This window comes from Gordionus sp. m RMFG-2023, chromosome 5 (genome assembly GCF_954871325.1).
Source record: "Gordionus sp. m RMFG-2023 chromosome 5, tfGorSpeb1-WG-v2, whole genome shotgun sequence".
Classification (NCBI taxonomy): Eukaryota; Metazoa; Nematomorpha; class Gordioida; order Chordodea; family Parachordodidae; genus Gordionus; species Gordionus sp. m RMFG-2023.
The window spans coordinates 3,366,219-3,438,307 of NC_088779.1; the positions used below are offsets into that span (position 1 = coordinate 3,366,219).

The 72,089-nt window shown below is 27.2% G+C and overlaps 2 protein-coding genes and 1 long non-coding RNA gene across 3 annotated transcripts; 1 reads left to right on the plus strand and 2 right to left on the minus strand.

Moving 5' to 3' along the window:
• Positions 1-208: 208 nt before the first annotated feature.
• On the minus strand, positions 209-718 carry LOC135929815 (protein FAM133B-like). Its single transcript, XM_065466538.1, has one exon. The coding sequence runs from the start codon at positions 716-718 to the stop codon at positions 209-211; it is 510 nt and encodes a 169-aa protein (XP_065322610.1).
• Positions 719-21,165: 20,447 nt separating this feature from the next.
• On the plus strand, positions 21,166-22,717 carry LOC135930408 (uncharacterized). The gene is made up of 3 exons (XR_010572760.1): positions 21,166-21,295; positions 22,133-22,332; positions 22,598-22,717. It is a non-coding gene; the product is annotated as an uncharacterized LOC135930408 (long non-coding RNA).
• A 17,658-nt stretch (positions 22,718-40,375) lies between these two features.
• LOC135929817 (uncharacterized) lies at positions 40,376-49,948 on the minus strand. Its single transcript, XM_065466542.1, has 10 exons — positions 49,648-49,948; positions 47,814-48,049; positions 47,378-47,597; positions 46,175-46,278; positions 44,911-45,109; positions 42,237-42,399; positions 41,913-42,091; positions 41,159-41,259; positions 40,624-40,810; positions 40,376-40,410 (listed from the first exon to the last, which is right to left on the minus strand). The coding sequence occupies exons 1-10, from the start codon at positions 49,946-49,948 to the stop codon at positions 40,376-40,378; spliced, it is 1,725 nt and encodes a 574-aa protein (XP_065322614.1).
• Positions 49,949-72,089: the final 22,141 nt, after the last annotated feature.

Sequence of the window (72,089 nt, forward strand, 5' to 3'; positions counted from 1 at the left end):
TAATTTTCTTTTTACAAATCATTACAATAATGTTTCTATTTCTTCTTCTTAAATTTGTGGGAAAAAATACTCTACTTAAATACAAAAAATAAAATGTCAGTTATAATACGAAATAAATATTTGTGTATTTTTTTTTAAATCTAAGTCTGAGCATTTGATTATTTTGGTAAAATAAAAATTGGAATATTTTTTCTAATAAAAAAAAATCTCAGGTTGAATCCTCGGCGGAATCGAAATACTGGTTGAGGAGCGGCAAATTTTTATTTTCCACCCGCGCGTGATTTCCAGAATTTTGGTTAACGGATGACGGGTATTTTTTTAAATCGGTATCGCCATCTTTAGCTATTTTTTGGTTTTGGTCGGTGGATGGGGCCTCGCCTATCATATCGTCTATGATGTATTTTTCTAGGCTCGATCTGTGTTCCGATTTTTCCGCCGATTTCACACTTCGCCCTCTTCCGTAAGAGGGGGTTGAACGACCACTGACCGTCGAATTACTTGAACGCGATCTTTTCCTACTACCGCGAAAACTCTTACGACTTCCGGAGCTACTGCGAGAACTATCGGACGAGGAGGAATTCGAAGAGCTACTAGTGTACCTTTTCTTGCTTCTTTTGTGTTTGCGGCGTTTATGACGACTCTTCCTATCGAATTCTCGTTCGATCATAAATTGCGTGAGCCTATTTTTGGCTTCCTTGGAAATGGGTTTCAGGTGCATGAAGTTACAAAAATTGCCCCTTTCACAATTTCTGGCGATATTTTTCAAAAAAAAAAGTTTATTCATTTTAAGTAAAATAATTTTGGCTTTATATTGCAAATAGTTTTTTAGAAAAAAATAAAGGAAGGAAATTTTAAAAACATACCAGAAGCGATAGAATTATAAATGAACCATAGTTAACAACTTTCTTAAACTGGTTAAATTAGATGTAAATTTAAATTTTAGGAACAGTTTGCAAAACTGTTTGCTGTGGCTCGATTTTTATTTTATACTAACATTGAAATGCAGGATGTAAAGGATATGATCCTTTGTTTAATAAAGAATATTCTGATTGCAACTGAATATTAACTGCATGAAGTAGTTTTCCTACATGTAAAACGAATCCCAAATATGCTTCTGCCATTTCATACTATAAAAAATTTTTCAAAATTTTAGGACAGCTTTTAAAATCTCTATCTAAGAAGTATTTTTTTAAGGGTTTGTAAAATTTTAAAATTCTATCGATGGCAGGTATTAATGACACCTACCTGATAGGTATATATCGCAACAACTCGCACCATTCCAAGTCAGACCACTTCACCAACTCTTTTAATTCATTAACTCTTTTAGTTGGTGAACTAAATTCGTTAAAACATTTTATCACAATTATCTCGACATCCACAGATAGTACATTCATTGCCTTCTTGGAAGAATTATTTAGTATATGGCATATACAGCCATTTAGTATTAATTCAATATTATGCTGCCTCAATTCAGTAACTTTGGTTTTTGCCAAAATTTACAGAGGCATTATCAGCGCAGAAAGCTATCATGTAAATCATTGATAACCCTGAATCAGCTATATTTACCCTTATGTGGCTAGCTACATCGTTGAATTTTTCACTACCCGAGGAAAATATTTTAACAGTTTTATTGAAATGTTCTTATTCTTGTTGAAATAGTGAAAGATCGAGGGAAATATTTTCATATTTCCCTTATTAAATGCATCTGTGAATTGCATATGGATGTCCATTTTTCAAAACGTCTATAATTAACCTCTAGAATTCAGGTACTAAAACACTTGTGATAACCTTGCTCATTTTTGTTCTGCCACAAGTAAGGTTTGCACTTATATTGGAGTCGTTAAATATCATGAGAAAAGATTCGACCCACTTTGTGATGATATAGCTCTGTGAATGTTGAACTACATGTTAGATGTATACGATTTCCAAAAATGTAGTTGCATCTGTATTATTTATTATTTTTGAGAATATTTTTGTATTGCAATCGATGTTGATATAATCCCCTCTACTGACTTATATGAATGAAATGATGTTGATTTATTATTGGATAAAAATAAAACAGGATAGAAAGAAATTTACAAACTAGATATGTTTTCGAATAAATATGTATAATTTATTTTAAAAATATAAAAATAATGAATTAATGTCTCTCAAAATTATTATTTAAAGATTAAAAACGTTAAAATACTAAAAAAAAAAAATTGCGGTAGATTTTTGCGGGAGATTTCTAATTGCGGTATTTTGCGAAAGAGAGATAACTGCGTGTAAACTAAAAAATTGCGGGAGTCTCCCGCTGATAGAGGGAAACATGGCAACCCTGTTCCTATATCTCCATTTATATTTGAATTAAGTTTAGCTAAAGTTAAATATTATTTGTATATAAATCATAGTCGTCTCTAGCCTCTACAATCTCAGGAGGGGGCTCAACTAAAAAAATTTCATGTGGTGCAAAGCCCCCATACCCCCTAATTGGCGGACCTTCTACCCGCTTTTGCCAGGCTTTCGGCAGGGTTTTATATTAATATATTATATTTTTAAAATTTGTTAACTCTGAACATCTGAATTTTCTATTTTGTCATTAATTATATTAAGCATAGAAAATAAACTGGCATATAAATAATTTTAACAATAGAAGACATTTCTAAAAGTAATATTTTTTGATACTAAATCTATTTATTACAATGTATAATATTTTCGATTGCTGATATAAAAAATTTTTGCGTCTTAACAAGTTATAAAAAGGTTAATTAATTCATACATATGCCTCAATTGATAATGGTTTTTAAAAAAACCACATAATATAATATAATTTTTATCAACTTAAATTGACAGAAGGTTATGTAACTTATATAATATAACTCTCTGTTACCATTTTAGACAATGTTTTATAGAATGGACTAATATGAAAAAATTTATAGGCCTAACCAAATCAACAATTCTTGAAGAAGTATAAACAACCAATCCAAATCATAACACTATATGATGGTTAGAGCTTCCCTTTAGATGACATGATGGAAACTTAAGTAATCGAGAAAATGATTGTGAGATATTAGATTTTTAAAAGATTTTTAATGATATATAAACGACTACACAGTTGACCATTTTGCTTATTTAAAATATGCAATCATATGCTCTCAGCAGTTGTAGTAATAATCTTAAATTACATAGCCACACAAATAATAGATGCTGATTAATTTGCAGTCATAGCCATGACAACGATGTTAACTCATACAGAATTTATTATGTTAGATAAATTTATAAAACAAAAACATTAAAAATCTTTAGAAGAAATTTTGCAAATATATTGAAGCTTTGAGTTATTTACAAGGCAAGGATGCCATATTAGAAATGAAACATTTTATAACTATAAAATAAGAAACAGAGTGATCTGATGAAAGCAACTAGGATTTTATATATTATTGTCTCACCACCTTCAGTTGGTATATTATATCTTATATTAATAGAAGTTTGAAATAATATTAAAAATATACTCGTATTAATAATTTAACTCAAAACTGTTTTTCAAAGAAAGAAAAAATAGCTTTCCCTGAAAACACGTAAAAAGGAGAAGAAAAGTTATTTAATTTATTACATCCATCGCGGGATGAATAATAAGATACATTATTTTTAATAATATTTTTTAATAAATCGCTGGCGTTTAAAAAATGAATGCAAATTGTTATTTATATTTATTATCAAAAGCATATATTAGTTAAATATATTAAAATATGAACTGTAATATATTATATAACTGTCAAATACGTCTGTAAAAGTGGCATTTTACCTAATATTTTATAAACAATTATATATAATCGAGGATTATAAACTATATGTCTACTTACTTTTTATAAAGAAATCTCTTATACTTATTAGTAGGACCTTGGAAATATTTTTAGAAAGAGACATGGTAATTAAATTTAAAAATAAATAATATAGTTGATTAGGACTAGTGATTTTGAACTCGGTTAATTACAATATTAAATTTGTTAATTTTCAATTAATAAATGTTTATATTTATTTAATTAGGGTTTTATAATATTTAAATAATAAAAGTCAATTAAGCTTCAGCTGTTAATGCTAAGTATATATTTAGTTAGTGATATTGATATTCTAATTTTAATACAGAATTTGATTGAAAAGCAGACATAGTGAAAATATAATTTATATGTATAGTAATCTAATCTAATAATTAAAATAATAATTATTTAATAAAAATTTAAATAGTCTTATTAATTTTTAAATAATAAAATGAAATCTATATATTACTTAATAGAATTAAAATAGAAATCGCTCAGGGAGCAATCAAAAAAATTTATTCTTAGTTCAAGGGGATAAGATTCCTTTAAAAAAAATTTTTTTGCTTCAGGGGACTATTCAAATTTTTCAAGGGGCTCGAGCCCCTGAGGGCCCTCTCCTAGTGCCCCAATGATATAAATAATATACTCGTATTTTAATTTATTTTTGACTCTGAGCGTTTAAAAATTTTTGCATATTCATTTATAATATATCTGTATTTGCTTTATCTCAAATATGTCTTAATAAAAATTTCCGACTTATATGAAAAATTATTAATTGTCAAGTTCAAATTATATAAGTATAACGTAATTCTCTTTAACCCTTAACTGTTTTATGGATAATGGAGGCATAAAAAACAAAACCTCAAGAATTTTGAATACTAACTACAAAAAAAATATATATTGATTTTGACTTGATAATTCAATCATTTTTAAGATATGAACACTTTTTGGAGGTAACACGCAGATTTTTTAAAATCTAGATTTAAAAAAAATTAATTCATATTTGAAAGTAAGTTAATACGAATATTATTTAAATAACTAAAATTAAGGCCTCGTGAAGACTCCTGGTAGCCAGGAAGGAAAATAAGTTAGGCAACACTTTAGAGAATCCACAATTCACCTAAGCTAAAAACAAATCGTAAAATGATGATCTTAGTCAATTTATAAATGGGATTCGTGAACAAGTAACATGGAATATCAATTAAGTAATGATTGTAGTGCTGAAAATATTTGTCAGAAAGCGAATTTGTCGTCGTTCATTAAAAAATGTCCTATTTAGTTTTTATTTTGTACGATACCTATTGAGAAAAATAAATATTCGAATTTCGGCATAAAATTCTATGACTAAGATGCCTGCCAAGTTCGGTCCTCAAGTCCCTTTCTCTAATAATCCCGGAGCCACGAACAACAAAAATTGAATAAGCTTTTATTTAACTTTCATTCACAAAAAAAAGGAACATTGAAAAATTCGTAAACGCATTTATTAAAATCTACAACTAAAAAACATGCATATAATTGTAAAACATGAAAGCCGTTGAATCCAATGTATAAAAATATTTAACACCGGTAAAATATATTAATATAAATGAATAATATTTTTTTTTCAAAAAAATTTTATTAATATTTAATAATCGTTAGGCTAATAACGCCTTTGGCAGGAGTCGAAGATGGAATTGCTATGTTTCATCTAATGAATAAGGATTTTATTTAGGAAACAATTATCTATCTTTTTTTTTGATAAACAATCTTCTTCTAAATTGTTTATTAATTAATTCATCGTGTATAAAAGGAGAATTGAGAAACGACATTTTATTTCTTACCCCCCTCATCACTTCCTACCGATTTTCTAATACGATACTAGTTTTATATTTTATGATTTTTATTTGTGGAAGCAGGATCCAAGGTCAACAGATGTATACATTAATAGAATTAAATATAAAATAACCACTTCAGGTTAAGGTAGTAAACGCTGGTTAGAAAATTAAAGCATGCTGGAAATTATTCGAAGGAAACAGATGTTAATTTAAAAAAATTAATCAATCTGTTTGATTTGAAAACGTTTTTTCACTATATTGCAATTAAATATGAATAATTGGTAATAAATGACTGAATTGAGTAGTGCACAATTTATGCAATTTTTATAATTTTTTAAAATTAATATTTAAAGAATCAAAATTTGGTAGTCTTTAAAGGAGAATTTTTGCTGTCCAGTTTTCATGTCCAGTCCTCTCAGCCTTTAAAACAGACTTGAATTAAATGTTCGATAAAATCAAGTTAAGAAAATATTTTTATAGTTAAAATATGAACTAAGGCACCTCTTTATTTTTTGATAATCTTCACAATGATTATCATAAAATTTTTTATTTATCATTAAATCTTGATATTTCAAGTGATTTATTTGATCGGATATATATAATAAACATACCATAATCACATGATGATCGTTTTCCCCATGTATTTAAAATTTAAGGAGACTATATAGTGTAATGTTAATTTTTTTAAAAAAATTTTTTTTTGCCATCCCCGGGATTCGAACTTGCGACTTCAGGATTGGAAGGCAAAGGTTCTTTCAATGCAGCCCCCCTCAACTTTTTACTTTACGATTTTAAATATTAATTATATAGATGTTGAAGGGTAATTATTTAGTTTGTGTGTGTGTATGGTATTAAATATACTTTAATAATAAATTTTAGATAAATATTAAAATTTAAGAGTAAAAGAGGTGCAATGTATACTGTGAGCATGTATTAGAAATATCAAAATTTAAAAATGTGATGGAAATCATATTGAATAAAATTTAAAATAGAGGTGCTTTAAGATTTTGAATATTAATTATGGGTTATAGATTGGTCTGAAATTTTATTTACAGACATAGCCAGGCCTGATCAAAAAACCATGGGTTGAAGGGTAATTATTTAGTTTGTGTGTATGGTATTAAATATACTTTATTAATAAATTTTATATAAATATTAAAATTTAAGAGTAAAAGAGGTAAAATTGTTGCAATATATACTGTGAGCATGTATTAGAAATATCAAAATTTAAAAATGTGATGGAAATCATATTGGATAAAATTTAAAATAGAGGTGCTTTAAGATTTTTGAATTTTAAATATGGGTTATAGATTGGTCTTAAATTTTTTTTGCAGATAGCCAGTCCTAATCAAAAAACCATGTCCCATGCAACTTTCATAAATTAATTAATAGTTGACATTTTTAATATAATGATTGAAGTTTACCTCCTATTATTTGTTACATTAGACATATCCTTTTATTTTTTCTATTGTAATTTAATAACAATTTCTTAAATTTAATTTTATATTTTGTAAATAAGTAATAAATCATTTGGTTTGTTTAAAATTTAAATAAGGATGAACATATTTTCAGAATGGTACTTTAATATGTATTCATGAATTTCATATAAATATCAGGAGCTCACCAGTAGAATCAGAGGTAAATCAGATATTTACCCTTCATTTGTTAATTTTGAAATTAGACGATTTAATTCTTATAAACCCCTTACATCAGACCATGTTTTCTGGATCAAAATAAATTATTTGGGTTTTCCTGGGCTTGGGAAATATTTTTCACTATTAATATGGACTTGGACATAGCTTGAGAAACATTTTTTATAATTATTATAGTCTAAGATTCCTGTAAATTTTTTAATTTTATATATGGGCTAGAAATTGGCCTGAAAATTTCTATGAAGATATGGCATGGCCTGATCAACCAAGGCCCATGCAACTTTCATATTCTGATTGTATTTTTAAATGCATTGTGACTTTTTATATATTTTATTTCAGTCCTCAACTATCAAAATTATTATGGTCTTTTGCGGGTTTGAGAAAATCAAGTGCGAGGACCTGGCTTGGGAATTTTTTTAATATTAGGCATAGGTGTAATATTTAACACAGAATATTTATATGGCCCTCAGGTAAAATCTAATTTAAATATATTTTTATTCAAAAAAATAGTATTCACTCTTAGTCTTAATGGGTTGGCCTTGGCTGGGGTGAGCTGGGTTAAAATAGACTAAAAAATAGATATAGTTTTTAGAGATTTACCTATCTCCAGGCTTGGAAATTTTTTTTTAATTACTATCGGTTGGCTAGGTTTGAGAAATTTTTTATATAAAATTATTATGGGTTGTGCTGGGCTTGGAAAATATTTTTATAAATTATATTGGGCTGGGCTTGGGGAAAAATTTTCAAAATTATTATGAGCTTGGACGCTTAAGAATTTTTTTATTATTAATTATAGGTCAGACATTGGCCCAAAACAAGTTTTTTCGCAAGCCTGGGCTTGACCTGATCAAAAAACCAATCTGAATTTTGATTGTATTTTTAAATTCATTATGATTATTTAAATTTTTATTTCAGTTCTTAACTACCAAAATTATTATGATCTTTCATTGGGCTTGGAAGAATTTTTCATAATTAATATGGCTTTGAACTTTACCTGGGAATTTTTTTTAATATTAAATATTAGGTATAAGTAATCATTAATATTTAACAAATATTGGTATTATCAAGTAAATGCTTTAAATTTATTTTTACTCAAACCATAGCACTTAGTTTTAATGGATTAAACCTGGCCTGAAGGGATGAGGGGATAAGAAGAATAAAAATTGGATATTATTTTCAAATTACAGGTAACATGCATAAAAGTAAGAAGAAAATTCCCCGTCATTTTTGACGGGCTATCTACTAGTAATGTATAATTAAACAAATTATGGGGTGAACAAAAAAAAATTCAAATTAAGAATGACAAAATATTTTTCTAAAAGACTAACTAGTGATTAAAGAAAGTCTATAAAAAAAGCCAATAAATATAAAAAAATTAAAAAGCGGTTAGGGTCATTTAAAAGAGTAATGGATGCTTAGGATTAAATTGACAGATCTCGAAAAAGATCTCCTGTCATAGATAAAATCTATCAGTTAGATATATAGTAGGCTCAGTTCGATAAATATGTAGTTGAACATTAAAATAAACATCCATTTATATTATTAGAGAGTGGTTAAATTAACAAAATGGGATTCTCATTTCTACCAAATATCAAAATTTATCAATAATCTAACAAAATAATTTTTCCCTGCTTAAATAAAAATTTAGACGGCGCAAACCCCAGCCTGGTACCTAGCATTGCAGACCTCTAATATGGGGTCTACAATTATTTCCCGATACTTTAATTTATTTGAAAGCCTAGTCCCAAAGATTCCTAAGGTGTTCGTAATTATGGACATGAGAATCCCAAAATTTGCTTATTATGATGTTTTATTGAGGGATAGAGCAAAGTAATTGATTTAGCTGCGAATAAAATACAAGTGAACCCTAACCCTAACCCTAACCCTAACGACCAAGGTATCAAAATACATCTAATATTTTAAATCTATCATTAAGGCAACCTAGTTAGAAGGTGAAGGCTATGTCTCATGAGTGTGAAGAGGTCAGTTTGCTTCAAAAATTTTGAAGGAGGGCAGGGGGTAGGCATTTAAGGTGAGGGGGGGGGTCAAATTATTTGAGGGTACATTTTTGAATGAAAATGTAACCAACAACTATTTTTTACAATAATTCCCTGATTAATAGAAATTGCTATAAAATTAAATTGTATTAATATTGATATTAATAAATTGCATTTAGCAATAGTTTAATTTAGCTAGGAGTTTAATGTTTAGGCCATTATAATTAAAAACTCAATAGAGGAATTTCGTCCAAGGCGGCAAAAAAATTTAGTAGTAGGTATAGGTTTTATAGGTGGATTTGCCTCCAGTAAAATTTCTGTCATGTAGACACTGGGTGTATTAGTTATTTGAGAGCTTCTGATATAATGCTGTTGATTGCATTATCGTGCATTTGAATACTTGCAATATAGTAGGTGGTGGCTTTTATTATTGACTATTTTACCACTGTCAACATATTAAGATGGCGTCACCGCATTACCGCCTAGACGTGGTGTGATAAAAATTCGAAGTTTTTTGGCCTAGGGAGAGACCTGAGGTTTGAGCTAGATATTAACTTAAGCTATTTATAATCCCTTTTAGCTTTAAAAGTTATTGAGTTAGGGTTGCTCTAAGGTTGACATTCGTAAGTAGGTTATCAACATCAACGGAACTGGCTATATAGAATTTCTGTCTTTCTGTGTTCCGGTGGTTTGTCTGATATGAAATGGTGAGCAGTTTGTGCGGCTAAAGAATGAGGAATTATTAGTAGGAACATAAGACGAAATGAAGATATATAGATACCATAAAGATAAGTGGGTGATTACTCCGCCTGAATTATGGCTTGCAGCTACGGAAATATATCTTTCAGTTTAAATGCTTCCAGTAAGTCTTTAACTTTAATTTCATACGAGACTCCAAATTATCATTTTTGGCTTACATTTCCCTCATAAGGGCGTTTAAATTAGTGAAATCATTTGTGAGTATAGCCAGAGAGTGAATAAATATCAAAATTGGAGATGTTTAGGGAAGACTCCATGAACGATATTATCATCTAAATAGTAATAAATAGGCGACAAATTATACTTATGTTTTGATAACCAAAGATCAAACTATAAATCCAGTGAAATAATTTTGGAGGGGACTCTCTATGATGAATTCACTGCCGAGATAATAAAACATGATTATTGAATTTTGAAAATGAATTGGCGGTTTACTTTGAACAAAAAGTAGGAACAAAATGACTGCTTTTAATTGTATTAAATTGGTTCTTAATAAATCGAGTTTTAAAATTGTTAGGGATTTGGCTTATAGAGCGGCATGGGCAGAAGATTCAGAACTTACACGGATATCGAATTCCATTTGGTGAGATTTCAAAAAATATAAAGGGAATCTTTAATTCTGCGAGATATGATTTTAGATATAATTCCCGGAATGAAAGATCTAAATTGTATTGGATCCGACACCATTGTATTTCTGAGAGCGACAAGCGGGCTACTATATAAGATTGAAAGCATTTAATATGGAATACACTCCCGATAAAGATATTATTGAAATATTTTCTAAATTTATTTAATGAAATTCCGGCTTAAGGGGATGAGAATCATAGTTCCGCATAATAAAGGAGGCTACTAAAAAAATTAAGTCAAAATATCAAGAACTTTTTTTTCGTACTAACAATTATACAAGTCTTAAATTTAAAAATTGCCCAAGTAAATAATTAAAAAAAAAGAGATTTTAATCCAAATAGCATACAACACATATTTAAAATTGCAATACAACTGGTTCGTGATGGAGCTAGAAAATTATACATTCACTAGGCAAATCACACTTCTCTCCAATCCATAACCCACAAATATATTTTACCACCCCACCCCCACCCTCAAGAATTAAGTAATTTATACATTCATTCTATGACTTAATCAAACTAGGGGAGACCGGGGTAAAACGAATGACGGGGTAACAATGTTAATACGAATAACATTTTAACCCTTGTGCACAAAAATTTCAAACTTGGTGTGAAGATGTATTTTTTTTATCTAATTTCTTACCTATATTCATTGGCATAGCCAGGATTGATCCATGGGGGGGGGGTTTAAATTTTTTTGGGAGCTTCGACCCCAAACCATATTTTTAAAATTTGCTAATATTTTGTGCTTTATTGGTGTCTAACCACTATAGTAGCCAGCATAAATGAAAAAAATATTATTAACAAAATTTTGGCCAAATTTATGATTACTACGCTACTGAAAGCATTATTCTGTAAATATGATCAATGTTTAGTCAATTGTAAATTAATTCAATCCATTCGGTGTAGAAAGAAGAATATAATCGCCCCCCCCCCCCAAAAAAAAAATCTCCCATTTGTTATGACACTCAATATATCTTATTCTATGTTAAAAATAATTATTTTAATTAAATTTTTGCATATAACAAAATTCTGCAGAGAATTTCATCATAGATTTTATTTATATAATAAAATAAATTTCAAAATGTATAAATTTTATACAAATTATATTAAAAATTTATTCTAAATAACCAAAAATAGAAATACAATAAAATATGAGTACAATTCTTGTGCGGTATTTAAACAATTATAATATAATTTCAACCGTTATTTATTTTACCTTTTAAAAAAAATCAATTATATTTGCTACTACATTTTGACAACATATCATATCACTAAATATTCAAATAAAGTAACCCATGACCGAGAATAAAAAATTAATACAAATGAGTGTATTAATAAAACATAAATAATTCTTATAAGAGATCCTCAAAAGTTAGAAAATCGAAATCAGGCTGAGTCGGGTCTAATATTTTTTTAAAAAAAATTCGTGCTGGGTTGGGTCGGGCCTTGGAAATTTTTTAAAATATATCTAAATATATCGATTTTATGTTAAATTTTTTATGTAAAATAAAAAGATTTGATTTTATTTATAAAAACTGGACACCATATAACATATATCTTATATTATGAGTAATTTATAAAAATGAATTTCTATATTTAAATAAATTTGGGCCAGGCCGACAAATCTTTTTAAAAATAATTTCGGCTAGGGCCGGGTTTGAAAAATTAGACCCGATGCAAATCACTAATTCTTAGTGCAAATGCAATATTTTTTTATCAAAAATAGTATAATATATAAATATTATGCTAAGAATCCATTATAATTACCTTTTGAATATAAAAATTTTATGACTAAAATCATATTATAATATTATAGCAATTTTACAAATTGTATTTATAAAGAGAGGTCTACTTTTCTCTGAGATTCGACCAATTCATCTAGAATCAAATTTTTATCTATAATAATCTCCTTATAAATATTTTTTAATCTAGAATAATCTCCTTATAAATATTTTTTTATCTAGAATAATCTCCTTATAAATATTTAATATTGCGAATCTATTTAAACGGCTTTCACAGGTGCTATTTCTTAAATAGGTTTTTTAACCTTTTCAAAGTTAATGAGGTGCAGGTGCTAATCGGTAATAGCTAAAATAAAAGGCAATGTTTTGATATAAAGGAGGGAATCTAAAGTGCAATTATACATGGAAAGGGATTGCAAAGCATATTTTGGTCTCAAAGGTATTATTTTGTCAAAATTTTTATACCAAAATTCAACATCACTACGATCCTGATAATTCATCAAAATAAAACTCTAAGATTTTCTTAATATCCTCTCGCGTTTCAAGTGTATTTAGACTCAACCGGTAAAAGAAAATAAAAGCTGTTTAAAATAAAATTGTGACTAATAAATCTTTCCTTTAATTGAAAAAAAAATTTGTCAATAAGAGGAGTAAAAATGTTTATTTTATATAAATCCTCTTAAGCGATTGAACTATCGAGAAACTACACTAGGTTAAAATTTTTAATCCATAACATATTAGCTATTACCTATACTTTCTCATTATATTTACCAAAATTAGATGATTTTTATTTTATTTAAAAATTATAAAAAATTAATTAAAATTTTTAAAACTATCTAATTAGTTTAACAATATAAATTTTATTATTAAATTTATAAATATTTAATTTAACGGTAACTAACGGTATCTCGGGGAAATTTTTCATCTTTTTTTATAAATTTATTTTTAATTTATTTTTATTTATTGTTGTTATTTTTAATTATAGCTTTTTTAAAAGACCATAATTAGAATATTATAATGGAATATCTTATTTTTACCGATATCATAAATTGTTATACAAGAACCATAGCTTTTTTAGAAGACTACAAACTTCTAGAAACTATATTATCAGTGTTTATTCAAATAAATTGGTTATTTATCTAGAATTTGATTGATAATTTCAAGAAAAATTCTTAATTCTCTAGTATATTATGATTATCTTAAATATTTAGTATTTGATTCAAAATTTTAAATTAAATTGGAAATTTTTAGAATGAATCTTAAATAATTGAAAATTTCAAGAAAAAATCTTAATTCTCTATTATGATTATATAGTTTTAGAAAATTTAAATTTTAAGAAAAAAATCTTAAATATCTAGTATTTGAAAAATTTTAAATGAATCTTAAATAATTGAAAATTTTAAGAATAAATCTTAAATAGAATCTTAAATAATTGAAAATTTCAAGAAAAAATCTTAATTCTCTAGTATATTATGAATATCTAGTTTTATCTATTTTTTTATTTATTAAAAAAAAATAAAATAAAAATAAAAAAAATTACGTCGTCATACGTCATAAATCGCATACGCCCTCTAGACGTTGTAGGTACAACAGAGCTACGCTAGGTATTTCTCATTTCCATCTAATTGGATTAAATAAAATTTGGGAAAAAGATGAGAAGCCCTTTACACGTTTGTGGGCAAGCCGTACGTACTTGTAAGCACAACATTTCGAAAAAAGTTGCTTAAACCTCTATAGGCTTTAATTTAAAAGGAGTGGGACAAAGAAAAAGCCTATACCCGAGAACTACAGTATAATTTAATTACTTTAAAGGTGGGTGATGGCTGATTTTAAGCTTAATTTCTTTAATGTAAGTTATATCTGTAAATAAATATGATTAAAATAAAATAATATTTACCACCGGATGAACAAAATCCATACATTCAATATGAAAATAAAAAAAAATAATAAAAAAAATATTTAAAAAAAAACAATAAAAAAAATAATAATATCGAAAATTTCCCCGAGATACAGTTAGTTACCAATTTAACTATCGAGAAAGAATATATAATATATAATATATTTATATTGTTATTTAATATTTTACATATATGTTATCATTTAAAATTGAAAATTCTTATTTGTTTTTTTAAATGTATTTCATTTTCATATCGTATATAATTTTATTTATAAATTGAAACCATTTTTTAAATAAAATTATTTCATTTTCATATCGTATATAATTTTATTTATAAATTGAAACCATTTTTTAAATAAAATTATTCGCAATAAGAAAAAAATTAAAAAATAAATTTTTTCGTAGGTTATGGGGAGGGGGGGTTGAACCCCCCCTTCTCTACACCACTGCCTATATTCATCTTTTAAAAAACTTACCTGGTTTTATATATTTTGTCAAAAAACTTGTTTTTCAAAAAATATAAAAATCATTCTCTAGTATAATTTGTAGTAAAATATACATATCCTCAGTATTTTAAATTTGACACACATGTTCCTTAATGTATTAGCTAGAAAATAAAATTTATCTGACATCTATAGCTATAATAGAAGTCACGCAATAACGAATTTATAAAATATGTCACCTTGGGGTAAAGCTGTTATGGGTAAAACGGTTAAAATATATAATTATTCATATTAAATTTTTCATTCATTCATTTATTATAATTTTTATTGTATCAATCAAATAATGAGAAAAAAGAAAAACCATATTTAGAGATGTAAGTATAATAGATGAAGCCATAAAATATAAAATAACAAATACTTTATTAAAGTTGTCTGCTAAAAAATATAACATAACTTATACATCGTTAAGAAAAATAAAAATGGTATTAAAAGTTCAGATCATCATAAACAAATATTTACAAATGAGAGAATCTAGATTGTGTGTTAGAAGCAAGTAGGTCATTTATAGGATTAACTCCTAAACAAGTAATTAAATTTTATTGTTTTATTTGAATGAGTATTAATTATTAAATTTATTATATATTTCAATTGAGCATTACTAATTGAAATACATTATATATTTCAATTGAGCATTTTTATTAAAGTTATTCATATTGATATTTGAATTGAGTATTAATTAAAATTATGAAATACATAATATATTTCTTTAGCATTACTAATAAAGTTACCAAATTAATATTAATATTTGAATTGAGCATTATTAAAATTATGGAATACAATATATATTTCAATTGAGCATTTTTATTAAAGTTACCAAATTAATATTGATATTTAGATTGAGCATTATTAAAATTATGAAATACAATATATATTTCAATTGAGCATTTTTATTAAAGTTACCCAATTATTATTATTTGAATTGAGCATTATTAAAATTATGAAATACAATATATATTTCAATTGAGCATTTTTATTTAAGTTACCAAATTATTATTGATATTTGAATTGAGCATTATTAAAATTATGAAATTAATTGAATTTATTTAATTCATTATATCATTTTAAGTCTATAGAATTGGTATTAGTAATTATTAAAATATAATTATTCTATTTTATAAAAAACAAGATAAGAGGATTTGCATATTAGCTTGCTCTAGAATATGATAAATTTTTCTCAGATAGCTAGACAACTATGATATGACCTATATTATTATTATAATTTTGAACCACATAATATATGGAAAGCTGATAAAAATGGTTACACCATCGTTGAAACTCCTGCAAGAATTATAATACAGAAGGGTGATAAACAAGTAGGCTCTATAATGCTAGGAGAAAGAGGAACGTTAGTTACAATATGTTTAGCCAGCAATACTATAGGCCATAACATTCCACCATTTTTCATATTTCAAAGAAAACAATACAAGGATCACTTTATTCGTGATGACCTGTTGGATCTAAGGGTGTTGGAAACGCATCTGGTTGGATGCAAGAGGAGGAATTTTTATGTTTTTTGGAACACTTTAAAAAATATTCTAGCGCATCCAATGAGAAAAAAGTCTTGTTAATTTTAGATAACCATACCTCTAATTGCTCAATTTCCGTTATAAACTATTGTCGCTCCAATGGGATCGTTTTTTTAACACTTCCACCGCATTGCTGGCATAAACTCCAACAATTAGACAAAGCAGTTTATGGGCCATTGAAAAAGTGTTATAATGGAGCTATTGATACATGGATGAAAAATCATGTGTGGCAACAATTTCAGATTTATGTTATTCCAGGAGTCTTAAAAAATGAAATACCGAGGACAGTGACACCAAATAATATATTAAATAGATTCTTAGCTTGTGGCATATATCCTTTAAACCCAAATATATTTACAGATCAAGATTATATCCTGTAATAATTCAAATGCTAGCTTATGCTTTGTCTCATGGTTGGATTTTATGCCAACAATGCAGTGGAGTGTTAGAAACGATCCCATCGGAGAGACAATAATTTATAACGGAAATTGAGCAATGAGAGGATGGTTATCTAAGATTAATAAGACATTTTTCTCATTGGATGCACTAGAATATTTTTTAAAGTGTTCCAAAAAAGATAAAAATTCCTCCTCTTGCATCCAACCCGATGCGTTTCCCACACCTTTAGATCCAATAAGCCCATCACGAATAAAGTGATCTTTGTATCGTTTTCTTGGAAAAATAAAAAATGGTGGAAAGCTATGTCCTATAGCATTGATGGCTAAACATATTGTAACTAACGTTCCACTTTCTCCTGACGTTACAGAGCCTACTTGTTTGGCACCCTTCTATGCTATAACTCTTGCAGGAGTTTGAACGGTGGTGAAACCATTTTCATCTGCATTCCATATATTATGTGGTTTAAAGTTATAAGAATTATATAGCTTCATTAAATTTTCACAAAATTGATTGACATTTGTGGGATTGAAGCCGCATGCTCTTGCTAGGCTAGTAGCTTCAGGGGTACGATTCGAAAGTTGGAAATATCGTTTTCTAAACCCCACGTTCAGAATTTTCGATAACCATTTAAATAAATAAATATTATAATGCCACATACGCTCAATCTAGGCTAGGGTCCATATCGAAGCGTATGTGATTGAGAGGAGCATTTATATAGAAAAGCGAGGTCAAACTTTAACACGTACCCATTTATTTAAAACCATATTTGCAATTTTTTGATCATTTTTCTAATGGATAGTTTATAAATCCAAAGTTCCCAAATTTTTAAAGTTTTAACGGTGTATACTAAAACTATACCTAGACCAGTGCGCCGATGTCTCATTTGACGGCGGCGTTTCTTTAAAATTTTTTCATCGGCGTTTGGCGACGCGCCGATTCCGCCGCCGCCTACTAAATTGTCGGCGGTGGCGGCGCGATTCTATTTAAAAAAATTTTTAATTTATAAATCAAAGTATTACATTTTTTTTTATAATTTATTTGGGCGCTCTTTTCGAAGTTTAATTCATTTCTTAAATTATTTCCCGTCTCACTCGAATTTAAATGAAATTCTCATTCTCAGAAATAGATTATGGAATTGCATTTTTACTCAGATCAGAGTCAACACATATTAGTAATATTCTATTGATTTTTATTATAACAAATTAAAATATAAATTTGGAATGCAAGCAAAATGTAAAGTATGAAATATAATAAATCAGAATTCAGACTCAGCAAAATTATAATTGTCATGAATAAATAGTATTTTATCAAGATTCATAGGACATAAAGAATTGCTTTTTGTATTGAGTATTAAACCAGCAATGGAGGAAATTCTTTCTCTGGGTGTACTGGTTTCAGGTATACAAAGAACCTTTCTAGCTAAATGAGCAAGACTAGGAAGTTCCCGTTGCTTTTTCTTCCGAAAGATTAATGTGCATCCTCTTCTGGGATTATGTTGGCTGCGCAAAATATGGCATTCTTGTTCAAGATTACTAATGTTGTTATAATCGTTGCCTGGAAGGGAATGTTTACGTATTTTAGTTATATAAGAACTATGCTTGCCCATTATCTTCAACTTGATTCTCATTCTATACATTTCTATCATGCTCTAAAATTTTTTAATGTATAATTAAAAATTGCAATGATGTCGTAAAATTCGAATTTAAATATTCCTAAACAATTTTAAGATTTTGAAAATCTGGGATCAAATAGAGTCGCTAATATCTAATGTTTAAATATAATTTTATCAATAAAAATATAAAATAACTTGAAATTTTGTAATGGGAAATCTTTGGTCAAGCTTTTTTGTTTGATATTTTCTTTTAAGGAAATAATATCTGAGCAATCAGATCTATTGCTTTGTAGGGTTTCTATTTCACTGCGTAATAATAACCCTAAGTTTATTATCGATCCCTTTTGGGAGGAAAGAAATTCCACCGACTCTTGGGGATTCAATACTCTCGAATCATATCCCATTCATTATTAAAGAGTTTTAAAGATTGTTTTCCTATTTTATTTAGAACATTATTTACAGTAATTTTGTTTACCCTGCGAACACTTTCTAGCATAATCACCATGCGGTGCCAGCAGGTAGGGTAATTTAATTTTAAAGTTTTTGTATTAATTAGGTTGGTTGGTGCAATGCCATTTCTATTATCATATTCATTAGACATATCAAAATGGTCATCAAAGTTTAGATCAGAATCATCGATATCCAAGATATGACCTGTCTCATAAATTGACTGCAGACATTTACGATGCTCTTCCTCAATTTCACATTCCAAATCAGCTACTCGATATCTGAGGGCTGAAATAATATCTCTAATTTTTTAATGAGAATATCAATAAAATGGATTATATTTATCCGAATCTTCCTCATCTTTTTTCCTCAATTTCAAGCAAGGTTTACAATAAATATAAACAGGCATTATTGTGCTTTTCTTATTTTCATTCTTCAAAATAAGATTTCCAAAGTACCTCCAGACATAACTTGATTTATGATTAGTAGAGAGAGTTGTTATTTAATTGTATATAGGGTGGTTTAAAATGTGCAAGTCCATAAAAATAAATAATATGTATTGTTTGTGGAAATGAAATATGATGTTAGGAATGAATGAAAATGATGCACATTATTCTATTATATATAGCAATAGAATACAATTCATATTTTAAATTTTTTTAGATGTGATTATTTAGATAATACAAATAAATAGCTTAAATAAATTAACTACTAATACTTTATTAATTAATATAAATTGTAATTAAATAAATCAAAAATTAAAACAGCAAAATAAAATAATATAAGAAAAATTAAAATTAAAATAATTAAAAATTATGTTTAACAAAATAATAATTTATTCAACAAGTAAAATATCCTCGAATATATATACTTTTCTATACTTTTCTATACTATTCTTTTACATCGTCTTTACTCAAATAATATATCAATTCGTTTCGTTTTTCTGTTTAAAAGTCGATTTGAATATTATTTCTTTTCTCGATTTTATTTCAAAGTAAATTTACTTTATTAATGTTAATATTCAAATTTAAATAATAATAATAATTTAATATATAAATTTTATTAAACAGTATTCTAAAAATTATAAGCGCCGCGCTGCCGCCATAAAAATCGGCGGTGAGCAGGCTCGCGCCGATTATCTCAATCGGCGGCTGTTTCAGCGTGAATAAAATTGTCAGCGGCGCACAAGTCTAACTATACCCCTTATCTCTCTAGAACTATATCCTCTCGTCCAAGAAGTTTATTATATTTTTCCTTAACCGAAAAATGAATTTAATCGACATCAAAACTGAAGTTTCGTCAAAATAGTCAAAGAAAAACGCCAATTTCAACATCCTCTTTATTAAGCATAAAGCTTATATTAAATGGAAAACGGTACCAGACCTATTAATTATTTTTAAAAAAAAACCCATATAGACGACCAATTCTTTGTTACAGTATATATCAATATCAAAACCTATTCACATTATATACGTTATAATATGTTATCAGAATATCATATCTTTTGATATATAGGTTTGGTGTAGGTCACAAGATCAAAAATTTTTAATATTTCAGGTTCAGTTAAGTTTAATTAAAGTTTTCTATAAGTTTGAGCCAGGATTCTGGACCCGTCGAGTTCAAGAATCTTAAACTCTATTTAGCGCATTGATAACAGGAACTTAATCGAAATGAGATTTTCTAATAGAGTTAGAATCAGCCCCAGGTCCATGCTTCCCCGGATTTAAGGTTACCCATAAATCGGTCTCTGTTTTTAAATAGGGTTCTTGGTTTAAGCTCATTTTAAAGAAACTCAGAGTACCCATATAATAGTTTCTCTAAATAATTTGTTCTCTGCGTTGATAGAATATATTTTGACGTACGACTCTTTAAAACAATAGCGGAAATACGTCCATCCAAACTATTAACAAACACAACACATATCAAAAGTTGGAAAATTAAGTTTAATAATCATCTTGAATCAAAATAAAAAAAAAGATAAAAAAAGTCACTTCTTAATTTTTTAAATTTTAAAATATCAATATTTACATTATAATTGCTTTTTATATTATGTTTAAAAAAAACACTCGAATAAAATATATATTTTTTAAGGGAAAATATAAAATTATTTTTTTTTACTATATCTCTTTAAAATCGTAGCCTGTAAAATTTTTTTTTATTTGCTATCGATTGACGTAAAATTTTAGGAATTAACAAATTTTTTGGTACGAAATATTTATTTTAAAGAATTTTATTTGCATTTAATTTTTTTTTTTAAACAATTTATAAATATTTGTGAACAAATAAAATGTTACAACGGGTAGATGATGATTAAAAAAAATATATATATATCTATATTTGAGTGGACCCTTATAAAGGATAAAAAATTATTTTAATTTTCTCTTTGACACAAAATTTTTTCAAATTACAATTATTTTTTTCATAAAAAAAATGAATATATTATTCCTTTTCAGTTTGGCGTTAATGATATTCGTTTCGATGGCGCATAGGCGTGGTGGAGGCGGATTCGGTGGACGTAGAGGTATTACTATTACGTTTTAAAAATTTCTGAAACAGAATGCCATAATATGGGTTAATGATGCTTACTACCAAGTGAATGTATGGAAATATTTTAAATACCAATCTAATTTGCTAAATACCGATCAAAATTTATTAAAATGTAATAAGACCCTTATTATTTAATATATTAATACGGAATCACGTGGTCGAGTCCGGCCTTCTATATATCATCCCCCCAAGGATGGAACCACCAAGTTAGAATAAGAAAAAAAACATGATCATTCCAGGGATTCGAACCCGGGAGCAAAGGATAAGTAAGCCAAGCTCTAACCTACTAGGCCATAGAGGCTTTCCAAAAATCAAGATTTTTCAAATATATATTATAAATATATTTGGTAGTGCCTATCCAAATGAAAAATTAACAAAATTCAAATTTGATAGATGGTACCTTAAGGTACCAAGCATCATTAACCCATAATATGATAGGATTTATCCAGAACGATGCTAAGAATGGGAATCGTTCGATTTAAATCATTTTAAGGAAGCGATTTTTAAATTTAAAAAAATCAGCCCGTATGAATCTCGGATGGGTTAGTGGTGGTTTGTTTCCCATTTATTGAACTATTTAAAATTTTATATTAAAAATAAAAATAGGACAAAGTATAAGAATTGTTTTTTTTTAAATTCATACGGCAATCCATAAGCTCATTTCCGGTTGCAAATTTAAAAAATAGTCCCTCGTATAGATAACTTAAAAATGGAGATTTCGGATTCTTAATTGATTCCTCTGGATAAGTTTGTTATTCCAAAGAAAACTTAGCACTCATATATATATATACCATTTGTTGCTTCATTTTAGGAGGTCATGGATTTGGTGGACGAGGAAGGTTTGGCGGGCGAGGTGGATTTGGCGGGCGAGGATTTGGTGGACGAGGTGGATTTGGCGGAAGGGGTGGATGTGTCGGACCACGTGGAGGAGGTGGTAGAGTTGGCTCTGGTCTTGGTTAAACGTCACTTCATCTTAACGCCCTATAAATGACGAATATACTGATCATAAATGTAAGCATCAGTTTTATACTATATTTAAAATCTTTCTTGGTCGCAAGGCTTGACCTGTTATGATTTAGATTAAAAATTTTTAAAAATGAAGAGAAAATATTCAGTTTAAATTCTCTAAGTATATACTTATGTATCAAACCTCCTTTTTTAAGAACTATCCTTTATCTTTTCTCTACAACTTTGAATACTTAATTTAAAATACAATATTAATAATCTATAATATTTATTAAGTATATTTAATTGTTTATTCATTATTGTCATACAGGAAAACCTAACAATTACAATTCAAATCAGAAATATTCAAAACCTTTTCAAGATTTTTTTAATTTTTTATATTATAATATTAGTTAAAAATATTTTATATACAAATCAAATTATATTTCCGACTTTTGCATTTATAATTTACAATAATAAAAAAAAATGTATCTGTGTTAGCATCATATACCAATAATAATATTGTATATTATAATAATAATTAAATTTAGTTATTTTGGTATAACTAATTTATTATTAAAATTTACAAAACCATCGGAAAGGGAATTTAAGTTACCGATAAATAATTATCATTAAAGGAATTTTTTAAGGTAAAAAGAAGAATATTGAATCAACGAGTTTCTTATTTAAAAATACTTGTAATTTTAAAAAGATTTACACAATGTGGAGGTAAAAATATAGAATATTGACGTAAAAAAATGAACCCTTAATTGTAAAAGCTAGACCTGGATCAATAAATAGTAAGGTTTAAAGGCATTAATTTAAACCGAAATTTCATACAATAAATTATTTTATTTTAAAGTCAGGTGAGTAAACTTTGATAAGTTAAATAGGAGTTAAGTTATTATGGCTATGATGAAAATGGGTGAACGGGGAAATAAGACTAAGAACATCGTTCAGCAAATATTGACAGGTGTCACACAGGAATGTTCCCTATAATGATGTTTACAAAAAAATATCTGTAATAAAAAAAGACCATTTTACACTGTGTTGAATTTTTATAAAAAGACCTGGTACAATTCGACCGAATAAGATGGTTGAAAAAAGAAAATGATACTGCTGTAGTTAAGCATATATAAATGATTAAGTTTTTATATGATATTGATAAGAATATAGTTTGGATCTAAAGGTTCCCACGGAAAAAGTTTTCCTCGAGTGTCTAGAGTGAGTGTTTACCTTTTAGTTTTTTTTGAACTACCCGCTGAAATGGAGGTGCCTTAAGATATACCATGGTATATGATTTGTTCGCTAGCTTATATTTTTTCAAAGAAAAAAAAGAGAAATCAAAATTGAATATAAAAGTTCTTAAGTCATAAAATATTAAATACATAATATCTACTTTCGTTATTAAGGTAATTGAAAAATGAAGCTGAGGATCTTATAAAAGTTTATTCCTTCTCTTTGATTTTTGATTTTTGATTTTAGTTCCTTCCAAACTCAGCGAGAAACCTCATCATAATCCATCTTATTTTGGGGAAAAATTAGTATATCATTTGCTAGTAGAAATTTATTGTCGTGTACCTTGTACGCCAATATTTCAATATAATTATAAGTAAATTTTTGGCGTATCTAGTTAAATATGAGGGACAAGGGTAAAAATGATTGACATTTTTCATTTTTTTTAACCATAAAATGTTTGTAACAAAAATATATTCAGAATAAAATAAAATAAAATTATAGATTTATTTGGCAGTCAATACTCCTTCATCTACAAAATAGAAAAAAATACTGTAACTATTACCTTACTTTAAGAGTTATGATTAATTATGTAAAGTTGGTGCCATTTTTGCCAATTTATCACATATCCAGGGTAAAATGGCTGTGCATTAAGGGTATAATGGTTATAAAATAAAGTCGAACATAATTTAATCGGTTTTATTGAACAAATTTCTCAATTTTGGCATCTATTCATCATTTTTAAGAAATTAGCTAATCAAAAATACCAGAATGAAATTTTTTTTTCGAAAAATCAAAATTATCCCATTTTGAGTGTGCCTACTAAGTAATTTTTTAAATAATTTTTAGATAAAAAAAACGGGTTTTTAAGACAAAATATTTTAAACGAGGAAAGTTTTTCAATAGATGAACATATGTAAAAAAAATTTAGATATAAAAATTATTGCCGTAAATGTTATTTCAGGCGTTACTCGTTACTTTTTGAAAAAGTAACGCTTTACTAGTTACCAAAATTTTTTTTCAAAATATTATATATAAAAAAACCGCGTAAAATGGTTGCACATTTACTTTTATTTATTTTTAGAATTTTTACAACATTTAAAATAAAAATACATATAAAAGTATAAATCATAAACTAAAAAATATATATATATGCAAGAAAAAACATTTACAAAAAAAAATACCTAATGAGCATGCAACCATGTATTGAGATTACATTTGACCGGCTTATTTCTAATCAGCTTTCCCACAGCTATTCTAGCAGTGTGGGAAATTTAATTCCCTAATAATTATTTTACGCAAACAGGAACGCGTCCTTAAAAATTACAAAGGGTCATGCTGATTAACAAATATAAAATTATGGTTTGATAGTAAAGGCTTATTTTAATATTTTATCAGATTCCGAGATCTCGGTGGAATGGTTGTGCTGTTAGTAAAGCTGTTAGTAGCACCGTTAGCGAAGCTACTTTCATCGATATTCTTTATACAATACTAATAAAAATACATATTAAAAAAAGTTATTTGCATTTAACATGGTTAACCTCTCAATCGTTTACCCGGTCTCCCCCCTTATATCAAGGATAAGTTGGGAATGATTAGAGCCTTTCTCAGTATTGTGCGGATGAGGGAGACTTATGATGTACAATAGTTTGCTTTAGTAGAGACAGATCGCTAGAGTTTTTTATGCTTTCTGGATCTAAGCTTGTTTCGATTTAACGGAAGAATAAAGTGTGATATCATGATCCTAAACTATTATTTTAGAGTTTGAAACGGCGATGTCTAAAAAATACCATAGTTCCTAAGTAAAAAGGGTTGTCTGTGCTTATTTAACTGGGTTCAATGTTTAGAAACACTTTTTAATACATAGAAAAATAGAAAATTTTTTTTTCTTCCAAGTTTCATATTTTTAAAAAAAATTTGATCAGTAACCGATTTTAATTATATAACTCTTCATAAATTTCCTTAATTATAATAATTTTTATGTGAGTATAAATTACAAAAAATATCGTTTACAAAAATTTTGAATTTTTTTGAATAAGACCCAAATATTTTATTTGTTTTGACTCATGCATTTTTTAAGAGAGAAAGAGTTTTATAAGTATTTTTATTTGGCAAAAATGGGTATTTGCTTAAAGAAATTAATGCCACTAAGATTTTGATTCGATGATTCGAGAATAATTTTTTTTATTTAAAAAAAAAAATTTAACTTTATAAATTATTTAAAAAAAAATAAAAAAATTATTCATTTTTCAAATAAAATTACGATTTAAAAAAAAAATGGAAATATTATTCCTTCTTACTTTCGCGTTAATGATATTGTCCTCGATGGCTCATTGGGGTAGAGGAGGCGGAGGTGGACATAGAGGAGGCGGATACGGTGGACATAGAGGAGGCGGATACGGTGGGCATATAGGACACGGTTCGAATTGACAATTATAAATATTATTATATATGATATATAATTTATTGTATAAAGGTGGTCTAAACCTACCCCGAAGCCCAAAGGCAAATATTTTGTGGCTGGTTGAATAAATCGGTGCAAAATATTTTAAGGGCAAAAATAATTATATGTGACGAGGGGAAACCCCGATAAAAATGCCATGGGGCTGGTTTGAGCCATGCTGGCCCACGTCGATCTCTAATTTAATGTTTTATTTTAGGAGGACACAGAGGATTTGGTGGGCATGGTGGATCTGGTAGGCCTCCCGGTTTTGGTGGAATCGGTGTATTTGGTGGACACGGTGGATTTGGTGGACCGCGTAGATTTGGTGGACACCGTAGATTTGGTCGTTAGAGCCATGATTATTAACTATTCCCTGAGACAAATATTTAGACTTTATTGTAGAAATGGGGTTATAATTAATATTAGCATTATATATGTTTTTTTTAAATGGTGATACAATTGGTGCATATCTATTATGATTTTTGATTTACACCTAAGAAATATATGTAAAATAGTTTAACATATATGCAATTTTATAATTTATATATTAAGCCTTTAAGCGCTTTATATTGAATTGATAATTTGTATATTGTATGTAATTGATACATTGCTTATATTATTATATTTATCGAATATTTTAATCCCTTAGAACCAAGAAATGGCAATTTCAAATTTTTAGAAATATTTATCAAAATTACATATATTCTTTAAAAGATATAATATTCTTATTATATGTAACGTTGATTAAATTAAAATAAATCAAATATACAATGAGTAATATAGTAAATCTGTATTTGTTGATAAAATAATTTATTTAAAATTATAATAAAATATCGAATTCACCTGGGGATAAAAAAAATGGGGAAAAAATGGTATTTTTAAGATGTTTTAACCCCAAATAGAGACGAGAAATTCGGAAATGACATGTTGTTAAAGAATTCGCTCATTTGAAATGAAAAATTATAGAGAATTAGGTCCATGATTATAAGTTCAAATATCCCCCTTTCAATTCGATTTAAAAAAAATATATTTCACTTTTTTAAAAAATAGGGTATTTTACGGGAGGAAAATAAATATATAATTTGCGTTTTTTTATTATTAAAATGATATTTAAGATGAAATAATTTTTAAAATTTTTGTCGAGATGATTCAAATCTTTTCTAATCCATCATAAATTTCGAATTCCGACCAAGCCCGAGAAATGTCTGCCTGAGTCCCAAGAACTGTTGGATTGGATTTCGAATAGGATCGATTGTTGAAGGACTATAGAGTAACCTAACTATAGAGGATTGGAATTTTTATGGATAAAAAATGTAGATACTAGATGTTTTTTTTACAGCACTAACCTTTACCAAATTTATATTCAAATTCTTCTTCGTAATAATATAATCGTATGGGAGACAGAGCTGTGGGGGGGTTGGTGGTAGGGGAAAAATTCTGATTAGCCTAAAATGATATTTGCGCGAACAGATAAATTCTTAGGGGGAGGGGATTTCCCCTACCCTACTCTAGCTACGCCTTAGGGGCGTTGAGTAATTATGAATTAAATAAAGTATATATTATTATTATAAGAATTGAAGTTAACTACACCAACCATAGATCATAACAAAATATTATGAGGTTTGACAGTTTGGAAATTAATAACGACGAGGAGCAAGTTACTTAACTTTACAACAAATGCTTTTATAACCGGAGTATACAAATTCGTTTAAATAAATAATGAAAGTTTAACAATAATTTATAATTTATTTTAAGAAAATACAATTTAACTACTAAATATCTCGGAATAAAATTCAAAAAAAATTTTAAATGGCTACTTTCAGAGATCAGCAGTCGATTAGCACGGCCCGACCTGGTCCGAATTTTAAAATAAAAATCTTCCATTTTTATAATTTTTTTAATGAAATCGTTATGATTAAATTTTTTTGAAATTATAAAATTCTCTAGAGTTAATTAATTATGTTATGGGGCACATTTTTGTTTTTATATTTTTAAATAGCTTAATATATATATATTTTTCATGAAATTTTCTAAAGTTTTTGATTCAATTTTTTGATATTTTGGCATTGATATATTGGCATAAATTAGGATAAATTGAGTTTTACGCAATATTTACCATCTTTCTATTTACATATATATTTTAAACCAAAAAATAGTAAAATCATTTTCATTAAAATACTCGAATATATTAATAATTTATCTAAGTGTATGATTAGGATATAAAATTTTGGATAAGAACCAAATGGCTTGTTTACTCTTCTATCGGAAACATCTTTGAAGAGAGGAATAAGAATTTATATTTAACAAAATAGGTAAATATATGATCATTCAAAAACGAAATCATGATTCGACGATTTGCGAATCAAATACAACTTATATATATATAAAATTAATAAAATCGTATCATTATTTTAAAATTAACTTGAAAAAATATTTTTTTTAATATACATTTTATATAATAATGAACATATTATTCCTTTTCAGTTTCGCGTTAACGTTACTTGTCCCCGTGGTTTATATGCATTGGGACAGATCCGGTGGACACAGAGGAATAGGTAAATATATTATGTATTTTATATTTAAAATTATGATTTTTATATTATAATAATTTAATCTGAGATCCTAAAACGTTCCGGCAAAATGACATATTTTTTCGAGAAATACGGAAAAGTAAATGTAAACAAAATTTTTTTTAAAAAAAATTTACCCAGAATATTGTTCCGAAGGTAGAAAGTAATTCCAGAACTTTCAGGTAATCCTGCTTTCTGAAAACGTGTTGAAGTAGTAAAATCTTGAAACGTTATCATAAAAAGAATAGTGAGTTGAACGGGTATACTAATAGGCTTCCAAACATTTTCATAAGAGCTGGAACAGAATAGAATAAAAAAATGCTCTATTTCGTACTATATATATATTTGATATTTTATTTTAGGGAATTATGGTCGAGACGTGAGTCATGGTCGAGACGTGGGTTATGGTCGAGGCGTGGGTCATGGTCGAGGCGTGGGTCATGGTCGAGGCGTGAGTCATGGTCGAGGCGTAGGTCATGGTCGAGACGTGGGTCATAGGCGAGGATGGGGTCATGGTCGAGGTGGTGGTCATCGTCAAGGTGGCGGTCATCGCAAAGGTGGTCGTGGCCGTCATGGTTGTCGTGATAAAGGTTCTGGTCGCCGCGGCTAGCCGTCATATTATTCTAAATTAAAAACGTATATTAAAATTCATAGTACAGAATATAAATTTCATTTATTTATATATGTTTTGTATGGTAAAATATATGGACTGATTCTCCATTCCAGCTCCCAGGATTTAGAAGAAAAAAAACTCGACAAAGAAACTTCTTGCCGATAATCTTAAGTTTTAAATAACTTGAGTAGATTACTTGGTTCTCAAGTTATAGTTTTGTTTTTATTTCAATAATTTTAGTATATCTGGGATTACTTTAAAACATTAGAGATTGAGAGAACGAGGATAAAAGTTTTCAGAGACCTATATTTAATTGACTTTTTGGGCCTCTTGGAGTTCCAAAAAGAACTTATTCTTTTATGTAAATACTAATCACTAACCTTTTCTATCTTATACTTTTGCAAACTTTTATCATATTTAAAACAATTTCTCATGATACATATTTTAATCATTAGATTTAATATTCTAATTTAACTTTCTTTTATTTAAAAAAAATAAAATAGAATATTAATTCCAAGGAAGAACCATTCAATCGCAATTCAAATCAAAAATATTTAAAATATTAATTTCATTAAAATAATTTTTTGGTTTATTTTTTGGGGGTTAACATTTATTTAGTATTTAAATACTATTTTAAATTTTTGTAATTACATTTTGAAGAATAAATGATGATATATAAATCGTAATTTTTTATAGAGAATCAGAACTATCCTACGTTAATATGGTGTAAAAGATTTTATTATATTTTTACATTAATCTAAAAAAGAACTAACTAACTATTAACCTAATAAATTCTATATATATAATTTTCAAAAGTAAATAACAATCAATGTAACTATAAGATTAATATTATGTTAAGTGAAAAAAATAATACAACTCCGTAAGGCAAAATTTAAGTTAATATAATTTAAAATAAAATTCAAATATATTAACACATTTTGAAGAATAAATGATGATATATAAATCGTAATTTTTTATAGAGAAGGACTATCTTAGGATTATCACAGAATTTAAAGGGATCTCTTTAAGAATTCAATTTTTTTAAGAGATCTTAGGCATAAGAAATTTTACGATAAATTAATGCTTAGTGTAAATTTTAAGGTTTGCTTTATGATATGTCAAAATACAAAATAAAAATTAGGGAAACTGGCACTAACGTTGGGGTTTGAGTTGATAATAATATGATAACGATTTTGATATAATATAGATTGTGAAACAATAATGTTGTTTTGTTAAACTATTTTTTTCTAGTTACTATACATAATTACAGTCATATATATATATATATATACTTATTAAATAAACTGAAATATCATCTGAAAAATAAGCTGAACATAATATCATCTAATATTAAAATTGACGCATCAGAATATAAATTATTCAAGTAACATGTAAATTCTAATATATTCTTAATTAAAAAAAAAATTAAACATGATATATGTAATCTAATATTAAAATTGACGCCTCAAGAAAACATAAAAATATTTAAGTAAATATGAAACAACAAAAACAATGTATAGAAATGGGAGATATATCAATTTGAAAATGGGATCCGCCAGACCTCACAAGAGTGCTTAAATATATTTATTTCATGAGATTATATTGAAGGGTAATGTTGCATAATATAATTTAATATCATAATATACAAAGTTAATTGAAGCTTTAAACTATGACTATTTACATATACAAAAACATTTTCTAAATAATATATTATTTTATTTCTACATACGAAGCCTCAAACCATCAATTGATTTACCTTAAATTGATTTACTAGATACATATATATTTAAAGTTTTTGACTTATGATGCACGCAATAATTTTACTTGTTAATAAAAATTACCTTTTTAACGACTTGATATATATATATTTGCGTTTTATTTAAACACTAATAAAAGAATAAATTTATTCGCATTTTTATTATTATTTGGAGATATCGTTATTATTTATTCTAAAGCAAACGAAACCAGACTTACATATTCTTATCCTATTACTTATTCGTTTTAGCGCAATTATTCTTTATTTGCGTCAGGTAATAAATTAACTTGATTTGAATATTATTAGCAAAATCGTGATTTCGGCGCATAATAGCATAAGCTAATAAGATTTTAAAAAAAGGTAACATGTATGAAGATGAAATAATAAATTTATATTTTTAACTTAGATTTCATAATTTATTTGAAATAATGTTGATTTTTGCAAATAAATACAGCCAAGTGCCAAAACTATAAAGTGCTTTCGTGGTATTTCGAAATATATCTTTGCATTTGAATATATTTAACCGTTGGCTTTTATCATCTAAATTGAATCGACAGATGAATTAATGAATCAATAATTGAATAATTTAATTTAATATATAATCGATTATTAATTGGATATCAACCAACTAGTGTTGTTAAACAGCTGTGTTTTGAGCCGATTTTACAAAAGGGCTAACTCATTTTATCCAAAAAAAATATTTCGTAAGCGAGGATGTTGTTTAAAGATTAAGAAAATAGGTACTTTGATATAAGTCGAATATAGATATACTTTACTAAATTTATAAAAATTAAATTTAAAATGAAAAGAGGTGTGCCAATGAAAATCTCAATTTTTATCAGATTTCCGCCATTTGGCGATCACATAAAATTGAACGTAAAAACATTTTTTTTAAAAAAATTTATTTTAAAAAATTTTTTATCTATAAAAGAAAGAAAGAAAGAATGAAAGAAAGATAGAAAGAAAGAAAGAAAGAAAGAAAGAAAGAAAGAAAGAAAGAAAGAAAGAAAGAAAGAAAGAAAGAAAGAAAGAAAGAAAGAAAGAAAGAAAGAAAGAAAGAGCTATTTTTTCTTTGAATCGCAATGGCAATGATTTACCCTAAACAAAGAAATAAGGTCCAAAATTAATCGTTTAAATCAGCTGAGAGTATAGAAAGTATATTACAAGATAAAGGCCGATTACCAAAAAGCTTCCATGCAGAATTAAGACATAATTAGAAACCTGTTTGAGGGGAGATAAAAAATGGAGAAACGAAAACAAAATTTTCGGAAAATATTAAGAGCGAATTAAGTGAAGAAGATAATTTTTTAATAAGAGAAGAATATCAGTTAATAATTCCTGATTCACTGGAAATAAAATTTTAAAATCTGTGATGCTGGCCATCAAGGCATATGAGAATGAAAAACAAAGCCCATCAATATATTTGATAGCCAAAAATGAATTATGTGATCGAAGTGATACAAGTAACATTTTGAACAATATACAACTAAAGAAAAACTAGCGTTCCATGTGAAAGAATACGTATAGATTTTTTAGAATATAAGAAGAAAAGATTTTCTATTATGGTAGATGCCATTTCAAAATGGATAAATTGCGTGTCAGGTTTATCATCGGAAATAACTTTTTGACAAGATAAAGGTTTTATGTAGTAGATATTGTTTGATGAACGTTGGTAGGATAGAGGTTCTAAGGAAAAACATTTTGTCAATTTTTTGAGAGATTGAATATCTAGAATTTAATTTGTATATCTTTATTTAATTAAAATAAAGATGAATAAGAAATAATAAATTAACAACGCCATATATAAATTAATATAATTTAAATTATATTTCAAATTATGATAATTGTCTAACATAAAATAAATTTTAAACCATCTGTAGTTATAGCTGAGGTTTAGAAAACCATATTTTCCCTTTTCCAGGTAAGATTTGATTTCTACACCCTGTTTGAAAGTATTAAATATGACAATATTTTTGATTAAAAGAATATTAAAAAAACGATTACACTGAAGAACATCCAAATTAATTTTTAATTTTCCTCTAATGTTTTTAATGGATATTTACAGCTTGAAACCGATAATGACAATAGGCATTCCAAAATACCCTCATTGAAGTTTCACAGAGTACAATTCAAAATAGGAATTCTCATAGTCAATCAATATAGATAATTAGTATCCTATATATTTTAATCGTTAGGGAGGTTTCAGCATCAATGGCTTAGGTTAGAGAGGTCAGATTCAAATAACCTATAAAATTTAAGTCAAAATATATAAAACAATAATTTATTGAATCCATTTTATCATAATAATATATATTTCTTCATCATACATCATAAAATACCAATATATAATAACATCTTACGTTGGGTATTAAATACTTTATGTATTTACAAGTTTCAAATATTTTACATTTAAAAGCAAAAAAAAAGATGAAAATTAATCCTCCATCTCCGTATAAACGTACTTGTCAGAAACTTTATCCTTCCTTTTTGCTAACCGTCTTATGTGATCCTTACTAGCTTCTAATAAAAATGTCATCTGATGTTCTGTCGTATTTTTTTTCCATAGCTCCAGTTTCATTTTTTTCAATTCTTTAATAAAATAAAATAACAATAAGTAATCCATTTTATATTCGAAAATATATATATATGTTCGTATTGGGATATGGAATCATGTGGGATTCGGAATCCCAAATTTAAAAAAAAGTAAATAGTATAAAATTCAGGCATATAATAAATGAAAAGGGATGAGGTTATGACTTTTTTGTTTTAAAAAATATTAATTACTTTTTCTTCTCTTTTTTTCAGCTGGCACCACATAATTAAAATGCTAAAATAAGGGATTTAATAAGAGAATTTAAAAAAAAAGGTAAATAGTATAAAAATAAGAAATATAATGAATTGAAAAGGGATGAAAAGGGATGAGGTTAAGACTTTTTTGTTTTTAAAAAATATATTTATAAAAAATCCGAATTATCGCAACAATTATTCAATGCAATATGGCATTTCGTTGAACATTTAAGCAGGCATTCGAACCGGTATTTATAACGGTTTTGTTTGGTTACGGTACGGTTCAGTATAAAAAATTATAATGGTTCTTGAGAAGAAATTTATATAAAGGTTCCCTTCGGTTCATCTAATTATAAAGGTTTATAAAGGTTCATTACGGTTAGAAATTTTTTTTTTTTATTGAAGCAATACCATCTTCTAATTTATTTTTATTATAAGCATCTATGAATTATATATACAAAAAATTATAATATAAGATTCAAAATAACTCACTCATTTTTGAATATATTATTTGAAACTTATAAGTAATATATTTTTCAAGTATAAATGGATTCCTTTTTGTTCGTTGTGACTAGTGTTGTTAAACGGCTCGTTTTGAGCTGATTTTTTAAAACGGCTAACTTGATATTTTAGCCAGAAAAATATTGCTTAAGCCTCGAGATTTCGTTAGTATCTGTCTACTATTTTGTTCCCTCTATGAGCAAAATGTTCAGGCTTGCGTAGTATTTTTCTGCATGAAATATTGAGTTAGCCGTCTACTCAAAACGTGTTGTGACGATAACACAAAAAGCCCCCTCTACAGAAACTTGTGTTGCGGGAACCGCCAGTACTATAAGAGCACGTTTATATAATTCTGGATATTCAAATTATTTCCATTTCTAAAATATAAAAACTGAACCGGTTTAAACCAATTTATCCGTTTTTTATAAAGGTTCTTAAAATATAATTATATCGGTGCGGTTACGGTTATGGTTCAGATATTTATAACAAGAATAAAATTTTAAAAAAAAAATATTTAAGGGGATTCGGAATCTTTTTTTTAAAAGAACAATTAAATTATTTTTTGCCGCCTGGCTGGCACCAGAAAATTTTATTTTTTAGAGATATTTAATATTGTATTACTTTTTTATGCTTTAAATCATTAAATGAAGGCAATATTTTGTTTCACGCCCGAAAATTCACGGTGTTTTTAAATCTTTCAAAATTTTAATGCTATAATTTTTTACACTTTTTTGTATTTATTCTATTTATTTCTTTAACTCCATAATCCATAATAACAAAAAATAAATACATATTATAAATCCAAATTTTTACTTAGAAGAAGAAGAATGTCTATTTTTTTATTTTCAATTGTGTACGCCTTTCCTCTAATAGGCGATTGGCTACAGAAAATAACCTTTCACTAGAAGCCGAATTTGCCAGGGCTGACCAAATTTTACTCTCTAATTTTCTCAAAAAAGAAAATAAATTTTCCTGCTTCCAAAACTTCAAAATATTGCCATTATTATTTGTTTTTATTTTTTTAAATTTTATTTTAATAATATTGATATTGGTATAATTTTTAAAAAAATGATAAAACTATATAAAAATATGTAAAAATATATAAAATTACTAAATAAAAATATATATTGGTCCTTAGCCTTTTTTTAAAAAAAAACATTTTGATAATCTCAACTTAAAATTTGTTCGTTGTTATAAATAATTTAGTTTTAACAATCTCCAAATGAGTCTGACCTTATTTGGCTCAACCTAAAGATACATAGTATTTTTCCTTATTCATAATTGATTTTTAAAAACGGCTAACTCAATATTACATCCAGAAAAATAAACCATTATAATTTTTTATATACTAAACCGTAACCAAACTGAACCGTTATAAATGTTCGGGTCCCTGCTTAAATGTTCAACGAAATGCCATATTGCATTGAATAATTGTTGCAATAATTCGGATTTTTTATAAGTATATTTTTTTTAACCTCATCCCTTTTCATTCATTATATACCTTAATTTTATACTATTTACTTTTTTTAAATTCTCTTTTTAAATCCCTTACTTTGGCCTTTTAATTATATGGTGCCAGCCGCAAAAAAAAGAGAAGAAAAAGTAATTATATTATTTTATTTTTTATTCATGGGGATTCGTATTTAAAAAAAAATATTAAAAAAAAAGATCCCGAATAAAACTTGGGGATTAAAGATCTTGAATCCCCATGTTGGGATTCCGAATCCCACATGATTCCATATCTCAATACGACATATATATTATTATTTCTCTTTAAATTATTTGGGAATTTGTTTCCAGCTTACATGTAATTTTTTTTACCCCACCAATCAATATGTATCTAACAACTTAATATAACTATTTCTAACAGGGTTTAAATTGTAATAACATATTACCCCCTCCTTTAATCGTATTGTAAATACATATTTGCTATTAGAAACTTATATTTATACAATATTATAATAATATAATATTGTAACTGGCGTATAGCTAGGACTTGCAAAAGGAGTAATAAAGTAATTAGATTTCTGTGTATTTTATTATATACACTTTTAAACCGTTCTGCCAAGATATAAAAAAATATTCAATTTAAGGTTAACGAGAATTTTTATATATTCTTCCCAGCGACACCAGCCATTTATAATTCGAACCTAATAATCTTGCTGTTTCGTAACCTCGAATTTTTTCGATTTTATACCATATGTAAACATTGAACAAACACATTATGAATAGGCTCGAGGATAAGACATAAAAAAACGCCATTATGCGTTTTTCTTCCGCTCCATAAACTAGTATTTAAAAATATTTATGATATTGGGTAGAATTAATATTTAAATATATGTATTACATTTCTATAAAATATATAAATTATCTCTTCTATTATATATATATATATATAATAAGATAGTATTTAAAAAACGACGATTAGAAGATAAATACCTAAGTTATCTCAGCAGGATTTGGTGAACAATAAATAGAATTGTATTGGGTCATGGAATCCATGGGGATTTTGAAATCCCTCAATTCTAAATCACCAATCGCCGAGTGTGATCTTAAAATACATTTACCTGGAAATGTATTCCAGCTGTAGAGTACCTACTACTACTACTACTACTACTACCCTATGAAATTTAGATAATTTTCGCCATAAACATCTGTTGCCCCTTTTTTTAAAATATATAAAATATTTTTTAACCTATAAATTAAACGTTGTTCTAAAGTTCAAGGACAAAATTGTTTGAAATCTACAGTGCGGGTACTCTATTCATACTGAAATACATTTCCGGTCTAATCAGATTTTTAAAAAATTAAAAAAATTGTTTCTCAGGGAATGATGCATATTCCATAATCCCAATTACGACATATATATTTTTAAAATATAGCTGCATGATTTGACCTTTAAACTCTTTATTAAAAAAAATGATAAAATTAATTTTATCTGATTTTTCGAATAATTCGGTAATAGCACACCTAACACGCATTTAGGCAAATTGATCCAGACATTGTCCGCATTACAAATCGTACTCTTGCAACCTTCGAGCCTATAAAATATATGACAATAGAACTTTGCTTCGTGTTCGTGCCCATGATCCCTCAGCATAATATATCCATGTTCAAGGTTTGGAGGATCACATTTAGTATCTTCTTAACATACATTTAAAAAAAAAATGATGATGTATTGGAAGAAGAACATCAAAATTGTAATATTTAGTATTATAATATTGTAGCAAAACTCTTCCGTGGAATTATTTAACGACTAGTGCATTTATAATCGGCCATGTTCATGTTTGTTTGACTAGTTATCATAAAAGATAAAAATTTTTACCTTTTCAATATTAAAATAACTTCTTCAATCTTTGGATTATAAAGAAATTAAGCTTGGTTGTGGTTTCATTCAATTCATCAATTGCATAAACTGCAGCCTCTTAGTACAGGCTAAAGGAAGACATGTACTAGAATGCATCAAACAAAGTAAGAAACCTTTAATTTTAAATCAATAAATTAATAATACCAGCTCGCATTGCCAACTATTGAAAACTCCGCAACCTATCAAATGATGATGGTTCACATGAAAAGTTTACTTTTCCATTGGCTATGATCAAATTGCATAATTTGGGATTATACAAGCATTTCAGTTTTCTCAATAAATATTAATAGCGAACCTAAATCCCCTAGCATAGTCAAAAATTAACAAATATAAAAAGATTCGCGACTCTATATTCTCCATTTGCAACTTCTACCAGTGAACAGTTTGCCTCTATTATGTTATCCTTTTTAAAATATTTTAACTCATAAGATAAATATACAAACACTTGAATTTAGGGAATTCTTATTCTTAAGGCAGAATATACACAAATTTTTAAATTTGTTCCCTTTTAGAAACACATTTCTTAGCAAAATCTTTTTTTCTTTTAATTAGTTTTTGGTTCAAAATATCTTTTTCATTTAAAAGACTTCCAATAATAATAAAAAATTATTTTTTTTAGATCATCCCAGGTATTTAGCTATGAATAAGAGATCCAATAATATTTAATATTTTCATATAGCTATGGATATTGGTTGCTTATCAAGATCAATGGGATTTACCAGTTTTTGATGATATATTACAGCCTAAAAATTTTTAAATAATTTTGTAGTTTCGAGACCAAAATTCTCTAATATGGTTCATTTAAAAAAAAAATACATTATTTTTTTAAATCAATAATTATTTTTATTCTAAAATATTTAATTTTAGTTTATTTTTTTTATACAATTTCATCTATTAATAGATATATTATTATCACTCCAAAAACCAAACAAGGACATTCGGCCCATCGCCATTGGTTCAACATACCGTAGATTGGTCGCTAAATTAATCGCATCTATGATCAAACACGATGCCGCACACATTCTAAGCCCCTACCAACTTGGTGTAGGGATACCTGGTGGGTGTGAAGCTGCTGTGCACTTAACAAGAATTCACCTTGAAAATAACCCAAAAAACGAATCCCTAGTAAAAAATTGACTTCTCTAACGCCCACAACACTCTTTCGCGCAACACGTTCCTACCTTCAACTTGCTTCCATTTCCCCGCTTACACCAAATTTCTTTTCTCTTGCTACCAATCACCAACAATCTTACAATTCAACAAAGAAAAGATACTTTCTGTCGAGGGTATCCAACAGGGTGACCCTCTCGGATCCCTTCTCTTTAGTCTTGGAATCAATGACATGATAAAATCAATAAACTCCTCATGTACTCTATCGCTCCACGCTTGTATATTGATGATGGAATCTTGAGTGGTCCCTGTAGTGAAATTACCAAAGCAGTCAACATAATTAAAGAAATTGGCACAGCCATTGGACTTTCGCTTAACCAGAGCAAATCTGAATTCTCACATTTAAATTCTAATGCTCCCAACACTCACGATTTCAAATTCACATCAAGCGTTGAATTAACACATCTAGGATCGCCTGTAGGAGGACACGAGGCAATAAGCACCTTTCTTCATTCCACACTTGACATACACCTTAAACTGGAGGACATCTTTACACTTCTTCCATCACACAAGTCCTTTTTTTTGCTAAAAAATTTCTTTTTTATACCAAGGATTATTTACGCACTTCGGTCAACCCAATTTTTAAATATCCTATTCCTCTCCAAACTTACGAAAAAGGAATAAAGGACTTAACCGAAAAAATAGTAAATATCAGATTCAACGAAACTGCTTGGGCCCAAGCAACTCTTCCAACCAAATTTGGTGGTCTCGGCATCAGATCCCCACATGACTTAGCAATAACTACTTTCATATCGAGTAGTCTCTTGACAAAGCCAATAACCACCGCCCATAATTCTAAAGAAGACCTTTCCTTAATCGTGGCTATGGATATTTGGAAAACAAGGATCAATGCTGATTCTCATCCCCCCACAACCCATAGACAGAAAGACTGGGATGCACCTGTGGTTGCTCGCTGCGTTGAAACTCTCTTATCTAGCATGCAATCTACTGACCGCACCCTATTCTCTTCCCTGCTCAATGGTACGGGACATGAGTTTCTTGAGGCCATCCCATCTACCAATCTTCAGCTTCAACTATCCAACAATGAATTTACCCACGCCATCGGCATTCGTCTAAGTTGTTCCATCACTCACCCTCACATCTGCTCAGGATGCAACTCGCCAGTTGACTCGAAGGGTAGACATAGTTTACATTGTCGCTTCTGTAATGGACGATTCATCAGACACAAGCAATGTAATACAATCATCCAACATGCTCTGAAATCCGCCCAAATTCCTTCCACTTTAGAACCACAGGGTCTTTTTAGATCTGACGGTAAACGTCCTGACGGGATCTCTCAAATCCCATGGAGGAGAGGCCAACTTTTGGTATGGGACTATTCCTGTATTGACCCCTTGGCCCCATCCAACCACGCCATCAACATCCTTGACCAGAAGGAACAACTAAAAACGTCTAAATACACAGAAATAATGAACGATCATTGCTTCATCCCAATCATATCAACCACTCTTGGCACCTTCGGCAAACTCGCCTTAGCATTTTTCAAAAACTTAGGATCACAAATCAGCAAACTCTCAGAAGAACCTCGAGAGGTTTTTTTTCTTCGTCAACGACTATCCATAGCGATTCTCAAAGCTAATTATATCAGTTTCAATGGTAGTCTTCTAGCCAAAGAGCTATCCTAAACAACACTTACGTCCCTTTTTCATTTTTGTTTCCCTGCGCCACACCAACTCCGTTCTTTTTTTTAAAATAGTATTATTATATATTATAATAATATATTTTTGTTTTATAAAAAATTGATTTCTTTGTTTATTTGGATGATGAAAAATAAAGGTTGTTTCTTAATAAAAAAAAAATCAATTAAACAAAATGTTACAACTTTTTTTGAAAAAAATGCTAAAATTAGCCGATTATGCCGCACTAGGTAACCGATTCAAAGAGGTTATATACCTAAACTAGGAATAGCGCGTATTCTAGAGCTTTCCGTATTGATTTGAAGATTTTTATTTTCATCGTAGAACTTATTACTGATTACGCAGGCGTAGTCGCCGTATTGATACGAGCTGAATTCATTAATCACCAACTTTTTCTGCATCGATATCTTTGCGAAGCCGGATGTATGATGTATCCAAGCCACCTAATTAAAAAAAATAAATTGATCCCTTTTAGAATAAAATTTATTTTCAATATGTAATTATATCATTTAGGGAGAGGCATATTTTTTTTTATAATAGATAAATCTTAGGAGAATAAAATAGTGTAGATGTGAAAGCATTGATAGTTTTTGTAGATGTTATTCGAGACTGGAGAATTCCAAATTAGTCTTTTATTTCAGATTAACTTATCCATATATATATATTCATTAGAAAAACCTTTAAAGATTTGAAATAAAGGCAATAACCGATTCAAATCATCAAAATTTATCAACACAATGTGGCAGCCAATGTAAAATAAAAAGGATTCAGTTGTATAAAGAAGAATTAACTTCAAATGGTCTGGGATAGGACTCGTACTCACATTCCAATACCACTCTATCGCCAATTTTAGGATTTTGGAGAGGATACACGGATCGAACTTTTGGTCCATCTTACAATAAATTGTTGATAATACATTTTTTTTTTTCCAATTATTATTATAGGAGGAAAATCATTGGATTATTTTCACTTTACGTACATATAGATGATTAAAATATAAAGCAAAAATTTATATATCATCCTCTATATAAACAATTTTTTAAAAAGTAATATCCGTATACAAGAGATTATTTAAGAGCCATCAGGGGTTCGCTGAAAACAATAATCTAAATGACATTCGTTTCTTTATGTAGAGAGATAATGTTAGAGATGTTAATTTGATGTTATGCTTCATTTATTTTATTTTATTTTATTCAATTCAATTCAATTCGATTCGATTCGATTCTATTTATATAATATTATATTAATCGTCTATTTGAATTCTTCGCTAACAATTAAAAAATATGCATATTTGCGGCTTTTTATTTTAATCAAAATCTGTAAACAATTAAAACCGACATGAGTGTCTTAGCAAATATACGCCATTTTTCCAGTGTCCATTCGAGAGAGAAAGAAAATTGGAGATAGCACAACACTGAAATATTTTTATTACCCCACCCCCTCAAGGATATATGGGTGGCAAATGGCTACCACCTCCTCTCCCCACCTCCCTTCAAATTGTTTATGTAGCCACAATTCGAGGAAAAAAAATATTTAATAACTCACGAAAGACGGACAAATAAAATTGCCTCCTACACGGATATGGGAAATCCGTAGACGCGCAAGATATCGAACCAGCGTGATTCCTATGCAGCTGGTCTATGACTAAATAATTATTGATAGTATAATCCGAACCAATGTCATTCGACAGAAGTTTCCCGGAAAGGGGAGACACGTGTTTTAACCTGCCAAACAAAAATACGATTAGATTATTGATAGGTGTCTTTAAAAAAATCTCTTCTTAAAATGATTTTTATAGATTTATTATTATTTAAAAAATAAATTTAGGTGTCCACTTTCATCTATTTCCTCTTCCTGTCCTTCATAAACCTGTGATTTTCTAGCATCGGGCCAGAATTTGTCGCAAACGAGTTTACTGAACAATCGATTTCCAAATTTTGTCTTCCTTCCACCATCTCTATATAAGGTTGCGTGATTCGCGTTTTTTGACCATCTTTCGTTAGCGTGATACTTACCTCACAAAATGGGAGTGCTTTATAATCATAAAATAATTAATTATTTTATCGCGAGGTAAATAAAAATTTAGAAAAATCCTGAATTAAATTTTAATCATTTAAGGCTTTAATCTAAATATCATAATATTAGAGAAAAAAATAATAAAAATAAAAAATATCCAAAATATATTTCAAGAAAATTTTTATTAATTTTAAAAAAATTAAAACAACGATTTTAATTAAAATTTTAAAACTTCTGAAAGTTTTAAAATTTTTTGATTTTTTTTGTAAAAGATTTTGTTGAAATATCCTTTAAAGCAAGATTAATATCTTAAGAGAGAAAAAAAAATATTCCTAGAGTTTCTCTTGGTGAAAAATTAAATGCGCTTAAAAACAAAAACAAAAATAAACATTCAAGCGCTGTTAATGGACCTATAGAATTTTATGGATAAATTATAATTAACAGCTGATCAAAGTCCAGGTATGAGTATGCTCATCAAAAGAAAGATATTTTTTATATGAAATGGATTATATTATAAAATTTTTTAAATTTATTATAGAGAATTAGTCTAATCGCTATAATAAATTTTAGAAATCTAATCTAATGCTCTATAATATTATCAGTATAAAATTATACATGTATAATATATTGCTATGCTCCAGGTAGCCAAAATTTATTTAGCTAAGGGGGGAAGGGAAACATTATCATAGGAGGATCTTCCCTGTTAATGAAATAATTTTCTTCAGGTTAAAAATGTTTTTTACAACCCAATAATGGCTATACCAAGATTGCATCAATGTTGTTATATGTTCGATTTGAGCCGATTTTTAAAATCGATTAACCCAATACTTGGCCAGCAAAATATGATCTAAGACTCGAAATTTCGTATGTCCGAACTTGTGTGCCATCGCATAAATAAGAGCGAACAAGAAAAGAGAGATACGTATTACGGGGAAAGCTACGAGTCTATTTTGTTTTAGAAAAAAGAAGGGACTTGTTTTTACGCAATTCGTTATTGATGCTTTCTTGCTTGATAGATTTTAAAAGTTAGGTGACGACAGTCAAACTTCTAAAAAGCAATAATTCTGAAAATATCAACAATTAGTAGTGTTGAAAGGGCTAACTCAATATTTTAGCCAGAAAAATATTGCCCTAAACCTAGAGATTTCCATAATATATGTCTGGATCTTTGTTCCTTCTATGAGCAAAATCTTCAGGCTTGTGTAATATTTTTCTGGATGAAATATTAAATTAGCCATTTTTAAAAATAAGTTCAAAACGAGCTGTGAAAGAAAGAAAGAAAGAAAGAAAGAAAGAAAGAAAGAAAAAAGGAAGAAAGAAAGAAAACACTAATAATTAGTAAATATTTAGTATATTTTATTGCTTCGACCTGTATAGCAGATTAATTTATAAAGAAAAACGTCCTCTTTGGCTAAATAATAAAAAAAAAATTCCATGTTTTTACTTACAAATTCCTCAATCAATCATTTCCAGCAGATAAAACAGAAAACCAGTTAAGAAATAAAGACTATAACGACACACTTTATCGATTTATATATTATATTTATAAATTTTAAATTTTCGATTCCAAGAACAATTATGTCTATAAATAGTATAAATCTAAATTCATTAAGGTTAACCTGTTCCCCGATTCAAATTATTTTTGAATCCTTATGATTTTGAGATCTTTATAAGATACTATTTCTTCTGTTTATTTAATAGATATAGGAAATATTAGATAAAATCTTATTATATTTTGAATAGAGTTATATATTTTCAAAAAATTTGATAGAAATCTGAATCTTTTAGGCGCAGTCCTAAGCATAAAGTGGCCAAACTTTAGAGAGCACTAATTATAAAGTTTAAGCCAATATGCACTGTCTGACTTTTATACATTTTTGTTTAGTTCATCAATTTGTTTCCGTGAGGATTATAATAAAAAGTTGTCGGAAAACATAAAAAAAATATTTCCTAAAAATTGATCTCAAGAATCAAGAAAGAACGAAAATTGTAGAAGAACCTAAAGTAATTATGATAAAAAACTTTAAAATTCTGGCTGAAGTCTTGATTAGTCAAATTGATATTTTCATTTACCCTCAGATCGAGCAATTATATAGCAAAAAAATATTAATACTAACAACACTGTTACATATGGAAACAGATAAGATCAGACGCTTTCAATTTTTTAAATATAATTTATATCAATTTTTTTTATTAAACGTGAAAATTAGATTTCAAAAAAAATTAAATGTGATTACTGTTCATATTATTATTCCTAGATTTCGATGCCTTCACGCACACGTTAAATAGAAGAGGAAGAAAGATGAAGGAGGTGGTTTATCAAGTTAAAATAAATGAAAGCAAATTTTTTATACCCAGATATCCATATCAAAGTATATAATCAAAACACAAAATTTATACTAATAATTAATGCTTTAAATGGGAGGGACAGAGGCTTGACCTTAACGCCCCCCCCCTCCACCTAGTTTGTGCCATCAACATCAGTAAAATTGTATAATAATGTTATTATTTTTTAATATATTTTTACTTTTCACTTCGACAAATACATCTACAGATCCTAATTCAAAGTGTTCGTCTTTTTGAGGAAAATTTATATCGTATAGAGCTAAATAGGTGCAAGTAAAACGATGGAAGGTTCCTGGAAAAGGTTTTTTAATCTTCTCGACGCGAAGATCAAAATCCATCGAGAAATTTCGAAGCGTTCTATTATCCAAGATCCACTTGGCCTTAGAAACGGATATTAAAATATTGTAACTAAAAAAAATCAAGATATTTTTCCTAACTAAATATATATTTTTTTCAGATATGTAAAAAATATTTATTCGTTTCAAATATTATATAAGGTAATTATAACTTAAAAAAATATTAATATATAAATGGCCACTAATAGAACATTAAAAAAAATTATAATAAATATTATTTTCTAAAAATTTAACCAATGGGGGGCATTTTTTTAAAAAAAAAGAATTATCATTATGAGTTTTTATTATCATAACTACAAGGTAATAATGAATCTTTGAATAAGTTAAAATTTAACTTATTACCTCAGAGCTTATTTTTTGTATAATCTTAAATGCTCTCGAGATGGATTTAGGGCTTCTTAACGCTTGAAAAGAGACTTGGCATCATTTCTCAAAAAAAACAGGAAGTCGATACTACCAATGGGATGAAGATGTTATTATCAGATATGTGTAAATAATTAGGTTCTACCTTATCTCAGCAATTCCAAGTGTATCGTAATTGCTATGAGAGGGGGTAAAAAATATCAATATAAGTAAAGTTATATCTATTAGGTCAAGTGCTGTTTTAATAATTGAAGAATCACGCGGTTCGAGCTATGTTAAATATATTAGCTCTTAGCCGACAGAAATTACGTCTTTCTTTCTTTCTTTCTTTCTTTCTTTCTTTCTTTCTTTCTTTCTTTCTTTCTTTCTTTCTTTCTTTCTTTCTTTCTTTCTTTCTTTCTTTCTTTCTTTCTTTCTTTCTTTCTTTCTTTCTTTCTTTCTTTCTTTCTTTCTTTCTTTCTTTCTTTCTTTCTTTCTTTCTTTCTTTCTTTCTTTCTTTCTTTCTTTCTTTCTTTCTTTCTTTCTTTCTTTCTTTATAAGAGTAAATAGGCCTAGGATGGGAGGATAGTATTTTATTCTGGAATAATATTCACATTTTTTCTATTATTTAAATGATACATTTAATCGTTGAAAACTAAGGGTGCTAATGTCAAGCTGTGATAATTAAAGGATAAGAAGGACATTATGAATGCATAAATATTGTCAATTTTAATTTTACTAAGCTACCCTATAGATTCTAGTTGATCCCATAGTTTCTCGGAATTTGAGCTTTAGTTCCAGGTCTTCCCCCTCGTTCACCGACAAATTGTAACTCAGGGGTACAGGCTTATCTAAATTTCGTCGAATAATCCAAATATAAATGGTGATTAGATTATAAAATAATTTAAAAAAGTTACAAATTTTTTTTTGGGGGGGGGGGGGGGGGGGGGGGGGAAGGTGGGTAGGAACTTTGCATATTTATAACATATGTTATTAGGCTCGTCCTGCTTTCGATAATCAGTAATATTGAAATAAATGACGAATGATATCACCATACCAAAATTAAACTAAACAACGTCCAAGGTTTTATAAAAAAAATATATTATCCTACTTCTTACCAGAGACCTTCATGGACCGGGTCAGCCCGCGGCACGTAGGCCCATACCCGGCACGTTGGGCCTCCCACGGACCGGTAATTTCTAGCGGGCCTGGGTCGGGCCTGGATTTTTTTTTTAATGGACTTGGGCTAGGCTTGGGCCTAAAATTATTAAATTTAAATTTAGATTATTTAAAACAGTTTCTAATTTAAAGAAATATTGTCCCTTTTTCTTCTAATAATAATAAATTTCAGCATTGTAAACAAAATGATTGCCTAAATATATTTAAATATTGTTTATTTTCAGTAAATACTTTGACCGGGTTTGGGAAATTTTTTTGAAACTTATCACGGGCTTGGACCGGTCTTGAGAATTTTTTTTTAACATTAGATATGGGTCGGGCCGGGCTTGGACCTAAATATTTTTTATTGCGGGCCTGGGCCGGGCTTGGTCAAAAAATTAAGGCCCATCATGAAGGTCTCTGCTTCTTGCCTCATATCTCTAAAATTTTGAACCTGCCTTAAATCTCTTCAAATGGAATTGGTTTCAGAAAATATTTATCTCACCGTATATTAAACCCGTGTCTTCCTCAGTAGAGGTCTCTAACCATCTAAAATTTTCTTGAAAACTTTCGTCTCAGACTTTCCAATATCGTTACACCAAATATATCGTTACTTATTTTATTTTTTTCGAAAACTAAATCTTACGTATAACCTGATACAAAATTAACGAATACAAATTTCTAAGAACATCGTTAAAATAGTTGTCAAATTTTTATGAGACATCTTAGAAAACTAGGTATAATCTTTTTTACGTTCTTTCTTCATGCATTCTCATATTCATCCTAACTTACATAGCCAATTTATTTTCTTGCGAAACATTATGTTTGTCCTGCAAGCAGGGATATCCGTACAATTAACGAACTTGTCTACCGATGGAAGCTTCAGATCATTCAATTGAATCACAAAGGGAAGACAACTCAAAATCCAATAATCTAATTTTTTTGAATTCGATAATCGCAGCTTTACTTGTTCGAATTCGTAGTTTGATAGGTAAGCGTCACCTTCCTTAGCCTTTGTACAATTTTGGATAATAATTATGCATCACTATAAATTTACGTGAAAACGCATATTGACTGATTTAAGATATTTCTATATAAATGTATCTAGATACGCTAACAGATACTACGTCTGTTTTCAGATACGATATCTGGATTCAATCCAAATTTTTTGAATTAGTATACATTTTATTATTTATTACAACTTATAGGCGCTTGAAAGTTAAAATACCGTATGATCCAATTTTACGTCGTTTATCCAAAATACCTTTTTGACATTAGTTTGGGTGTGACACGAAAAATAGTAAACAGGGTTTTCCCATTTTTTCGGAGTAATCGTTTCTTCAAGTTTAGGGGTCTCTACTTGGTAGTGAACGAATTTATGATCCGATTCATATAAAGCTCTAACAGATGTTTGGCTAGAAAAATGGAAGTCCTCCATTATTATATCTATTTTGCAAGTTCCCTCTATAATATTTAATATAATTTTTTTAAAAAAATAAATGATTTATATTAGTTGAGCTTTACTCTAGCGGCATTGGTTTGGCTAAGAGATGGGAATGAAGGGGTAAAGTTCAGTCAGCACTGAGTAGGGGGAGGGGGTTAGGTTAGGTGATGCTTGGACTGTTAGATTAAGGGAATAAGTTATTAAAACAAATTCATTCTAAGATTTAATTTCGTGTAGTTAGTAAATTAATAAAATAATTTGTTGGTTTTAAACCATCATTTAATTATGTGTATCAAAAGGTAATCTATTACCTAAAGTTATTTTTTTTTGGCTCATTATAAGGGATTATAAATTAAAATTTTATCAACAAAATACATACGATTTAATTGGCCAAATAAAAATTTGTGAGATTCTCTTGGAAACAGGCCTGAGGTCAAATTTAAAACGTTTTTGGCCACGCATGCGTACCATCCATTATCGGAACAAATATGGTAGTAGGGAAGCGTATTACCATAGCTTATAATCTGCGAAGTTCTCATGTCGATCCAATATACCTTGAATGTTTACCATATTTTTTTTTAAACTGTTGAGAATATATCCAATATTAAGTCGCATAAATATTTATATTAATTTGATAAATTAATTAAATCAACAATAATAACATGCATGTGTATCAGATAAACTTCCAGTTAAAAAATCCTCTCTATCTGATTTTGTCAAAAAAAATAAATTAGTAATAATTTTTTTTAAACATTAACTACATGGTTAATTTATTAGACAAATATTACATTATCGCTTTACGGGAAAAAAGATATCAGCTTTGAGCGCTGCCTTATTTGATTTTTTTTTCCTCTAAAGATTCAGCCAAACTTGAAGCCAATCCTCACTAATAAGAAGACTTAAAGATAGAAATTCGGGCCGCAATTAAAAATATAATTGGAGAAACCAGGACTAGTCGACGCCATTGTTATCAAACATCTGAAAAATGTTTGTCGTTTTCGAAATTTTTAAATATCACGAGATAAGCCTCTTGAATAAAAGTACAAAAAATGATAAAATAGAACATTGTCCTAATTTTTTAAAGAAATGACATATAAAATTTTTAAAGTGAATTATTTTATTATATTTTATTTTTGACCTTAATCAGCATTTTTAATACTTAAAAGTTTTTTTATTATAATGCTTATATATAAATGTAATGCATTTATGTAATAATAAAATCGAATTAAATTCATATACCTACACATAAGAATACATTGTTTAAAAATAAAAAGTACAAAATTTATATATAGAAAAATAAACAAATTCCAAATTAAATAATATAAAGGTGAAATATAGTGTAAAATGATAAGAATAAGGAAGAAAGAGAAAGTCTAACTAAGATCTGTTGAGAGAAGACTGCCATTGAAACTTTGATAATAAGCTTTAAAGGATATCTATAACAAGTCTCTGTTTGAGGAAGATGTCTTTTCGAGGATCATAAATATACTTGGGGATGTGAGATCCGAAATCTTTGAAAAAAAGATAATGCAAGCTTACTATGGATGTTAAGGTAATAGATATTATTGGAATAAAAATGTGATCTTCTCATATTTCCGAATATTTAGAAATTTTAAACTATTCTTTTTGCTCGAGTTTATAGTTTGGCTGTATAAGACTGATGAATCTATACCAGTATAGTCGTAAACCAAAAAATGGTCCATTTCTATGAGATCAGGGTGATTCCGCCAGGCCGCTTTCAATGGTGGTTCAAGTATAGCTGGTATCAGAGCGAATTTTAATGCTCGCTGGATCAAGAAATTGCATTGGATGTGCCTGAGGATTCGCCTTTGCGTGATCTGCAATGTAAGCTGTGTCTTTCTTTGCTGTCTATGGGGATTCTGCAGCCAGAGCAGAAATGAAGATGTGTTATTTAACATTTAGTTAGATTCCTATTGCAGAGGTTAGCTTATTGTTGGTTAATTGGAGTTAAAAAAATTTTTGGAAGGAATGACTTCCAAAAATTCATTATATAAGTGAAAAGAAAACGATCTTTCGGGAGAGTAATTTATAATAGGTATTCAACGCAGCATGCTATGCTACGACACCAGTCCCAATCCTTCTGTCTAATGAATTCGGGCAATGGGACATCATCAACGCCGGTCCTCCATAGCAAAAATAGCATCATCTAACGAAAAGTCATTTATTGAGGTGTGGGAAATGATTATGGTTTCGAAAGTAGGGTGCTCAAAATAAAGGCAATAAAGCAAGATTGGTGGGAGATAATCCTGTTGCATTAACATTTAGTAGAATTGATTTAAATCTAAAATATTGACTGTTGAATTCTTATTTTATTTTTATAATATGCCATTTAGCTTGCCTTCTGCCGGATTTTACCAGGCCTTCGGCCGGGTCATATGTTTCATCTATTCTATTAAAATATTCATAATGCAATTCTCGTATCAAGATTTTTTTTAGCTTTTATTTAATAATTCACCCTTATAGATATTTAAAAAAGAAATAAAGGTTATCATAACCCAATATTATACAATATATTTAATAAATTTTAAATGTAAAATGTAAAATTGAAATAAAGTTTAAGTAGTGTATTTTTTTTTTTAAAAAATTTGTTTAAAAACTAGACTCAGCTTAGAAAATTCTCATACAATATAAGTAAAAAAAATTTTTTTTTTTTATTGAAATACTAATTGCAGTGTGTATAGAATATTGACTAGAAATTAAAAATAAGTTTTTATAACTTCTTATCAAATACAATATTATATAAAAAATCTATTAAATTTTTTAATTATAATGTGTTTTTTTTAATTTCCGTTGAGAATTTGCCAATTCATTTGTCATAGGAAACCATATCTCAGTGAAACCACTTAAGTAAAAAGGTCCTTTCATTCGTACATGTTGTAACAGGCCAACATTTGAGAATATAAAACAGCTTCAAAATATTTGGAAATTGAGCCAAAATTTCTTTACACCTATTGGCACATCAACAGCTCACTCAGGCAAAATGAGCAAACGTAGTTAATATTTATACCATAAATTTACTGGGATTAAATTGATTTCCGTATCAATATAATAAGAGTAAAAATTTTGCTAAATATTTTATTTTACCAAGTGGCATCAAAAAACGTGGAAGGGTCTTTGGTTAATAAAATTTGACGTGTTTAAAACTTGTTTATTTTATCTATAAAGCAAAAGTGTCCAAGAATGAGATGAAAGTTGATCATTTATAATATTCTTCAATGGAATCAACATTTATATTGCACCTTAATAATTAGACAGGCTCGAGTATAGTTTTAATTAATTACATATACCAATATAACTGTCATAAAAACATATAATTGAATTAGACCATTTTCAACCGGTCAAATAACGGTCAATTGACCGTATCCATTTGACCGGTTAAATAACCAACCCTATAAACAAATGTATATTTTTAAAAAAAAAATCTTGCCAATATCTGACCGTAAATAAGTGTTCAAGCTTAGTATTGTAATATGATTAGACCTTTCTCTTTTATTCTCTCGAAACACCATCCCTTCATTTAAATTTTATTTAATTAATAAATATCAATAGAATGTTATCGCAAGATATATATTATTAAAACAAAATTTAATATAGTGAATTTTGTCAAATGCGTCCCTGAGAAAACCTTAATTAGTAATTAGATATTTTGCACTAAACGAAATCTATTAAATACTGAGTTAGAATTGAAATATTTTTAAGACTTAAATATATACCTCTGTTGGACGCGGGTTACTAGCGGTGCCGCACAGCATGTCTTTATAATCTCCTACATCAGTGCCGACAAAAATTATTTCAGGTTCATCTAATATTTAAAAAAAACAATATAATAATTCATTTTTTAAAAATAGAAGTATCATTGAGGGACATTACTAATCGATGGAAAAAAAATCCAAAAATAACGCATAAAAATGTCAACTAATGCTAAAAGCGTGAAAAAAAAACTCAAAATATGCAAAAAGCGTGAAAAAAAACTCAAAATATGCAAAAAGCAAAAAAGCACTCTTTCTCTCTTTCTTTCTTTCTTCCTTTCTCTCTTTCTTTCTTTCTTCCTTTCTTTCTTTCTTTCTTTCTTTCTTTCTTTCTTTCTTTCTTTCTTTCTTTCTTTCTTTCTTTCTTTCTTTCTTTCTTTCTTTCTTTCTTTCTTTCTTTCTTTCTTTCTTTCTTTCTTTCTTTCTTTCTTTCTTTCTTTCTTTCTTTCTTTCTTTCTTTCTTTCTTTCTTTCTTTCTTTCTTTCTTTCTTTCTTTCTTTCTTTCTTTCTTTCTTTCTTTCTTTCTTTCTTTCTTTCTTTCTTTCTTTCTTTCTTTCTTTCTTTCTTTCTTTCTTTCTTTCTTTCTTTCTTTCTTTCTTTCTTTCTTTCTTTCTTTCTTTCTTCCTTCTTTCTTTCTTTCTTTCTTTCTTTCTTTCTTTCTTTCTTTCTTTCTTTCTTTCTTTCTTTCTTTCTTTCTTTCTTTCTTTCTTTCTTTCTTTCTTTCTTTCTTTCTTTCTTTCTTTCTTTCTTTCTTTCTTTCTTTCTTTCTTTCTTTCTTTCTTTCTTTCTTTCTTTCTTTCTTTCTTTCTTTCTTTCTTTCTTTCTTTCTTTCTTTCTTTCTTTCTTTCTTTCTTTCTTTCTTTCCAGAGTTGTTAATCTAGATATAAAAATGTGTTATCTGTATCTAGATAAATTTTTGATTAAAGTATCTGTATCTAGATATTGTTTTAGAGGTATCTGTATCTGTTTTTAGATACTTTTTAAGATACATTTTGATATACTTTTATTTAACGCTTTTTTATATTATAAATAAAACTACTTGAGTGTAAAATATATTTTATTTCATATGAGCATATAAATTAATATTAATATATTTATTAAAAAATTAAATATATATGTAAAATATTAAAACTTATATATAAAAAAGAATATATAAATATTAATTAAATATTATGTCCGAGTTATCAATAACAAGCAAATTCTGATATTACAATCCATCTCAAGGAATTTGCCATTTATAATTGCAATGGAATTGGTATTTTATTTTATTCTATTATATTAATTTTTAAGATTAATATTGATGACGAAATTCTTCCATAACCAATTTATAGACCATATTTTAAAATAATATCTTAAAATAAAGAAAACAAATCTCTGTTAGTAAAATGTTTGCCATGTCCAAAAAATATTAAAATTTCAGTTAGCAGTACCTCAACTTGCAACATTGTAAAACGTTTAAGGATATAGATACAATAAATGTTTACAATTTTAATTTTAAATTTTAAGAGAAAACATCAACTCTTAATCCAAATATAAAAGGGGAAGGAGAAATAATTTATTAAAGAAAATATTGGACTAGGCTCATCGTCCATTGATTTTTTTTTTCAAGAGACCTCAGACTTTAACCCAAACCATTTTAGATGATTTAATATCTGATTTTATTATAGATAGCATTCAGATTTTCAATTGTTGCAAATCCATCATTTATAAAAATGATCAAAACATTAGCTCCACAAAAAAATATAATTTGCAGACAGACAGTGGTTGCTAGAATTTCCCAAAGATTGGAGAATAAAAGAAAGAAATCATTAAAAGTCTAATAGAACCATGGTTAATATGCACAACAGCAGATTGTTGTAGTGTTTATCGCCATTATTAAATTGAAAAATTTAAAACCAATGAACCTGAAATTTTGTTTACCACTCTTAAATACCTTACTTAAAGGAATTGAAGATAGGTAAATTAATAATAAATTAATCAGTATTTAATAATTCTAGGTTTATTGGGACAATTTTTAAAGATGAAAATATTTTGGCAACTATGATTCATCCTTTTTTTAAACTAGATTGGACATGGTTGCAAATGGATGAAAATTTTAATTTAAAAAAAACAATTAATACAAAGATTAGTTGAGGAATTATCAAAGTCTTCAAATGAGTGCAAATTAACCAAAAAACCAATAATTTAATATCCGATTTTTTTCAGTATCCCACAGCAGGAGGTATGATTGTTAATAATTTAAATTCTGATAATTAACAAATTTTAAATAGTTTTTTCAAAAATGAATGCTGAGATTTTGTATTTTTAAACAATATCCTGATATAAAAATGTTATTCATTAAATATAACACCACAAACCCTTCCAGCGCTCCTGTTGAAAGACTTTTTAGTTTAGCTAAAAATGTCTTTAGAGATAAACGAGGATGTCTTAAACCAAAATTTTAAAAATATTTTATTACTGAAATCTAATAATTATTTATAATCATTTAATCTTATATTATTTTATTAATTATATAATAATTATTTATATTAATCATATATTATATTAATATCTAAAAATCATTATTTTAGTTATATTTTGATAAATGTGATATCGAGTCAATAAATTTTTTAGATTATTTCATGAATTTTCACAATAGAATCCTAATTTAGGTTTATTCAAACCTTATCTAAGAGTATAACAAACAATGTAACTGTATCTAGATAACTTTTTAGAAGCTGTATCTGTATCTAGATAAATTTTTAGACTATGTATCTGTATCTAGATCCGTTTAAAAAGTATCTTATAACAACTCTCTTTTTTTCTTTCTAAAGAAAACAAAGTGAAATAAATCAAATTCGTTGTCGCAAAAAGAAGGCGTAAGAGGAGCCCTCAAAATGAACTAAAAATATGTAAAGAGCAAGAAAAATTTGAAATTAGGCAAAAAAAAATAGGTAACATATCTATAAATTAGACAAAAACACGCTTAAATCACGCTAAATTACGCCTCACAAAAGTGACAATTGTAATAATCGTCATATTAAAAAATTCTTATTTTTGTGAATCATATATGGGTTTTGGAGTAAGATTATGAATATGAAAACTGGAATGCTTTCATCCCTTATTCCCCAAAAGTTAAAAAATATACTAAAAAGCTAAGAATTTTTTGTCAATTTTTTTAATTTAACATGATTTGCATTTTTTTTAGATTTTTCAAAATGAAATGTAACTTTACGAAAAAAATGCTAGAAATTTATTTCCAGTTTTATCAACTAAATAGATTTTTAAGAACATTTTGTTGAATCTCTCAACTTTTAATTAATATTTTGAGGAGGAGATTTGAGTTTTAAGGAAATGGTTTTTATTAATCATCCTTTTATAATCTCGTCTCGAGTGAAATTTATATAATCTTTTATAAATAAAATATTTTAGCAAGAAAATCAGTACGTTATTAATTATTCAACCCATATCTTAGGGGCAAATCTAAAGCCCACATTATCTTTCTGAATTGAATTATCGGTTTAAATTACGATGAAAATTTTATTTTATAAATCAATCCATTTTTATTTTACTTTCACTCTTCTCTTCTCTTCTCTTCTCTTCTCTTTCTCTTCTCTTCTCTTCTCTTCTCTTCTCTTCTCTTCTCTTCTCTTCTCTTCTCTTCTCTTCTCTTCTCTTCTCTTCTCTTCTCTTCTCTTCTCTTCTCTTCTCTTCTCTTCTCTTCTCTTCTCTTCTCTTCTCTTCTCTCAGGTCTACCTATGAGCAACGACTCCTTTAAAAAAATAGAGATATTATTTGTAATATATCAAGTAATATTTTAGCGTTTTTTTTTTACAAAGTTATCGAAAAAAATGTTTTCATTTAATTTTTTATTTTATAAAAGCTTAAATGGAGCCTATATATGGTCTAGCTTAAAGCCCTTTAGCATATTTTTAGATTGATATCGTTATTATTAATATATCCTATTTATAAAATCAGTGATGGTGATGGAGTCCAAATTTTCTAAGTTGTGTTTAATGGGATCAGATTTAAAAATTATACTGCGGATTTGGAAGGGGTGAGGCTTGCTTGAATGAATAATAATGATTACCTTAAGTGGGCGAGTCAAGAATTTGTGAGGTCTGGAATTTAAATATTTTTTTTAAAACATATAATATTAAACAAGGATATCAATTTTTTTTTTCTCTTTAGTTTTCACCTTTTCTGGTGGTAAGCTCCTTCAAAATATCTCTCTCCACTTTATGTTATTCATAGTTTCTCTTTTATACTTCTTCATATTGGCTCTAACTATATGTCCCCATTTAAGTTTTGGCCTTCTACATTTGCCCATCACGTTCAAACTCTCAACCTTATTTCCTATGTAGTTCATAGGCCTTCTCATTTTGTGCCCATACCACCCAAGTCTATTTACCATTATCTTAGTCTTAATGGGCACTACCTTTAAACTTCCTAGTATTCTTGACTACGCACCCTACCCTTTCTTGACAGTTTATCAAAAACAAGGATATCAAATAAAGTCAATTAAATGATTTTTTAGCTATAATATTAATTATATCTTTAAGTAGGCGGACCTAGAACTAGATTGGTCAGGGATTTGAATTGTTTTTTATAACATAAATATTTGATATGGATACCGAATGAAAATTTTTCTTTCGGGCTATTATCTAAGAAGTTATCAGTAACTCTGTTATTTAGGTGTTATTTCGATATTAATATTTTATCAGGATTTTAGAGGATTTTGAAATATATATATTTTTTTATTATTGACACCTTTTATCAGGTGGCCCTTGCATTTAATTAGTGGAGGGTTTTGGTTAATTTATAAAAACCTTTCATAATGAGGACAAACTCCTTGAAAGACCATTTAAAAAAAAAGAGTAACAGTAGTTATTATGTATTTTATTTTTGAATGTCGTCTGCTGATGATCATAAGTTTAAGTGTTATGATTTTTTTGAGGTCTTTTAATGTAAGATTTCAATATTATATAAATAGTATATAAACTTGATAAGAAATGGAATGATTTGTATAATTGAATAACTTACACGGGATAGTTTAGGATCTAAAAATTTAATCAATATTGTAAAAGTCCATTTATATCGATTGTTGATAATATCGAAATTACCAAAATGAGTAATTGTTAAAAAATGGTAATTAAAATACTAATTACAAGTAAATCACGCACACTTTTTCTGGTAATGGGATGAAAAAAACAACTGTTTAAATATTTTACACTGAGTTTCAACATTGAAGTCATAAGATTGATTGCAATTTTTAGGCTGGCCGCATGATATCTTTTCTTGATCTCTTGTTATAGTAATATTTTTCATTATCAAAGAGAATTCGTTATGGGGAGCATAACAAATCATGGTTGTATTTTTATGCTTTTCCTCTACAAAATTATTGCCCGTTTTATATTTCTCGTGGTTCATTAAATACATGAACATCTGACAAGCTAGAATATTTTTTAAAAATACATATATTATTTATTATATATTTTCAAAAATTAATATTTCCCTCCCCCTGTTCCTCGATCTAATTTAATTTCTTCGAAATATTAATTTTAAATCAAAGATAATAAGTAGTACCTGTATACCTAGTGGATAACATAATGTTGCAACGAGATTTTTACGATTTAAATTAAGTGTATAATAATGTATTGCTTTTCTATAAATTTGAGGAGTTCGATAATTTTGTAAAGGATTCCTGTATTAATTACCCCACCTTCCTCTAGAAAAATGTACCAGGGAAAAGATAACTTTTCAAGGAAAGAAACCCAAGAAGCAAATGGGGAAAATCCCCTTATAAATTAGGAAAAGTCTCCCAATAGATGCACTTTTATTTTACCAAACAAAGTATATCGATATAATTAAAATATTTGTCTAAATGTCTCCAAAAAATTTTACAATTAATTAAATCTATCAGGATTTTACCTACAAATGCCTCTTTTATGCCTACTAGATTTTAATATATATATATATATACTAATGACTTCAAACGATAACTAAACAAAAAAAATTTAATATTTTTGATAGGAACTAACATTGGACTATAATTTCCGTCGAAGAATTAATTTGTACAATTTGTTCTATTCCATTCTCCAGAGCATAATACTGTTTCACGTTGACGTATAATTTACCATTAAAATCTACTACGGCGATAAATTGGAATATTCCTGAATTGTTTATCATTGCCTGTCCATTGGCAAAAATGAGGGCTACCTTTAGAACATATACGATTACATTTCTGATTATGCTTAGTAAAAAAAAAATTAAATGTGAAATCTAACCTAATTTTACCTTATAATCTGGATAAGTGATAGAGCATCAATGATTTATACGAAATGGGGTAAGGGGTAGTGTTGTTAAAAGCCGATTTTTAAAAAACGGCTAACTCAATGTTTTATTCAGAAAAATATTATGAAAGACTAATGATTTTGATCATAGATGACACAAAGGTTTGGATATCTATTAGCTAAATCTTGAGGCTTAGACAATATTTATTGGGTTAAAATATTGAGTTAGCCGTTTTTAAAAATCGGCCCAAATCGGGCCATTTAAACAACATTAGTAAGGGTCATGATAAAGTCAAAGGAATATTTGATAGTTTCACACTATAAACTCAGAATCGTAGTTATTTATATATATTTTATCATATCGAAACCACTACAAAAAACTCAAGAATATCTACTTTGTATATAAAACCAATAATTTAGTTAATTATTTAAACTTCGTCAATAGGGTAGCCAGCCACTTTAACTTCATAAATAACTACATCACCCTCCATTTTTTGCACTTTGGTTATTTTCTCGATTTCTGGGGCAACTTTATAATTTGAAGAAAAAAAAAATCGTCATGAAAATATTTTTTTTTTTCGCGAGAAAATAAATGCAAAAATTAGCGCGTTTACACTCGTACAATGACAAATACTTTCTGTGGCAATATTTTTTTTTATAACGTGTTCCGCGAATAACGATTACAGAGAAGAAAAAAAAAATATTTACACAACTCGAGAATCGTGTAGGCTTCTCAGAACTAATATTATACCGTAAAAATATTATCGCGCGCATGATACATTAAACCTATTACCTTTCGTGAAAATTTAAACCCTTGGATAGCCTTGAATGAATTATTGAGGAAGTTCATTTTTCGATAAGTGATATAAATCAGAAATTTTTACGGCCCGACCCGGCCCGAGTTTCATATTTTAAGGCCCGGTCCGGCTTTTTAAAAAATATATTATATTTATTTTTGATTTTTATAGCTAATGGCAATTTCAAATATTCTGTTTTAAAATTTTCAGGCCCGGCCCGGGTCTGGGCCAGACTTAGGGCCGGGCTTGCAGGTCTCTATACACATAAAATACTTAGGCGTAATCAAATTATATATATATATACTAGATTTCGCAGATCTAAATCCTTTCAAACATATTATTTATTAATCAATATCTAACTCGTATAGAGTAGCCCTATTCCATATTATGCCTTTATATTCATAATATAGCTCAATTGAAATCTAGCTTATATCAGTTTGATCTCCAAATGATAGATTTATTGAATTCACGGCAATATTATCACAGTAATGCTTGGTAATGCATAGGTGATAATCCATTTCGTGATAATACATTTAGTGAATTTTTTTTCAAGATTCATATTTGGATAAATGATTAATCATTTACTTTTTTTAGGAGGAAAAAGAAAAGGCGAGGAGTGGGAGGGGGTGAAGTTATCAGAAAATAGCATGCAAACATAATATAAAATCAATAATAATATTATCCAAGGAGTTTACCTATCAGAGTAACTGTGAGACTTTTATTGACACATTTCTCGTTACGAATCTCGGGATAACATATCCATTTTGTAACGTTATTTTTGCTAACATTTAAGCTCGTTCCTTTTATGATGGGCCTGTTGGGTGGGAAAGAGTCAATGAGGCACACTAATTTTGGAGGATATTTTAAATCAAGAATGTCCCCTACTGCGTTCATGTACCCTTCCTGGCCAAAAGACAAATCGCAATCTGAAATTAGAAATAATAATTCAACTTACATTTTGTTGATAAGGTGGAAAAAGTTTTGATAGTATTATTTTTTTTAAAATATAATTTTTATTAAGACTTCAATTTAATTTTGAGATGTTTATATAGGATATTAAATCTCAACTCCCTCTCCCCTTTCTCAATTTCTCACTAGGGTCTCAAAAACAATTTCGTATACTACATGAAATTTCATTGGATCTTTCAAAGTGTGGAGAAGTATAAAGAAAAATGCAATCCCCTAATTTTAGTTAAATAAAATGTCATATTAAACCCCATCATTAAGAGTAATTTACGAAACGTACAGAGAATATAAAAAAAATAACCCTAGTCGCATCATTTTTAAGGTAATAATTAATCAAAATAAAAAGAAATCCGTTTATAAAAATAATCTGTTATATTTTATATATTTAATAAAAGGTTTTATAATATTCAACGTTATTTGAAATTATAATATTTTTCTTGTCGTACAATAATATAAAGTAATTTATATTTAATACTAATATAAAAGGTCAGTTAAATCGATAACTTATAGAAAGTATAATTGAATATTTATAGAATGGTAGTATATATGTATATATATGTCGTATGGGGTTTTGGAATCTCTCAATTTTAAATCATTTACTAAGGGCGATTTTTGGATTTTAAAAATCTCATTTTACTGGAATTGTATTCCAACATGTGTAGAGTATTTACCCGATAAATTTGAGCCAATTTCAGAGATAGACATTTTAGTATTTTTTTTAATTTATATGTAAAATTCATATATAAATTAATATAAATTAGAGGTACTTCTAAATTTCGTGGCAAAATTGTTTGAAATTCACAATATGGGTACTTTAACCTCACTAGTATACATTTCCTTGAATCGAACTTTAAAATTTTTTTAAATAGCTCTTGGTAAAGGATTTAAAATCAAGAGATTCCGAATCCCCACGGATTTCGAATCCCAATACGACACATATATATATACAAGAATTGATAATAAATAGACCACCATTTATTGACCATATATTTTATGAAGTTTCTTAAAGATATAAAAATAATCAAATAAAAATTATAATCATAAAATATTAAATTACATTCTTCGCATTCCACTTTTAGGTTCCAGGTCATATATAATAGAAAATATTTAGTTCCGATTGACAAGGGTAAATTGAATTCCACCTCGCATTTGTAAGTATTAGTATCGGAGCATTTCAGAGGGTCGAATATTAATATTGACGTGTTGGTCAAGTGTTGCCACGTGTCGTTCGTTTGCATTTTCCAACTTATCTTTTTACGTCGTTTTTTTTTGTTTTAATATATTGTGCGGTCGATATAGTATAACATAACTAAACGGTATTTTTTTTTTTAAAAAAATAGTTAAATTATAAGAGTTCTTAAAACTTGGGTAACGTAGGGTGTGTGCAAACATTGGGTCACATGATTGCTATTCACCGCTGGTTTAGAATCGTCATTTCGAATCCATATCTTAGGCTGAACTATAATGCAAAAAATAGATTATTCGACATTTTTAAAGGATGCTTAACCTCTTTTTTTTGTAGTGTCAGTTTTTTTTCTAGTATATTCTTTACACAAGTCCAATTTCTTTAAATTAAATATTAAATATCTTGAATTATATAAATTTTTATATTAGCTTCTAATTCTCATTACTAGATTTTATGGTAGCATAAGCTATCTCCAATCCGCGTAATTTTAAGTAATATATGTTAGCGTTAATGTGCGTTTTGCGGCAATGTGTTATTTTTTTCAACTTTAAATCATTTTTTGAGAGCGTTTTTAAAAATTTAAAAATCTCATTTAACCTGAAATGTATGCCGTTATGTTTGAAATAACTACCATACAAATTTCCAAGACCTTTTTGAAAACTTAATATATAATTTATATTATATTTTCCATATATTTTTTTTCATATAAACTATAAATGACTCAAAGGGTTTATCGCAAAATTATCTACAATTCATAAGATAGGAATTTTCAAACATGATAGAATATATTTATGGTAAAATCCGATATTCGAATATTTAAAAACGCCTCAAAAATTGATTTAAAGTTGCAAAAATACACATTCCCGGCAAAAACACATTAACGCTAACATATATCATATTCAAAATTATTCAAAAGTTCAATAAGGATAAATATTTTACACATCCTGAGAAAAATATTTGGAAAAACCACATCTTCAAATGATATTATAATGTGTTGAGTAAATGATTTGAGTATTTTCCAACTGGAAATTAATTTAGCAAGTTTTTTTTTTCAAATTTAAAAAGTTATGACTATGCTCAAAATGTGTTCCATCATAATGTAAAATACCTACTCTATAAATTTTTGATAAAGGATAAAAATTTGATATTCTTTCGAAGTATGATGTCATTAGCCTTTAGCTAGAGTTCTTACTTTATTTCTAGGGGAATATTTTTTTCCCAGTTTAGTACATTATTATAATTCAAAGTATATTGTAGAAAAATTCTAGCAAAACTTGCACAAAAAAAAAACATAAAAATAATATTTATAAAAGTTTTAAATAAAATAATTTTATATTGCAAACTTAAAGTGGTGATGTTAACCGAATGCAAGTAATTTACAGGGCACCCTTTGACATGACAGGAATATATTTGCGACTGCACTTTATTTTCTAACTTTATTTTCCAATATTTCCCTTTGGTAGTAGACTTCAATTCTCGATCCACGTGCCAATCTATATCATCTTTATCGTCACTGACTAAGCATTCAAAAATCAATTCGGAACCTTCCAACATTACCAAATCTTTATATGTTTCATTATCGTAAATGACATTTATGGGATTCAGACAACGATCAACTTGTTCTGCAAAATGCTCTATTTGTTAATATTTAAAGGTAAAATAAAAATAGCCTGCGTTAATTCAATAAAGGTTAATGTGAATAATTGTATTTATTATTCAAATGCGCTAACTGATTCCTAGGTATACATAAAAAAAACATATTATAATTCATTTTAACACTTGTTACATTAGCTATTTCTTCTGTAATACAAAGTGTATGAATAATAAATCACTCCGATATTTTTCTTAGGCCACTATTTCGGGGAAATTTTATATGAAGAGAACCTAAATATTGTCATTTTATTTTGAATTTCATTTATAATGAATACGACACATGATTAAATTTGAAGTCTGCTAGACAACTACTTCTTAATTAACATATTATTATATTCTGATTGTATTAAATAATCACTTGTTGTAATCCATTTGTATTTTTCAAAGTATAACACCTAATAAGTTTCAATATTATAGTAATCAAGTGCTCAATCTAAAAAAACATCAAACTACCCTAAAAGAAAGATGGTCCGAATCGTCATCTTTTGAATATGATGTGTTTAAGGTATAGCATCCTTGCAACGCGTATGCAAAATATCGCTTATTAAAGAGGATATGGCTTAAATTTTTTTTTTTATCTTTTAAATAATGGTTACATATGCCTAACATATTTTGATAAACAGGGTATCATTTATTATTTATTTGTGTGCTTCTATGATTAGTAGACACTTTAAAATGTCAACAATGCTTAATAAAAAAAAATAAGGTCGCATATAGAGTATATATATACGTAATGTTGGTTACGTGCCATAGCAGAGTTGTATTAGACCTCTATTGTAATCGCGTTTCGCTCAAGCGATGCCAGTATGGCGGAGAATTTTTTTTTAAAAGCAATTATGAAATACATCGTATAGGTTTTAAAATTTTATTTATCAAATAAATATTACTCTATTATAGAATTAAAGGCAGTGAATTCTATCTAATATGAAAGAGGAATTACTCTACATTCATAATTTGGCACGAATTTGTGGCAAAGTAGTGTACAAAATATGCTATATTTTTGTGTATTTATCTATCTTTCGCCGCTAATTTCCGCTAACTGTGATTGCAGGTTATTGTATTTTTATTTTTAAAAAAAACGCCCCTTAGAAGCTATAACGAAATAATTACCTAACTTGACGTTTGAAGCTATCAAAAAATATATTTTATTTTTTTAAAAATTATTAATATTTTAAGTTAAATTTTCTTAAAGTTTTAATATTTTAAATATATATAATTTTTTTTTAAATAACAAAAAACCATAAATGTTGATTATATATAGATAATTCAAGGATTTATCAAAGCATAAAATCATGATAAAATATGCAAATGTGTATAAGGTTTAATATGAATCGTTATTTACTATTTGATCTTGTGTTCTTCTCTTGATTCACTAACTTTTTCCTTGGGACATAATGAACATTTTGTTTGATCGTTGCCAAGACTGAGATCATAATCATGTATAACAATGAATTAAAACACGCAGTTAGCATCTTGTCGTGAGAAAATGATGGGAAAAAAAAATTATGAGATATTATTTTGAATATTAAAGTTTTATTCATAAATTCAACAGGTAAAATAATAATAATAACAATAATAATAAGCAAAATTTTAATTCATTTTTTTAACAATTAAAATATTTTAGAAAACTATCGAATGTTCTAAAAAATAATGTTTATTTTTGGGTTATCCCTTTAAAAAAACAAGGTTTATTGCTAAAACAAAATGTCAATCAGTTCAATTGGACCGACCGCCAAGCACCGCCAAACACCGCCAAACTTAACCCGTTGAAGATCTTTCCTCCGAACCTAAACCAAAGAAAGATATACATTAACCGATTGGGAGCTTTTGATGTCTTAAACTTCTTTCAAAGTTTATTGATTATCAATTATTTTCTTTGATAATATATAATAAAAAGTTTATCACATTTATTACTATTTATGTCAGCATGAGAGAAGATATTCGAAACAAATAATATTTTTGTTCCCTTTCTCCTCAAAGGTTTGGTTCTAGCAGTAATGGTTCCAGTCTCTTTTCTAATATTGTAAACAATGCTATTTACCTAACCAAATGTTTTAGAAGGTTTTTTTTTTGGAAATTCATATTTTTCTAATCTAGTTAATGACTTCTCATTTAGATTTTTCTATATTTTACCGTAATATTTGTTAGGTGTTTAATTTGCTATTTATAATTTTTAAAATTTAAACGATATCAGCATCTAACATATTTCAACTTTACTATACAATGACGCGTGAATACATCTCTATATATTAATCGTCAGCAATGATGTAAAGATTATAATTTTATAAATTTTAGAATTGTTTTTAAGAAATATTTTCGAATTCTCAAGACGAAAGTAAAATTAATTTATTATAGTGTGTAAATGGTTTGATTAATATACATAACATTTAAATTGCTTTATATGGTTTTAAAATATATATGTATTTATAATTAACTTATCTACACTTTTTACAGTGATTTCAAAGTTCATTAATCCTTATATAACGAGATAATATTCTACCTTTAACTAACCTTTATTCTGTTAATTGAGGTTCTCACCTATTTGTCGAATGATAACACCAGCAACTTCTACAAGCAGAAGAAAAAAAAGTAAAATTAAAAATTACCAAAAAAAAAAGAAAATAAATTTAAAAAAATAGGAAAATAAATATAAAAATAAAAATAATAGACAAAAATAAAAAGTATCGAATAGATGTTTATATCATATTAATCATGGTAGATATTTAGATAAAGCAAAAAAAAAATTATGCCCCTGATTCCGATACATGTCCCTTATGTTTTTAATATTTTTTTCCTTGTATCATTTTTCTGCGTAAAGCCCACTTGATAGGATTTTCCTAGAATTCGTTCGAAAGCTCTCACCTGATAAAGAAAGACCATATGATACTTTTCCTTTTTATTCCTTTATTTTTTAAACTCATTTTACCCAATCGTGATGCATACTTGCCAATTTGGATTAAATTTTAAGTTGCCATGCCTAGGAAGGGAATTTCTTTGAAACACTCCTTTATCTCTCTTAGTTCCTTTAACACACATGGCACATCTTACATAATAATGTTAGTCAATAAATTTTGTATAAAAATAAATTTTTATCAGTTTTTAATTTTATAAAAATAAAAAAAATAAAAATTTAATCTATTTTGATAAATCGATGTTCTGTCCTAGTCGGATTATGGCTTTTTTTTTCCGATTACACTCTTTTTTTTTGGCACAAATATTATAATTAAATTTAAGAACTTTAAAATTTGATCTGGCAGAAATTAATTTAATTAAAAATAAAATTACATCATGGTTTAATATTTTGATATAAATAGAATTTTTAAAAGAAATATTGTTATTATAAAATTGAAATAACCCTTAACCTATCAAAGTTCAAAGTATATAAATTTATCTAAAAAACGTATACAATTTGAAAATATATCTTGTATAAAAAATTTTTATTAAATTTATAAGCAATAGAATATTTCTCTTAATTATTTTTCCTAAATTACCAAAAAAAAAAAGAAAAACACAAAAATGAATAATTTTTTTACTATTTTATCAGCTCTCATTTTAATCTTAGCAAGTACTCTAAGTAAGAATTATTACATTAGAATATTTTATCTAAAATATAATTATTTTTTTTCCATTAGTTGTGGAAGCGAATCCAAGTAAACAATTTTTTCTTATATTTAAGTCAAATTAGAATAAAGATATGTACGGCTTGGCTCGAACTCGGCATCTAAAATATGTTGAGCCGGTAGACTTGGGCAAATTCGTATTATAAGCCGGGTCGGGTGTCGATGATATATATTTTATTTTTTTTTTGCAACTTAAAATAATGAAAATTTAGGACTCTTCCATGCTAATTTCTAAGTTTGGAAAAAATTTTTAAAAAGTTTAATCCACAATGAATCAATAGTTTTATGAATGGGAATCCAAAATCACCTTGTAATAATCTAATGATTATTAATTCCTTTTATTATTTTTTTTTATTATAGTAATAAATGATAATTCTACCTCTTGGGATCAAGGTATCATTATATTAAGGATAAATAAATATCGTGCTATTATTTCTTGCCAAAAGATCTCTAGTTTTTATTTTTGGATTCTTTCTGAAATATCCTTCCCCACCCCCAATTTTTTGTTTATTTTTATTTTTAAACCCCATTTTGTTTACAGAGTGGCTAATTAATCCACCATCTTTATAATATTTTTTGAATATTTAAAAAAATTTATATTTAGTATTTTCTTTATATCCTAAATATATTATTTAGTTGTAGCTGTAATTTGTCGATATGATTCGAGTATGTCCTATTTAATTTGCAGAGTTTGATGTAAAAAAAAATATTATAATTATTAATTATTTTAGGTATGCGATACAAGTGTGATAAAAGAAGTAATTTTATTGCTTAAAAATTAAAAAAAATTAGAATTATATTTAATATAATATTTATTTATAGATAGCGAAGGAGTTAAAGCGAGTAAAACCTTCTTAGTCCATGGTGTAGATTTCCTTTTCATAAACAAAGATCAGATATCAGATACTCTGTCTTGAATAAATATGTCTTAATGTATTGTTACGTAGAAAAAAAAATTAATCAGCTTTAGACATAGACTAAAAACATATTTATATATTTATAAATATTTTAAAACATATTATAGAGATGGAAAATAGAAGTAGGCCTGTTTCATCTTCTAATAATTAATATAAAAAACTTTTTATATTTTCCTATTAGTCTTTAGATTTCAAACTGAATATTTTATCAGAGGTTTATTGTATAAACTAGATTTTAAACATTGCATTTCATATTCACTATGCACAAAAATATTTTAAGCTTCAAATTTGTGTATAATGATAAGTAAATTATGAAAAGATAAAATGTTTACATGAAATAATAATAAAATTTAATTTATCAGAACGAGGAACCGAAAATGTGACTCTTAAATTGGGTATGAGTTATTTTTATGAAATAATGATAAAATTGAATATATTAGAATTGGGAACCCAAAATGTGACTCTTAAGATAGGTATAAAAAAATTTAACTTTCAATAGTATAAATTATAATATAGTAAAAGATAATGAACCCAGGGGTATATATATATATTTATATATCTATTTGAATTTTACCTTTGAATTATACTTGATATTATAATATAGATAAAATAATATTGAATTCTTTATAGGAAATAAGAGATAAACACATAATCAGAGAACATCTCTATATAGGATTTCAATCAATATCTATTTTTATATTATGAATAATGTTTAATTTTATAGTGTATTCATGGCTGTGCAGATCAAAATATTTAATGGGATTGAAAATTCTTTTATTTGAAGGAACTTATAAAAAATCATAAAAAAAAATCAAAGCCTTAGTGTAATAAAATAAATTAAATATTTTGAGAAAACGATTTTTCTAGCTTTCTTTCACTTGCTATTAAAGCTTCTATATTTTTAATTTTTAATGTTATATAGTGATATAGATCCTATTTTATAAAATATTACAGTTAATGAAATATCAAGTAAAATCAAATAAATAAATATCTGATAATATAATGAAAAATATTTTTTATTTTTTAAAATACGATTAAAGATATAGGACTAAGTAGAATAGGTATATCATTCCTTAATTATTTTTTTTAAAAATTATAAAAATTTGTCTACATTTTTCATGATATCATATATATTGCATATTTTTTAAAATAATAATCCATATTCCAATTCATTAAATAAATAAATAAAACTATAATTGGACAAAAAATGGCCTTTTATGTTACTATTCAGTATTAAATAAGCTAACAGAATTCCAGATTCATGATTATATTAACTCTTTATGAGAATTGTGTAGTGAAGTTACCTGGTTTTATGCCGTCTTTAGGAGATTTATTTTTTACCATGGCTATATAGGCCAGTTGAGCTGAATATTTTATTTAAGTCTACCAAATGTTATATTGACAATTTGGTTGAAGTTGAACAATGTCAATAATCTTACTGGCTCATTACTCAGCTAATAAGGCGACAAATAGTGACGCTAGCCATTCGAGCCTTCTTATTTACACTCGAACTTAATTAAAATGATTATTATAATATAAATATATTATATTTTAGTATTATATGCGTTTATTAATCAAATTTAGAAGTAAATGGTACCCTAGTATTGTATATAGGTAATCATATTTAGATCAATTATAACTTGTTAGTTTTTAAAAAATTTTAATACATATTTTTATAAATAATTTTATATTATTGTTATTCTTCAACGATTTTTGCCCCTCATACAATGCAGTTCATTTAGGTTAAGCTATGTGGGCGAGGGTAGCCGCTCTTTTTTTTTAGAATTGGTGTTTCGTAGCATATAAAAATTTATAAAAATTATAAAATGTTTAAATATTATTACACAGTATATTATTTCAAAATAATGTTAATCTACTATGATATATTAATTAATAAATGATACAATAGAAATGGCTATTTATGTAGTTACATTGAAAATCAAATGTTAAAGAAAAAAAATTAATCACCATATTGTCTATTATTATCCCTTTTCAAATAGAAAAAAAAATATTACGAGGAGTCTAATAAAAGCATCCCATTATAATATATTTAAATAATTAAAATAATTTTTCAAAGTAATTACCAATATAAGTTATAATTTATGACAACAAAGCAGCCCTTACGACATTTAATGAAGAATTTCATCTAAAAAATACAAATTGTAACATGATACAACCCCTATATAGAAAGCACCAGATTAAAAAATTATAAGCATCATCTATGCATTTAAGTATGACTCCGAAATTAATTAAATGTAGATTGTCTCAATTTTTTTAAATTAATTGATAATTTTATAAAAAAAAATTAGGAATTATATTAACTCAATCTATTATAGCAGATCCAAATTAAAGCGATGTGGAGTCAATATGCAAGACAAACCAATATTGAATGTTCTTAACATTATCAGGATAAAAAAATTCAAGATAAAGCAAATATACCATGGATATCAATTTCATACAAGAAAAAATTAAATCGCCCCAATCATTATTAAACCATTTTTATAATACTAGAAAATTAGGGGAAAAAACATCTAAATATGGTGATAAATAAAATAAAATCTTTATATACAAATTTTTTATTATCGAAAGTGAAATATAAAACTGAAAAATATAAATCATAATAATTCGCATATTATTGTTCATGGAACATATGGATAAAAAATTTTGGCAATAAATTTTTCGTTAAAGAACTTGATGTAGTGTGTATTTGAATTATATTTATATATTGTTATTCATAGAAGATTGTAAAACTTAAAAATTATTTAAGATTACTTTAACTCCTTTACCATAAAATTTGACATCTACAATTCTTAATTCAACATTTCTTTCTGAACATAATATAGATATTGAAGAAGTAGAAAAGGCTATACTGGCAATGCACCATCGATCTCTCTTGATTATTTTATATTATTAAAGATATATTAAAATCTTATTAAAAGCAGATCTGACTTATGTTGATAAATTTAAACAGATATATCATAAATTTTTAGGTCATGCTCTAATCGCTTTGCTTTCAAAATTGACGTTGTATACCTTAGAAAAACAATTTTAAACCTATATTATATTTATGTTGAATTTATGTTAAGAGCAATTTTTTCTTAATGTGGGTAATATATTATAGAATTTTCTGAAGTTTAGAGGGTAGATATTCCAAACTGGTTGGAATACATATCAGAAAAAAATTTTAAAGCCCCAAATAGATAATTTTAAGTTTTAAAATAGTAATTTGTTGAGCATTTGTTTTTAAATATAAAATATTCCGAAATTATATTTAGGTGTAGGTAAAAATAAGCACCTTTGAAGTCATTTTAAAATTAAACATAGCAATATGTGAAGAGTTAGAAATATTAATTGCCACTCTTATGCGATTGCATTACAGTAGAATAGTTTAATTAGGGTTACTTTTGTTAACTTTTTCGCCATTTTTCGAGAAATAATTATTTTTAATATTCCTCATTTAGGAGGAAAAGAAATATTCCGTGAAACAGGTATATTATTTATATAATAAACACTATTAATCCTTTCAATAATATTATTTTGTTAAGTCTCCTCGCAAATCGAAATTATATCTATCGGAAGTAAAAAAATTATATATAATTGGTCAATAAGAATTAAAAAATATCATCATTTTAATAGATAAAATTTACCTTCTGCAATATGTGGTATACCAATAAATAATAATTAATAACTTTTTGATATAGAAAAATCTGTAACATGATTTATTATAAAGTATATAACCTTCCAATTAATCGGGGAGGTTATTTAATAAGCACTAACTTATTTGTTTGGCTTAACAAGTGTTATTACGATTGCAAAGAAATAGATTTGGAAATGAAAAAAAAAATGCATAATTAATTTAAACTTGCACATGCTATTATTATCAAAATTCACTTTATTTGATAAAGGAGCAAGAATAAATACCAAATAAATATGGACGAACATATTAATCTTGGATATTTATATATTTTTTTTAAACATGGGGCTTTTATTTATTACTCATATTTATATTATATTATTAGAATTTTATTTTATATTGATCATAGGGTTTTCATTTATTAATATTATGGCTTACATATATAAATCATATACCAATAACGTGATAATTATTTTAATATTTTATATTGATAAATTCTCTGTTTAGCATTTATTTAATTTATCATAACATAATACGAATTTTATTGGAAATGATTATTTTATCAATAAAAAATTTAACATATGAAGATTAAATAATTTTTTTTTAAAAACACACAAAAAATAAAATTCTTATCAACTTGAATAATTTTGTAAATTTATTAATATTTTCTATACTAAGATATAAAACAGAAAGCCAGTGAAAACTATCATTTGAATCTGATTTGTTATTTATAATATAATTAATAGCATATAATTTATTTTTTTTGACCAGAATGTTATGTTAACTTTTTCCGAATTTAATTTTATTTTGAGTTTTTTTATTGATAATCATATAAGTATTATTTGAAATCTAATGATATATAAAAAAGAAATATAGTACATACTCGGAAAAAAAATATATATATATATTAAAACATAACTGTTTAATTATAACGAAAAAAAAAATATTTTTTTTTGTGGTTAAAATCTAAATATAGTTGCGATGCAAAATATATATAAAATTAACAATGACTATATTTGATAAACTAGGAGGGAAATGGGAGTGTTTCGAAGAAACATTTGTAGTTCCCCTTTAGGATTTCAAATTGGACTTTTTGTTTAAGAGATAGGGACTCGTTTTTGACCCCTGTCCTTAACGAAATTCTTCTACCCAATTGATTTAAGAACTTTAGGGATTGGGGACCGGGGTTTCCAAGGACGCGCTAAAAATTAGGGGAATAAATATAAAAGAGTTAGGGAGGAATCT

Excerpts from the sequence above, each read along its gene's own strand:
- LOC135929815 (XM_065466538.1), bottom strand. The coding sequence starts at position 718 with ATGCACCTGAAACCCATTTCCAAGGAAGCCAAAAATAGGCTCACGCAA.
- LOC135929817 (XM_065466542.1), bottom strand. The coding sequence starts at position 49,948 with ATGTTAAATAACACATCTTCATTTCTGCTCTGGCTGCAGAATCCCCAT. Across the intron at positions 45,110-46,174 it reads GATCAACTAGAATCTATAGG|GCCAAGTGGATCTTGGATAA; the intron begins GTAGCTTAGTAA and ends TCCGTTTCTAAG. Across the intron at positions 42,092-42,236 it reads CCGATGCTAGAAAATCACAG|GTTAAAACACGTGTCTCCCC; the intron begins GTTTATGAAGGA and ends TTTGTTTGGCAG.